At 35.0% G+C, this 72,089-nt stretch overlaps 4 protein-coding genes, 1 long non-coding RNA gene and 1 pseudogene across 6 annotated transcripts in view; 3 read left to right on the forward strand and 3 right to left on the reverse strand.

Moving 5' to 3' along the window:
• Nucleotides 1-2,190: 2,190 nt before the first annotated feature.
• LOC127086353 (uncharacterized) lies at nucleotides 2,191-4,164 on the reverse strand (annotated as a pseudogene).
• Nucleotides 4,165-10,457: 6,293 nt separating this feature from the next.
• On the forward strand, nucleotides 10,458-11,024 carry LOC127086365 (uncharacterized). The gene has a single exon (XM_051027120.1). It carries the CDS (start codon nucleotides 10,458-10,460, stop codon nucleotides 11,022-11,024), a length of 567 nt encoding a protein of 188 aa, XP_050883077.1.
• An 18,650-nt stretch (nucleotides 11,025-29,674) lies between these two features.
• LOC127073137 (protein NRT1/ PTR FAMILY 5.10) lies at nucleotides 29,675-32,536 on the forward strand. Of its 2 annotated transcripts, XR_007803237.1 has the most exons (5): nucleotides 29,675-29,927; nucleotides 30,008-30,225; nucleotides 30,312-30,802; nucleotides 31,160-32,102; nucleotides 32,263-32,536. XR_007803237.1 is itself a non-coding variant. In XM_051040678.1 (4 exons), the coding sequence occupies exons 1-4, from the start codon at nucleotides 29,801-29,803 to the stop codon at nucleotides 31,971-31,973; spliced, it is 1,650 nt and encodes a 549-aa protein (XP_050896635.1). In that variant the 5' UTR covers nucleotides 29,675-29,800; the 3' UTR covers nucleotides 31,974-32,536. The 2 variants fall into 2 exon arrangements, 1 of the variants encoding a protein (XP_050896635.1); XM_051040678.1 differs by having other exon boundaries at nucleotides 31,160-32,536.
• Nucleotides 32,537-57,996: 25,460 nt separating this feature from the next.
• On the reverse strand, nucleotides 57,997-59,869 carry LOC127123439 (uncharacterized). Its single transcript, XM_051055939.1, has 3 exons — nucleotides 59,614-59,869; nucleotides 58,729-58,868; nucleotides 57,997-58,248 (listed from the first exon to the last, which is right to left on the reverse strand). Exons 1-3 carry the CDS (start codon nucleotides 59,744-59,746, stop codon nucleotides 58,225-58,227), a joined length of 297 nt encoding a protein of 98 aa, XP_050911896.1. The 5' UTR covers nucleotides 59,747-59,869; the 3' UTR covers nucleotides 57,997-58,224.
• A 2,215-nt stretch (nucleotides 59,870-62,084) lies between these two features.
• LOC127115337 (uncharacterized) lies at nucleotides 62,085-63,942 on the forward strand. Its single transcript, XR_007800694.1, has 2 exons — nucleotides 62,085-62,348; nucleotides 63,174-63,942. It is a non-coding gene; the product is annotated as an uncharacterized LOC127115337 (long non-coding RNA).
• A 6,855-nt stretch (nucleotides 63,943-70,797) lies between these two features.
• Nucleotides 70,798-72,089, reverse strand: part of LOC127132266 (uncharacterized) — a 1,365-nt gene continuing 73 nt past the window's right edge. Inside the window, exons 1-3 of the mRNA XM_051062782.1 lie at nucleotides 71,925-72,089; nucleotides 71,528-71,822; nucleotides 70,798-71,455 (exon numbers count right to left, since the gene is read on the reverse strand). The exon at nucleotides 71,925-72,089 is cut by the window's right edge and continues 73 nt beyond it. Coding sequence (XP_050918739.1) covers nucleotides 70,933-71,455; nucleotides 71,528-71,822; nucleotides 71,925-72,030 — 924 coding nt within the window. The 5' untranslated portion in view covers nucleotides 72,031-72,089 and the 3' untranslated portion in view covers nucleotides 70,798-70,932. The remainder of the gene's footprint in view (nucleotides 71,456-71,527; nucleotides 71,823-71,924) is intronic.

Genomic DNA, 72,089 nt, shown 5'->3' on the forward strand with positions numbered 1-72,089 from the left:
TATGCCTAAAAATCCACATAGAACGAATAACATTTGCATCAGGTGGATGGGGCACTAAATCCCACGTCTTATTTTGAATTAGAGCATTGTATTCATCATCCATAGCCATTTTCCAATTCGGGTCTTTTAGTGCTAACACAGGGTTACGAGGGAGAGGAGATTTTGTGATTTCGGTGTGGAGATTGATGTGTTTTTGGTTGGGTTTAAAACTTACATGTTGGCTCCTCGTAACTGGTTTGTTTTCATAGCTAACGTTAGATTGGTAAATAGCAAGAAGTGGTATATTTGGTGGAGTAGATGTGGAAGACAAAGTTTGGGCCGGTTGAGGAGGAGTTAGGGTCAGTCCTAGTTGAGCAAGTGGTGGAGAGTTTTGTTGAGTGATGTTTGGTGTTATTGGACCTGGTATAGGTTGTGTGATAAAGTGGTTTGTGTAATATGACACTTCATCATCAAGAAATTGATAATTGGTTGGTTTGAGAGTGTGTATCTTTGAAAAAGGAAATTCTGATTCATCAAGTATGACATGGCGACAAACAATGATTTTATTTAGGGATAAGTCATAGCATTTGTACCCACGATGATTTGAAGGATATCCTAAGAAGACACATGGGGTGGAACGAGATTGGAGTTTATTTATAGTGGTTGATGGAAAAAGAGGGTAACATAAACAACCGAAAACTCGTAGATGAGTGTAGGATGGATCTTTTTGAAAAAGAATTTTAAGAGGTGATTGATATTTCAACTTTTTATTTGGTAAAATATTCAGTAGATATGTTGCCATTTGTAGGGCATGGTGCCAAAAATTTGGCGGTAAAGAAGCATGAATTAGTAAAGTCCGAATTATATTATTAATAGAACGGATTTTTTGTTCAGCTTTGCCATTTTGAGAAGAAGTATGAGGACACGAGAAACGAAATGAAATTCCATTTGCTTCACAGAGTTTTTGAAAGGGACCATTGACATATTCTCTACCATTATCACATTGAATATTTTTAACTTCCCGGTGAAATTGAATTTTAATATATGCTCTTAAATTTTCAAAAGTTGGAAAGACTTGCGATTTGTGTGAAATTGGGAAAGTCCACAAGAAATTCGAATAATCATCCAAATAGAGCACATAATATTTATGACTGGAAGTACTCAATACGAGAGATGTCCATACATCACTATGTAATATATCAAATGGCATAAAAGTAGAGTTATGTGAATCAAAAAATGGCATTTTAACATGTTTACCAAGAGGACAAGAATGACAAAAAGTTGAATTTATGTTTGAATTAGGAATACAATCAATCATTTTATTTTTCCTAAGAGAATCTAAAATAGATGCTCCCGGGTGACCCAAACGGTCGTGCCAAATAGAAGTGGATAAAGCTGCAAACTCAGAAGGAAAAATAGTCTTATTTTTGGTGATGTTGGTGATAGGATATAGCTGGCCTTGACTCTCACATCTCATAAGAACCATCCCCGTCTGAAAATCCTTCACAGAAAAGCCAAACGGATCAAATTCAACAGAAACATGGCTATCGGTAGTGAATTTACGAACGAAAATTAAAATTTTAATTAATTTCGGTGCATGAAGGACATTTGATAAGGCTAGTGGAGGATGAGGGGGAGGTAAGTTAGCATTTCCAAAACCATGAATCGGAACAGAATGGCCATTTCCTACGATAATACTATTATTTTTGCTCAAATTAAAATAAGATGAGAGATTACCATTCGTAGTTGTCATGTGCGATGTTGCTCTAGTGTCCATATACCAGGATGGGTCAGACTGAGTAAGATGTAGAGTGTGAAGAGTCGCTTCAATATCTGTCGGGCTTGGTCCAGTGGCAGTAAAGGCAGCAGGTTGGGGTTTTGGTCCAAGAATACCAGATTGTTGTTGTTTTGGGCCAGCATTGGGTTTAGCCCAATAAGATGGGTAAGGGCATGGAGGAGGAGCCCAAGGGTATTGTTGTTGCCAAGGAAATTCTTGCTGCCATCATTGAGGATACTGACCACGTCCACCACCTGAGCCACCGCCGCTGTTGTTACCGCGACCACCTCTACCGGAGTTCTTCCCCTTGTTACCGCGGTTACCGTTTCTACCCCGATTGTTGTTGTTTCCGCCATTGTTGTTGTTGTTGTTGAGAGGGTATCGCACGGGATTGGCAGGAGGGGCAGAGGGAGATGCATTTGCATCTTCTGATTTCATGAGTAAGGCTGTCGGAGATGATTAGTTTTCGAATTCGCATGCAACACGTTGAATCATGGTGGATTCTTCTAATTCCAACCGGGATTTTGCCGTTTCAAACATCGGCAAGGGATCGTGTTGCTGGATGTATGTAACGAATCCAGCATACGAATCTGTCAGTCCAGAAATCATCTTCAACACAAGACGAGTGTTGTTGACGGGAGAATCAACATTTGCAAGTTGATCTGTGAAGAGTTTCAGGAGATTGCAATATTCTTTTGTTGACGAGAAATCTTCCAAGTGCGTGTTGGCGAATTGATGTTCGAGGTGGACTGCTCTCAAATGCTTGTTATCTTTAAACATGGCAGCAATTCTGTTCCAACAACTTTTAGCAGTATCATTGATAACCATGGAAATATTATTTGTAGAAGAAACCCAAAATGTTGATTATGCTTAATATATGCTTATTTAATATTTCCACTCAAACTATCCCTCACTTGTTACCCATTGAATATTAAGATGTAAATGTTATTAGTAAGTAATTTAAGGTTAAAGTATATTTAAATAATTTAATATTATTTTATTTACTTTTTTATTTGATAGATAAGACAGATCATATTTCAAATACACATTTATGTGTGCAAGATTTGGTAGGAAAAACAAATTTTGATGAAACAAGGATAATAATTGAATATAGTTTAAATCATCTTGCAGTAGAATCAACTCCTCATTTGTTAGTAGAGTATTTGGGTAGAGTTGTTAGAATATTTCAAGACTTTTTCATAATGTTCCATAGTTGGAAGGAAATTCCAAAGGATAGAAAAACAAAGTTATATAATATAAATATAAATATATCATTAATAAACAACTACATATTTTTTTTAAATTTATTACATGGTGAAAATTATTTGCTTTGTCATCTGATTTTTTGTGATATCACATATTCTCATAAATGCTCAATCAGTTAGGACCAATAGATTGTAACCAGTGGACGTCTGACTCAGAAGAGATAAATTATTATTATTAAACGAGAAAGACCATTATTAATGGGGACATTTTAATAACATTGACCATTATTAATGGGTACATTTTGATAACATTAATAATTAGTGTAGTAGTAAGATGATATTTTTCCTTTCTAATTTTTCTAACCAAATATTATTACATTATATATATTTGTTTGATGGTAAAAGTGGGTAAGAATAAGAATGGAAAAAGAAGAGTAAATAGGTAGAAAGAAGAAAGAAAGAAAAGAAGAAAAACCAGGAAAACAGAAAGGAAGAGGAGAAAGAAAGAAGAAAAATATGAATCATTCATTTATAATCTTTTAGCTATGTTCCTTAGTCGTGAAGAAACCTAAAATTTGGTGATAGAGAAGAAAAATATTGAATTATTTTACATATAATATACCACAATTTAATGTGAATATGACGAATACAAATAATATTGAGCCTAATCATGTAATTTCAATTATTACCCATATATATAAAGTATGAATCATCATTTATTGTCTTTTAACTTTGTTGGTAAGTGGTAGAGAAACCTAAATTTTGGTGATGGAGAAGAAAAATATTGAATTATTTTACATATAATATACCATAATTCAATGTGAATATAACTGACAGAACATGACAGAATGTTGACAGCATACAGTCTATATTTGGAACTGAGAATATCCTGGGTTACGGTGGCATACATCCACTGCAAAACGACCGTGTCAAGACGTTTCCAGAGACTGGGGTCATTTTTCTCTGTTGCTTCTGCTGTTTGTTTTTCTTTTTCATCGGTGGGAGGGATGATATGATCAAGCACGTTATGAACACAAACTTGAACTTGAAGCAGCGTAGACCATGAGAGATAGAGGCTTGAATCATTGTCCAACGTGATTGGAATGATGGATTTCACGTTGATGATTCCAAATATAGAGTGTATGCTGTCAACATTCTGTCATGTTCTGTCAACTAATAACATCATCCTACCTACTTTACCATGTATATAAATGTACAACTAAAGAACAATCAGATGCATCTACTTAAATAGTATGGTAGATTCAACAACTACAAAAACTATACTAATAGGTATCGATGAAGATTAGGGTTTGCTTTTACGATGATTTCTCAAAAATATTTCAATATTTATTACCGAGAATCTCTCAAAATCAAAGTTTTCAATTTTGTTTGCTCTAACTCAAAATCAATTAAACTCATAAAAACCCTACCGATTTATCACCTAAAATATCTCTCAAACTGTTTTTTTTTTCGAATAGTAGAAAACGTGGCATAGTCTTACTTCTTTAGAAATAATAGTTAATATTTGATTAAGATTTTTTATCTATTTTTGTCTTGTTTTTAAATTTATATTAAAATAGAAAATGAATAATTTGACAACTCAAGCTATAAAAAAAACTAAAATATAACTCAATTACACCTTTGTTTTATAAGAAATAAATCACATATTGTAATTTTAAATTAAATCATTTTGTTTTAAATTTTATAGTAAATTTATTTAATTTTAAAAAAAAATACCTTGATTTAGAGACTTGGATAGGCCACTAAATACATGTATTTTCCATCAATAATATGATTCTCTTCATATAATATATAAATGATTATTTATGTGTATAACCCATGATTTTAACTCATTTTGTATAAATTAGTAGTTCAAAAATTGAGTTTAATAAGATTCAAATAGTCAACATATTAAAACCTAATCAACATAAATTTTAAAAATAGTTAATTATTATAAATATAAAAAATAAACATTTAAAATCTTCCTATAATTTCATATTTAAAAAAAATCAATTTTAATTTTTAAAAGTAAATAAAAGGTAATACTAACTTGTGTCATAGAGACACAAACTATGAAACTCATTTATAAAAAAAATATATTGAAAAAAATAATGAAAGATTAATGTTATATATTTATTAAACACAATGCGCAATTTTTAAGAAAAAATATTTATTTAGTTTTTTAATTTATAACTCTATATCACAAGTTAGCATTACCCATTATGAAAATATTCTTTCGAGTTTCCTACTTTGGCATTATTTTTATTAAAGGAGTTTTGTTTGTATAAATCAACTAGTTCGTTGATCACATTAACCTCTTTTGAATATAACAAAAATTATATCAGTTATTTTCTATTTATATTATGTAGGGGGTGTTCAAAATCAAACCAGGCCAATAGAAAACCGTAAACCAAACCAAATCAAATCGAAACCGCAAAAAAACGCATTTGGTTCGGATTCGTTTGGGTCATTTTTTAACAAAACTGCATGGTTTGGTTTGGTTTGGTTTGCAGTTTGTATTTTGCAAACCGAACTAAACCAAACCAAACGGCATTATGTTACAACTCAAACTTCACTTATCCCACATCCAACCCAAACCTCAAACCTAGTATGCCTTAACCTTATAATTACAAACGATTTTCTCTTACTCACACTTATGGTTTCAATTTCAACCTTCTTAAATCTCTCATAATAGTATCATGCATTATTCTTATCTTCTTTTCCACGTAGGTCTCGCATATTCTACTCTAATAAGTCATCTTTTGTGTTCTTTCTTTTTCATCTTTTATGTTACTATTTTCTCTTCCAACTACGTTTTTATCGCACCTTTCTTCTCAATCTCGCATTTCTTATGTTCTTTTTTTCATCTTCTCTAATCTCTCATATCATATGTTTTTTATGTTTTATTATAATGTCTTTGATATTATTCGATGCTACTATTTATATATGTTTTTTATGTTTTATTATAATGTCTTTGATATTATTCTATGCTACTATTTATATATGTTTTTTATTTCATTGTTGTCTAATATGATTTTTTGTATATTGAATGAAGCGTTTTTGTCTAAATATGATGAGTTTTGATGTTATTTAATAATGTATGAACGACTAAACACAAAGTTATGTTGCTCTCTATAGGTATATGTATGGCTCAATAAAAATATTATAAAAAATCGAACCAACCGAACCAACCCAAACCGCATTGGTTTGATTTGTTTTGATTTTATTTCTAAAAGTCAACCGAACTAAACCGAACCGCACCGCGAACACTATTATTATGGATTTACCATTATATAGTTTATCTTTGCTTACTTAATAAAAAATTATAGGAAATATAGTAAGTAATTAATCATTTTAATTCTTCCTATCAACTATAAATGTTATGTTTATTAGGATTTAATTTTTGAATTGAATTTAATATATATATATATATATATATATATATATATATAATTATATAATATATATATATATATATTATTATATATATATATATATATAATCAGTCAGATTTATTTATGATCATATTAAAAATTTAATCAGATTTTTAACCTTCAATTTTTATTAATATATCGGTTTTATTTGATTATTTATATAAAAAATATTTCTAAAAATAATTAGATTAAATAATCAATGAAAATTGTTTGATTAACGAAATAAAGGGTTAAGATTTAAAATAAGTCTTTAAACTTACTTTTGTATATTGTGGTGTAATTGTAAGGGTGAGTATTCTTGGAATAAAGGTATAGAGAGAGTAAGAGTTTGATTTAATTGTTTGGAAGTTATTAGAATTTTAATTAATTATTAGAATAAATAATATTTTATTTAAATTAATTAAATAAATAGTAAAATGATAGAATTGAGCTTTTGTGAGAATTTGGATAAATAAAGGGGAGCAAAGAGTTATGGAGTTGGGACAATTGTGAGAATTAAGAAAATGAAGTGTTAATCAGGTAATTTGAAACAATTGTATATAAAATCCTAAGAGTGTGTTTGGATGAAGTATTTTAATAGGGGAAAGTAATTTTTTGAGAGAATTTAATATGACTTGACCAAAATCTATTTTTTGGATAAAAAAATATGGAAAGTTGTTAAAATGATGTAAATTTATGAAGTATTTCATTCCAGTTAAATTTAAGGAATTTCAAATGACAATAATAAGTAAAGAATTTGAAATTGCTCTCTCCCTCTATATAATGTAAAATTTAAATTATTTATTATTAATATTTCAAATTTTGCTAGATAGTCCTCATACATTATGAAAAATTCAGATTCATTCTTAAAATGTTTTAAAAATTGCAAATAAGTCCTTGATAATTTTCAAATTGGTTCCTTCAAATTTTTAAAAATTGCATATTAGTCCCTATTTTTTATATTTTAAATCTATCTCAAAAGTTTTAAAGTTTATGAAAATTACTCCCAAAAATTATAAAAATGAATCATTTTAATATTTTATCCAAACAAAAAAAATTAAAAATGAATGGATTTCAATTGAATAATTTGAATTGTTTAGAATTTTAAATTCTCTAAAAAAATTAATTACCTCGCCCAAACACACTCTAAGAGTGTGTTGGATGAAGCATTTTAATGAAGCAAAGTATTTTTTAAGGGGATTTAAAATGACTTGACAAAAAAAATGTTTTATAAAATAATTTAGAGTGTTTGGATGAAGCATTTTAACGAGGAAAATAATTTTTTTAAAGAATTTGAAATGACCCAAAATCTACTGTTTGGATAAAAAAATATAAAGAATTATTAAAATGAAGTAAATTTATGAAATATTTTATTCAAGTTAAATTTAAGGAATTTCAAATGACACTAAAAATTAAAGAATTTGAAATTGCTTCTTCACTCTATATAATGCAAATGTTAAATTATTTATTATCTATTTTTCAAATTTTGTAAGACGATCCTCATATTTTATGAAAATTTCAAATTCATCTTTAAAATTTTCAAAAACTGCAAATAAGTCCCTAATCATTTTTAAATTTTACAAATTAGTCCCTCGAAATTTTCAAACTTTGTAATTTGGTCCCTATTTTATATATTTTTAATTTGGTCCAAATTTTTTAAAATTTATAAAAATGACCCCAAAAATTTAACAATGAATCATTTTAATACTTTATCAAAATAAAATAATTTAAAAACAAATGAATTTCATTTGAATCATTTAAATTGCTTAGAATTTTGAATTTCATAAATTCACCTAAATTTAGAATTTTGAATCATTCAATGGAATATATTTCGTTTTTTCTTAACTATATCTCAATGGAATATATTTCGTTTTTTCTTAACTGTATCTCTTTATGCTGCAATCCACCTAAGTTTAGAATGATACTTTTCATCATGGCCTTAAATTCAAAAACTAACACTTTATCAATCAAAATCATAAAATGCGAATATCAAATGTATGCCATGATCGAGCAATGACTCTCAAGTAAGTCAATCATTCCTTAATATTGATTTTCTCTTTTAATTTTTTTACACGTCTTCTACTAATATCATAGAAATTTTTTTTAGCTCTTACCCTTTATATTACTTTTTCTTTAATATTTAAAATCTATATTTTTAATTTAACTATAACAAACATTAGAACGGTTAAAAAAACGTGAACCAAACCGAACTGTCAAATCGAACCAATTTAAAGTTAAAATAACTGAATCGATATGTTTAGTTAATGAACTGAAGCGATTGAAGCGATATTTTACTAATCATTCTAAAACCAAATCGAATTGGAGTTAGCCAAACATAAACCAAAATCAAACCATTATTTATGCTCTTGTAGCTAGATTTTCTTTTGAAAATAGCTAGATTTTCTGTAAGAGGGTTATTGCTAAGTATCTTTAAACCTTTTTTGATAAGGAGGATCTACATAGATTGCACAACCCACATCAAGAATGTTTTTTGAAACACTGGTGTGCTCTTAAGGATTAACTTTAGCATTGATTTGATTTATTTTCAATGTTTGGAACAATAGTAAATACAATATCAATTCTCCACTTCTCTATTTAATAAATTCTATCGAAAAGAAATGAGAGTAACTAATAACAATGAGCTAAGTTTAAAAACATCCAAAAAGAATTATGATTGTTCAAGAAAACGGTCGAACCAAACAGTCAAACAAATGATGTAAAAATAACTGAACTGTTAAATTTGGTCGGGGAACTTAACCATATTGCACAAATAATTTTAATGTTAAATCAAATGACAAATGAATCCAACCGAAACTTAAACTAAACCAAATCCAAAATACAAATGAAAAATACAAAAAGTAAATTTTAAATTTTTATTAAAAAAGTATAACAAATTGTTCAGTTTATGAACAATATCTTCTAACTGTTTCTTACGGTTTGAAATTCCAAATCGGTATATCAAACCAATAACTTTGATTCGGTTTGATTCTAAATAAATTGAAATGGTTTGGTTCGATTTGCATAACCATTTAGTGTGGTTTGATTTGATTTGGTTCGATTTTCTAACCGAACAGAATGGCGCCCGAAGATAGGGAGAAACCATCATTTATTACACCTTGGGGAACATTCTACTACAGAGTGATGTCTTTCGGTTTGAAGAATGTTGGTACAACCTATCAACGAGCCATGATAACACTCTTTCATGACATGATGCACAAGGAAATTGAGATTTATGTGGATGACATGATTGCTAAGTCCAAGACTGAAGAAGAGCATGTTGAGTATTTATTAAAATTGTTTCAACGTCTGAGGAAGTACAAACTCCATATAAATCCCAACAAACGTACTTTCGGTGTCCGTTCAGGAAAGCTCCTAGGCTTCATCGTCAGTCAACAAGGTATTGAGGTGGATCCTGATAAAGTCAGAGTCATTCAAGAAATGTCCGCACCTAAAATAGAGAAACAAGTCAGAGGATTCCTCAGACGTTTGAATTACATCTCCTGATTTATATCTCACATGACTACTACTTGTGGGCCAATTTTCAAGCTTCTTCACAAAGATCAAGGTTGTGTGTGGACTGAAGATTGCCATAAAGCTTTTGATAGTATCAAGGAGTACCTGTTGGAGCCTCTTATTATGATTCCTCTAGTGGAAGAAAGACCTTTGATTATCTATTTGACCATATTAGAAGATTCCATGGGTTGTGTGCTCGGTCAACAAGATGAAACTGGAAGAAAGGAGCATGCCATTTACTATTTATGTAAGAAATTCACAGATTGTGAGTCTCGATACTCTATACTGGAAAAGACTTGTTGTGCTTTAGCTTGGGCTGCCTGTCGTCTCCGTCAACATATGCTCAATCATACTACTTGGTTGATCTCCAAAATGGATTCAATCAAGTACATCTTTGAAAAGCTTTATTTAACTGGAAGAATTGCTCGTTGGCATATGTTGTTGTCAGAATACGATATTGAGTACCATACCTAGAAGGCAATAAAAGGAAGTATCTTGGCTAACCATTTAGCTCACCAGCCAATTGACGACTATCAATCCATTCAATTTGACTTCCCCGGTGAGGATGTAATGTACTTAAAAGCGAAAGATTGTGATGAATTGTTGCCAAGTGAAGGGCCAGATCCAGAATCTCGTTGGGGCTTGATATTTGATGGAGTTGTTGATTCTTATGGAAATGGAATTGGGGTGGACATTGTCACTCCTCAAGGTTCTCATATTCCATTTACCGCAAGATTGACATTCACTTCTACGAACAACGTGGTAGAGTATGAAGTGTGTATTATGGGTCTTGAAGAGGCTATCGACTTGAGAATCAAAATTTTGGATGTATATGGAATTTCAGCTTTGGTGATTAATCAGATCAAAGGAGAATGGGAAACCCGTCAGTCTGGTTTGATTCCTTACCAAGATTATGCTAGGAGGTTGTCAACTTTCCTCAACCAAATTGAATTTCATCATATACCTTGTGAGGAGAATCAAATAGCAGATTCTCTGGCAACTTTATCCTCCATGATTATTGTGAACCGATGGAATGGTGTGCACATAATAAATGTTATACGCCTTGACAGACCTACTCATATGTTCGATGCGGAAGAGGTCATTGATGACAAACCATGGTATCATGATATTAAATGATTTATTCAAATACAATAGTACCCACCTGGGGCATCAAACAAAGATAAGAAGACTCTTAGAAGGTTGGTTGGTACCTTCTTTCTGGATAAAGATGTGTTATATAAGAGAAACTTTGACATGGTCTTGCTCAGATGCGTGGATAGACACGAAGCAGACATGCTGATGACGGAAATTCATGAAGGATCCTTTGGTACCCATGCCAATGGAAATTCAATGGCTAAAAGGATGTTAAGAGCAGGTTACTATTGGCTAACAATGGAATCTGACTGATGCAAATATGTGAAGAAGTTTCATAAATGTCATGTTTATGTTGATAAGATTCATGTGACTCCAACTCTTCTCAATGTTATCTCATCTCCTTAGACTTTCTCTATGTGGGGAATTGACATGATTGGTATGATAGAACCTAAAGCTTCGAACGGACATCGTTTCATTCTAGTGGCCATTAATTACTTTACCAAGTGGGTCGAAGCTACATCATACACCAATGTAACCAAGAAAGTGGTGGTCTGATTTATCAAGAATCAACTAATATGTCGTTATGGTGTTCCAAGTAAGATCATTACTAATAATGGATCAAACTTGAACAACAAGATGATGAAAGAAATGTGTTAATTTTACCCCTAGTAATTTAAACACTTTCCCCAGTTTGTTAGCCTTTGGTGTTATTCCCCGGTGTTAGTCAATCTTCTCTCTGCTTGGTTTCTCTAGCAGTAGTGTCTCTCTTGTGGCATCATTACCCACGAAATTCAGAGTCTTTCATTCACATCATATCATAAGCATCATTGTGGTATGTTAGGATCAACAATTGTGCATTTTAATATTTAAGTCTCTCCAATCTCGTCGAGACAAAGATTTCAACCTTCATATCTCTGAATGAAGGAAACTTAAATAGGGGCAGCTGTAACACCCTAATTTTCACCCCTAAGATCCCTTAGCACTTGTATCATTATCATAACATCAAGGTCATCATATACTTTTGTGTATATCCTTATGCTTTGCTAACCCCACAAAAATACAAAAAATATATGTCTTGCTTTGCTTTGATTGCAAGTTAGGGTTTTGGACTCAAGAAGTTCAAGGGATGGATTAATAAAGGCTTAGTGTGATCATAAATATATCAAGGTGATAAATATTCTCCCTCCATCAACAATCAAAGTTTTTACTCACCTCAATTCAAGTTCATCAAGCCACAATTCATCTGGCACTCCAAATTAGGGTTTTTTTTGTCAAAGTCAGCTTAATGTTGACTATTTGACCAAAGCATGATCCTATGGCTTGAGGCATGATCCAAGGTCCTCAAATGTGTACTCGTAACCCACTCATATAATTAAAATGGCTCAAGAAGTTAGTTTCATGAGCAGATGAAAGTTTTGAACACAACTGATGAAAAGTCAACAGATGCCTAAAGTCAAAGATTGACTTTTTAAGATTTCTGGTCAACTATGGACTTTTCAAGTCAAGGATCATGAAAATATGATCAATTAAGTCATTTTATAAATTTTAATCAAGAAAATCAAGATTACTTGCAAAAGGGGCAAAGATGGAGAATTTGGAATTTTCACTTAGTCCCTAAAAATCATGTCCAAGTACCCAACTTTCCAAGGCCATAACTTGTGATCCAATCCACCATTTTCTTTACTCCAATGATCAAATTAAAGGTCTTTCTTAATAATTCAACTTTGTCCTAGGTGATGAAACCCAAAAAATGCATGGATGAGGAGATATGGGGCCATGAAGTGGAGGATTTATTTGCTTTTAAAGTGATAAAACACTTGGTGAAATTTTCAGCATGCTGACCTAGTCAAATGACTAATTTTATGCCAATTTTTCACCAAGATACCAATTGAGTCAAGGAAAACTTAAAACATGAAAGTTGTAGAGGATGTTTCCAGCTTTCCAAAAAGTCCAAGATCACAAATTTATCACACTTGAATTTTGAGTTCGAAGAGATGAACATAGCCTTCAAAAACTGAAATTCAGGTTATTCTTCATAGCAAGTCCTTGTGCAAATCCAAGCCAATGCTGCACAATCTTTCTTTTCAAGCTACTTTTCTTCTCAATAACACTCTAATCATAAAGTTACACAATTCCTTGGGGTATTACACAATGAATTGAGCCATTAACCAAAACTTGATATCATATTTGGAAGGATTTGCATAAAGCTCTATATCCATTTTCATAAAGGGCAACTTTTCCAACAACTCTTGCTTGGAGCTTCCAAATTGTTTTCTAAAGATCACAAGAAATCTTTAGAGGATAGAAGCAACCTTTAGAAGTCATAAAATCATGATTCATCTCCTCTTTTCACTCCACCTTTCATCATGATCAAGTTTTGTCTTTTGTGCAAAATGAAACCAAATGATCAAACTACTATTCCATATGAACCAAACTTGATTTATTCAAGTTACTTACACCATGTGGAGCCTCTATAAATAGAGATCCAAGCCTCAAATCATCACACACTAGAACTTGCACAATAACACCTTTGTAGCAAATTCTCTCTACCTCAAAATCCCAAGTTATGTTTCTGTTGAAATTTTACTCGACCAACCAACCAAACATCTTCTAAACATCCATTAGAAGTTGTCTAAACACTTAGACCACTTATGTAACATCAAGATCATCATTTTCCGAACCTCATTATCATCACTTGAAAGAAGATTCGGACAGAAACTTTGGAGCAGTTGCAGAATAAACCAAGCACTCAAACGCTCTTCTTAAGGTTCAACAAAGCTAAGGGGATCATTATCTTACTTCTGGAAGTTTGAAAAGAGGAATTGGACCTTGCTCCAATAGGTAAATATTATTGCACTTTGAAACTCATCATACATACATCATTACTACTCGATTTCTAAATTGAAAATGTAGACATTAATGTATGGATTGTGTTCCTTCAACTGTTTGTAATTTATCATGCTTATGTTGGAAGTTGTTGATAGTTGAATAATTATGGTTTATGACTGGTTTTGAGCTTTGTGTGCATTATTTTTTTAGTTTCATATTGTTAAAATTATACCATTGTGTCCCTTGTGAAAAACTGAGCAAATTTGGTTTTTACAACTTTGATTTTCAAGGAAAAATGAGAGAGTTATGAGTGTTGGAAGTTTGGAAGAAAAAATGAAAAAATAAAAAACCGTGAATGAGGAAGAAGGAAGAAGGTGACACCATTTTTAATTTCTAAATTTTAATTTGATATATATTTTTTCGCTTTCAGTTAGCCCATGACTTGGGCATTGCACCTTAGTGGATGAAGCATGTGTTTGGAGTGTGTTTGTGAGCCTTAGGTCTGGGGTTTGAACCCCCCTCGCCTCAAACCTTTTATTATTTTTCTTTTACCAAATTTATTTTTCTCGTCTTTTTCACAACTTACAATATTTATTTCTATGAGTATTTTTAATCTTTTTGAGTCATTCTTTTTCACACTTCTTATTTGTCCTCCCTATTTTATGATTCCACAAACAAATGCCAAAAATAATATTTATTCCATGTATTTTTAGTAGGTTAAAAATTGGTCCTTTTTAAGTATTTTATGCATTTCAAATGACTTTCTTTTGATGTTTTCCTTAACTTAATGGACCTTAAATGTTTGTATAACTTTGTTGTTTTGTGTTTAGGCCTTGTTCTATGTTTTTAACATGTTGTCTTGACTTTTTGCCTTCCATACCATGATTAAAATGACTTAAACTTGAAAAGTATGTTGATTAAACAATCTTGAGATTAAGTTTTTGGTTAAGAACTTTGCAAGAACACCTTGATACATGACTAGAGTTTCCACTTGAGTTTGTTCCTCTTCATGTCTTTGAATTAATATATGGCTTGTTTGTTTATGTCTTGATTATTAAATCATTCCTAGTTGCCTAAATGTAAACATGTTTATACCTTGGTATGACTTAGGACTTAACTTGTCTCCCACATGTCTTTTCTTCACAATGATGCCTCCCCATTTTGGGTTTTGCTTTGTACATGTCATATACACTTTACTCACAAGTCACCTTGAATATACACTTGTTTAATCATGTCTTGTGATACTCCACTTGTATTCTATCTCAATTTGTTATGTTATATTCATGTCATGTAATTGTTTATCATTTCATTAAAGTATTTCCTTCATAAACCTCCATAATGTTGAACATGTATCTCATCCTTGTTCATGTGCCATCTCTTTTGGTGTTATGTAAATCTTTGTCATGTCTTGTTTATGTTCATCATGCCTCAAAAACATGTAAGTAGCTTGTTCATGTCTTACCAATTTATGTATCTAAATCCAAGGGAAAAGATATTATGTTGACTTCCTAGTCATGTACAGTTTGTTTGTTTGTTGACTTTGTTTGTTCATTCATGCATTTACGCTAAACTAAAGCCTACCCCTTTTTCAAGCTAAAACACCCACAAAAACCTTGACTTACTTTTAGTCAATGGACTTTAAATTACCCTTTCAAAAATGCTTTAGTACACATGAGGCATTTCAAACACAAACCTTGACTTGCTTTTAGTCAATGGATTTTTCAATTACACTTTCAAATGCTTTAGTACACATGAAGCATCTCAAACTCAAACTTTGACTTACCATTAGTCAAGTAACACTTTCCAAAACATTTTTACCCCTTTTATTGACCCATTCAAAAATGCAAACAACTTTTAAACCAAAACATAGATAAATTCAAAAGGTTCCTGTAGAGTACTACAAATGCTTAGGGTGTTAATACCTTCCCTTTGCATAATCAACCCCCGTACCTTTGATCTCTACTTGCTTTGCTTCTAGTTTTACTATTTTCTATGCATGTTTATTTTTGGGTTTATTTTGAATCTTTTCCCCTTCCCTTGGAAAAATAAAAGTTTGGTGGTGATATCAATGTTTTGTGAGTCAAGTTAATCCAATAGCTTGGTCTCCGATTCTCACTGCAACAAAAAGGAAAAGAGAAGGGGTCGTAAAAATGTTTTCATTAGGGTGTTGGACGAGATTGTGAGTCTCTCTCCTACGTATCCTCAGTTACAATGAGGAATTCAAAGTTACATAGTTCCTTGTAGAAAACTACGCATTGGCTGGTTTATTTTATTGAATGATTGCTTAGATCGCATTCTAGAGGTTAAACGTTTTGGTTTGTATGCTCGCGGGCGAGGCTTAAGCACTTGTTTATGTCGCGGTTGAACGTATTAAACAATGTTCTTTTTGAAAAGGTTTTAGATCGCACAAGGGCGAGAAAATAGGTTTGATTTGTTGAGTGTTTTTTAAGAGAATGATGAATGCTCATTAGGACCGAGATGTGTGCCTCAGGGCCAATTATTCGGGGTTTTCATGGAATGCGAGACTTTAATGTTTCATTTTCATTCAAAGTGTATATAAAATTTGTTTACAGGCAACCAACGTTTGGTAAGACCAAGATGTGTGCCCCGGAACCGATTGTTTAAGGTTTTCATGGAATGCAAGACGCCAATGTTCTTTTTTTGTCCAAGTTTGAATTAAATGTTTTAGAATGAAAGAAAGAATAAGCGGTTAATCCAAGATGTGTGCCTCGGTGCCGATCATTCGAGATTTTCATGGAATGTGGGACTCCAATGTTCATTTTCTTTCGATTTTATTTTAAAAATATTTTAATGTTATGCTTGACTCGGGAAAAGATTTGATTTGAATCAATATGAAATTAATCGAGGTAAATGAGCTTTTGAAAAGTCACTTGGCGTTGGACCAAAGGTTTTGAAAATTCACTTGACGTTGGACCAAGGGTTTTAATTGTATATGAAAATGTTCACTTAATTATTTATCTATATTTATTTTTATTGTTATTTATTTATTTAATTAATTGTAACAATTAAAGAAATAAATAAAAACAATAATAATAAAAGTAAATAAAATCAAGGTTTTTTTTATAAAATATTTATTTATAATATTATTGTTTATTATTATTATTCATTTATTTAATTAATTGTAATAATTAAATTACATAAATAAAATAATAATAACAAATAAATGGGGATGCAAGAGAAATAAAAGGATTGTGGGATTAGCAATAATAAGTGTGAGGCCCAAGGCCCATAAAAATCCATAAAAAAAATAAAAACTAAATAAATTAAGTAATAAAAAAGTTGCAAAATAGAAATAATGGGGGGTGAAGAGAAAATGGGCCCAAAAGAAGTCCACAAGGCCCAAGGGCGCATGTCAATGGTCAACAAAGGGAAGGGGATTCAACTTACGTTAACTCAACCCTTAGCCCCTAGATCTAATCACACAAGATCAAAAGGCACGTGCAAGCACGGTGCATGGTAATATGGTAAGGAAGAGTGCATGAGATGAGGTCCAAGGGGAAGATGGTCCACAAGATCAATGGTATGATCTTGCCACGCAAGGGACAAGTGTCTGGATCAAGGGCGTTAGAGGATGCCACTTATCCTCCACCCGTCAAGTCTAGAAAGAGAGAAAAAGAGGGGAAGTCGAGTCTCCTCCCTCATTTCAACTTCATCATTCTCTCTCTTAAGCCAAAACACTCTCATATTTCTCTCTAAAATCCTTCGTCGGAGTAATATCGGTGTGGCGGCCCACGGTGGCCACCATCGTCTTCTCCGACTAAACGCCGACCAATAACCACAATGAACCCAAAATAATAAGCACTACCCCAAACTTGTATTTTATTTAAAAAGTGATAGAATTAAACTCTTTTCTTTGTATTTTATGCCAATTATTTATCTAATAAAGATGATTTTGTTTTACTTTGAAATTGATCTTTATTTAATACAAACTAAACCATAAAATTTGATTAATACCAAACCAAAAACAAAATCAAATTAATACCAAAAGAGAAAAAAAACAATTACAAATAAAGTGATCAAAGTCAAAAGTCAAACTTCTTAACTTTTGACCTATCCCTTAAATTCATGCCAATGATTGACTTAAAATGTAAATGAGAGCAAATGAAACAATGCAAATGAAGAGATTAAGCCAAAATCACAAAAGAGTAAAACCTTTGACTTTTTTATTTTATAGATGAATGATCTTGACTGATGAAATGCATGACCAAATACAATGGTCGTGTTGATGCAGATGAAAAGAAAACTAGAATTGGGTAATGCAATAAATGGTATGGCAAAATTGGGGTATGACACTTATTAACATATTTGTCGTAGGATCTTTAAGCAAACTTCATGTTCTTTGTTTGAGGAGGATTCTTTTATAGTTCTCCCCGAGGTTGATTCTTATTTATTTTTAAGTGCTTCATCTTCTCTTCTTTTTTCCGAAGATTCCACTAGACGATACTTCTTCTTCGCAGCCTCTTAAAATGATGTTCTTTCATTCGATGTTGAATCTTCTGAAGATCATTCAATTACTGAGTATGTTCTTTCGAAGCCATGGGAGTTATTTGATAGAAGATTTATGAAGTAGATGATTCTTTAGTGTTTGAGCTTGTACCTTCATATTTAATTAATTGAACTATTTTGTTCAATATTTCTATGATTTCCTCATTCTTTAATTTTCCAGAGATTTGCATACATTCCCATCTTTTTATTCAAGGATTGGATTATGTTTCTAATTCTTAATTCTTAGATATTGATTAGTGAAAAAAATTCCAATATGATTTTTAGCACTTTTAAGCTTTGAAAAACATTGATGACTAATATATTCATCTTCTTAGTCTCGTGTGTTCATCTTCTTTTGTTAGATACTTGGAGAAACTCCCTATATCATTTTAATAGTATCACACATTTCCTTGGCGATTTTACAATTATAGATATAAGAAAGTTTACTATCATCTAAAGTCATAACTATAATGTTCTTGACTTGAAATCTATTTCAAATTTTCTCTTTTCTTCTACGGTCCAAAGAGAATCGATTTTATCCACTACTTCTCCATGTATTTGGTGGGTAGAGATAAACAGATTGATGATTATAATTTCCCATAATTTACTATTAATACTTTGAATAAAGATTCTAAATCTAGCTTTCAATCTTTCAAACATAGCACCATTAAAAGGTGGAGGTGTCTTTAGAAAAGAGCTATTGTTTAAAATTGTATTGGAAGTCATCTTCCTTCTGAGACGATTAGTCCTTAAACTGGAGTTAGACTCTGATGTCACTTGTTGAACTTATGACTCCATACACAAGAGGGGATGAGTTGTGTTTTTCATAAAAATGGTAGTTTGAAAACTTTTAAGAACATTTTCATAGTTTAAAATCATTTTTAAAAGGATTTTTAAAATTAGCAATGTAAAATAAAATGCGGAAAATGAATACTTAAGGGATAGATAAATAACACCATGAATTATAGAGGTTCAGCCAAAAAGAAAATACTTAATTATCTCCCCAACATTTATTCTTTAGAGTATCCAGTAAATCTTAAAAGTTTTTATTAGGTTGAACTCTCAAACCCCCTTATACAAGGAAAATAAAATTTATATCTAACTTTCAACCAAACAACAAACATATGAGAGAAGCGGTTAGTCTTCCTTCCAAACGAAGGATTGAAGCGATTAATTTTCTTTCTAAAATAGTAACTTGGAGCGGTTAGTCCTCATGATAAACCGAGATTTTACACAGGATATCTTGAACCAAGGAGAACTTTTGAATTAGGTTGAGCTCACGAACCTAATTGCGATTTCGATGAAATGACCACAAACCTATGAGATTTTATACCAGACTTATCTCTGTTAGGGACCAATTGGTAATACTTTTTATATCATTTTATTGGTCCCTTTTACCAAGTTTTGATGTAATTACACACTTTTATTCTCACTATTTTGTATAAATGCAATTAGGTTTAATTTATTTTGTTTTGAATAGTTATTTCACCTTTTTGTTAGTTTTGTAGAATTTTGGGATAAGAAAGGACTTGGATTGCAACACCACATCTTGGAGGAAGCTTGCCAAACAAGGAAGCTGGAGAAGCAACAGTTCGCGCCGCGAACTGCCTTCGCACCGCGAAGGCTGCGAATCCAGCAAGCTGACTGAGGGTCAAAAGTGCTGTTTTGCAGGAAAAGTTTATTGCCATTTTGATGTCTGCCTGGGAATTGCTTTTCTGCTTTAGATGACAAATACCAATTAGGGAAATGTCAACCTTTTTTGTTAGAAACAAATACATTATGCTAGGGCATTGAGAAAAAAGACTATTATCATTCACACATTGATATTGAGAGCTTTTTGTAAGAGAGAAAAACAGAGTTTTTCTTCTTTAACTTTCTGCTTTGAACAATGATGATGAGGAGCTAAACTCCCCTTTGTCAAGATTGGAGGTAGTAGCTATTCTCATATGTTTATGTATTCCATTTGATTTATATATATGATAAAGATTGTTGATGTATTGAATACTGTTTTTGCCCTAAGTTGAAAACCAGATTTGAGTAGTTGTCGAGAGAGATTATTTGAGTCTTGACATAAAACAGATTTTCAAGTAGTGAATAAGTTGTAGAGATAGATTTATTCATTACTCTTCTTTGGTATTAAGCATTAAAGATTGCTATATTGATAGTTAGGTGGAGAGATCGTCTAAGGATCAATATAGTGATTATCACAATATCATTTAGACATAAATGACTTTGAGAGGATACTTGAACATCATCAATAATCTTGAATCTATTTATTTATCATAAGGAATCATAAGCATTTGAAATAGTGAACTCCAATCTTGCCAAGCTTTTATATTAGATTAAAACCATTTTATTGTTTTTAGTGATATTTACTCACAAGATAACTTTCCAACCAAAACAACCTTGTTACTTTCTAAACTTACAACATTTGGATTATAGAACGGCGGTAATATCAACCAATCTCTGTGGATACGATATAAAATATTTTCCGAAGATATACTTTTCAACAAATTGGCGTCGTTGCCGGGGATTGGTGTCGATATTACAAGCATTGCAATAATTCTTTGTTTTAAGTTGTGTTACATTTATTATTATCTCTCTTTTGTTTCACTTGGTTTGTTAGTTTTGTAGATTCTAGTGCATGCGGGGAAGAGCAACCGAGGAGCAACTTCAATTCGATCCTGAAATTGAAAGAACACTTCGGAAGCTCAATAGCAAAACACGAAGAAGAAGGAAACTAGCCGAAGAGAGGAACCGGAGAGAAGAAGCATCTACTTCCGCACTTATTCCAATCGAAGAAGTGGTTGTAGAGGCTTGTGACGGAAACATGGTGGATGACAATCGTACCGAAATGTCCGCTAATAGTCCACGAAGAAATGCTCAATTTGCCCGTGGAGGAAGAAATACGGAGATGAAGATCGGAATCCTCCAACTTCTCTATGCAAATCCATTCACCGGAATGGATCATGAAGATCCATATACCCATCTCATCAAATTTTATGAGATTGCGGGTTCTACGGGAATTGATGAAACGGGTGAAGAGGCACTATTCAAAAGGATGTTCCCACACTCCTTAGTGGGGAAGGCAAAAGAGTGGTACCTTGATCAAGCGGCAAGAGTGATGACGGATTGGAATTTGTTAGAAGAAAAGTTCTTAGAAAGATATTTCCCTCAATCCCGATTCATGGAAGCCAAAACGGCTATTGCAGTATTCACTCAAGGAAGCAACGAGTCTTTAAATGAGGCTTGGGAAAGATTCAAGTCAATGTTGAGAAAATGCAAGGGTCATGGTTTTGATGAGCTCACTCAAATCCATATTTTTCTAAATGGGCTCCAATCAACTCACAGAACACTTTTGGATGCTACCGCGGGTGGCTCTCTTATGTCAAAGACTGCGGAAGAAGCTAACATTATTATTGACCGGATGGCACTCAATGATCGTCAAAGTCAACATGACCGTAGTCCTTCACAACGTAAACCGGGAGTTCTTGAGTTAAATACCAATGACGCCATTCTTGCTCAAAACAAGCTACTCTCTCAACAAGTGGAGTTGCTTACTCAACAAATGGTCAAGCTTCCACAGCAAATGAAGGAGATTCAAAGTTCTCAAGTTCGATATCAAGTAGCATGTTGCGAGTTATGTCAAGGAGATCATCCTACTGGTTTTTGCCCTCCGCTAGAAGAAGTGAGCTATGTGAACAATCAAAATCAAGGCTATCAAAGGAACAATCAAGGTTACCAACCATCAAGGTTCAACAATCAAAATTTTCAGCAGCAAAGTCCTTATCAACACCCCAATTCTCAAGGCCAACAATCGCAAGGAGGAAGTTCCAAGCTAAAGGACACTCTTCAACAATTCATGCAAGCTTCCATGGCGAATCAGAAGAGTAACGAAGCAGCAATTAAAAATCTGGAAACTCAAGTAGGCCAACTTGCAAAGCAACTGTCGGAACAAAACGCAGGATCTTCTTTCTCCGCTAACACTCAACCGAACCCAAAGGAGCATTGTAAAGCAATTTTTACTAGAAGCGGTAGAGAGTTGGCAAGTAAAAAAGGTGAGGAAATTACAGTTGAGAATGATATGGATGCTGTGCTGGAAAATGAGGATGTGGTTTGTGGGAAGGAGAAAGTGGCAGAAACTACTCAGTTCACGCCGCGATCTCCCTTCGTGCCGCGAAAACAGCAGAACCAGCAATTGATGGAGGAACAGCAGTGTGAAGCGGAAATGAATAAGGAAATCGAACCAAGAAAGAAGAAAAAAGGAGACAAAGGAGTGAAGGTCATTCCAGTTCAACATTTACCATATCCGCACGCACCATCAAAGAAGGATAATGCTAGGCATTATACACGGTTCATGGACATCTTCAAGCAACTCCAAATCAACATTCCATTTGCTGATGCATTAGAACAAATGCCACGGTATGCTAAGTTCATGAAGGACATTCTTACAAAGAAAAGGAGACACGTGGAAGACGAAACCATATTGCTTGATGCACGGTGTAGTGCCATCATCCAAAAGACTCTCCCAAGGAAGGAGTCTGATCCGGGCCGAGTTGTTTTACCGGTAACCATTGGAAGCACATACATCGGTAATGGTTTGATTGACTTGGGGTCTAGCATCAATTTAATCCCCCTCTCCATTGTGAAAAGATTGGGAAATGTGGAGATCAAATCGACAAGGATGACTCTGCAACTAGCCGACAAGTCCACCACCTCACCATACGGAATTGCTAAAGACATGTTAGTGAAAGTGGACAAATTCTTATTTTCGGTAGACTTCGTAATAGTAGAGATGGATGAGGACCGTGATGTGCCCCTAATTCTTGGAAGACCTTTTATGAAAACAGCTCGGATGATGATTGACGTAGATGATGGACTAATGAAGGTGAGAGTGCAAGACGAAGAGGTGACCTTTAATCTTTTTGAAGCTATGAAGCATCCAAATGACAAGCATGATTCTTTCTGAAATGATGCAATTGAAGAGAAATACCATGATGGAAAGGTTCGTCACAAGGAGTTTCATGTCGGACAAATGGTATTGCTTTTCAAATCAAGGTTGAAGTTATTCCCTGGTAAGTTGAAGTCAAGATGGTCAGGACCGTTCGTTGTCAAAAAGGTGCGCAATTATGGAGCCATTGTGATCGAGGATCCAAAGTCACAAGAGAGTTGGACTGTAAATGGGCAGAGACTCAAAGTCTACCATAGTGGCGACGCAAATCGTGATGTGGGTGTCGTGTCTCTATTTAAACCGGGCTAATCAGTGGACCGTCGAGCTCTTAACGACGTTAAACAAAGCGCTTGTTGGGAGGCAACCCAACGTTGTAAGTTTGCATTTTATTTTTCTCTGTTGTGTGATTTTTATCTCTGTTAATTTTTTAGAATTGTAGGGTTCTGTTTTTTGCTGTTCGCGCCGCGACCCCCTGTTCGCGCCGCGAACTGAATGAAAACTTTTGAGTGGGTTCTGTTTTTTGCAGTTCGCGCCGCGACCCCCTGTTCGCGCCGCGAACACTGCGTGACAGAGTCACTTAAATTCTGTTTAGGTCACTTCCTTTCTCATTTCAAACCTTTCTCATTTCAAACCAACTTTGCCGCGCTTTTACCCCACTCTCAAAATCCCACCAAATCTTAAAATTCTTCAGTTCCCATTGTTCAAATCTTCAATTGTTAGCAAGATTTAGTGATTCAAAAGGTATGTACTCTTCAATTTCTCTTTTCCAATCCTTTTTGGGTTTTTCATTTAGGGTTGGTTAGAAATCAAATTTTTCTGTAGATTACCTCTTGAAATCACTATGCATGTTTGATTTAGAGTAGGATTAGGGTAAAGTTGAGAATTTTGATTGATTGGGAGTAGATTGCTTCCCACTTGAGGAACCCTAGGAAGCTCTGGGAAATTTCCTGGATTCGCAGAGTTCGCGCCGCGAACTGTGAATTCCAGCACCATGTTTTTGTGTTGATTGTTTGCTAATCCTGTTCATGTTTGTTCTGTGGTTGTTCTGGTGTTGATTGCAGATGTCCAAAAGAACTAAAACCACGGCACCTCCTCAAGCCCGTTCATTCCGAAAGTTCATAAGTGATGAACACGAGGCACGATTCGAGAGCCTCATTAAGAGAACCATTTTGCCTGAGAGGTTTATCCGGCTGGCTCCAACCGGGGTGTATCATAGCGTAGTTGCTGCTTTTGAACGACGAAAGTGGATGAAGTTATGCAAACCAGAAGCAGCAATCAACTACGATATTGTTCGAGAATTTTATGTGAATGCTATGCATCGCGAGGAGGGTACGGCTTTCATCTACCGATCCAGGGTAAGGGGAAAGATCGTTTCCTTTGGAAGGGATGACATTAATTCTTATCTGGGTAATCCCCTAACTCTCGGAGAGGGTGAGTGTTGTGAGTACAGCACCATGGAGGCAGCTAACAGGTGGAATCTGGAAGCGGTCAATGCTACCCTATGTCTCAGCGGAAAATCCTACGAACTGAATGATCAAGGACAGCCGAAATTGTGGAAAAGAGAAAATTTTAATTTGGGAGCTAGGGCTTTTCTGGTGCTACTGTTGACTAATATCCGACCAAGAAGCCACACCACCACAATTCCTATGGACGTAGGGTGTCTATTGTACTGCATCATGGTAGGGAAGTCTGTGGATGTCGCAGCCCTCATTGCAGGCGAACTGAGAAAGATGGTTTTAAGCGGAACCAATTTCGGTGGCAAAGTTGGTGTACTCGCATATCCAGGACTTATCATGGGACTGTGCCGTAAGGCAAATGTTCACATCCCTGAGGAAGTACACTTCTCGATCACCAGTGTGATCAATGACTCATATCTGAACAGGTTTCTGCAAAACCAAAATGATAAGACTGATGCACCTGGAACTTCTTCATCCAGAGCCCGAGCCAGACCCAGACCTCAACCTCAACCTCACACTACCCCAGGCTTTGATCAGATGGCGTTTGCCAACTACTGTTGTGAGAGCTTTGAGGCCTCCAGGAGGTCTCAATCATTTCTTTTCGATGCCATGCAGCAGCAGTTCCAGAACACGTTTCTGGCACCAGAGGCACGCACTTTTCCTTCGCAAGCGGACTATGCAGCTTATGCAAATTGGCCTGAGGGCAGGCCAAATTTTATGGGGGGTGTAGGAGACAGTGCTTACCCAAATGAGGAGATGGAAGATGTTCTTGGAAATGTAGGTGGTGACGAAGAGGAGGAGGATTGAGAATTTGGAGAATTGAGAGTTGTTGTATTTCTGAGTTTCTTTGTACTGTTTTTGTTTTTGGGAATTTTTGATGTACTTTGGGTGGCTCTAGTTCACCATGACTTTATTTTGGCACTTTAATTTTGTTAGTATTTTAACAATTGCATGAATGATAGTTGAGATTTAAGTGTGTTTTAATCAAATTTTGGTTTACCAACATTTTTGTTTAATTGTTCTTATTCTTAAGTCAAGCCTTAAGCAACCGAGAAATGATCGCAAAGAAAGAAGTAGAGGACACTTCGAGTGGTTATGATAAGAATTAGTGTCGGTATTTTAAGGTACACTTTATCGCTTTCTAGACTTAACATGAGTAGTTTGATGGTGTATGCAAATTTCAAGTCATAATTTCATTGAAGTATATGTCAGTTTTGAATCAAAATAGGACTTAACCATTTGTGAGGAGACTTTCCATTGTACACTAAAAAGCGGGAAACCGAGCATTGTTTTAACTCATTCTTATCATGCTAAATCATGCATCAATCCATTTTTGTGTGAAATTTTTGAAAATGATAGAGGCATTTTTTGTGAGAAAAACCACTGGACCAAAAAGTTTGAATCAACTAACCTTGTGAGGAATAATCCTTAGTTAACCCCCTTTGAGCTTATTTTAGGATTCATTTGATTGATCATTGTAAAATCAATTGAAAATTGTGGAATAAATGAATCCTAATTTCTTTCGTATCAGTTGAAACCTCAAACCGAGTTGTTTGCAAAATTTTGCCTTTTGCTTATTTCTAAGTAGGGAGCATTATTGAATAAATTTGGTTTTGGAATCTAAAGTTGGGGAGAGTAAAGTGAAAAGTTGATTAGAAACTTGGAAAAGTGAGTTTTTATGAAAGGGTAAAAATATGAAAAGAAACAAGAAAAAGAAATCACCCTTGAAACCATAGAGCAAAGAAAAAAGAATAGAAAAAAAAAGCAAAGAAAATGCTCATGGTTGTGTGGATTTGAAAAGAAAAAAAGAAAAAGAAAAAGATAGGGATCAAAGAAAGGGAAATTGTGTAGAGTTAAATGTTTGAGAATGCTCCCTTAGGATAGGCAACTTTGTTGAATTCTCTTAATCATATCCTCTCTTGTAACCTAAGCCACATTACAACCTTGAAAGACCTCTTGATTCTCATTTTTCACATGATTTGGTACTTGTTGTGATAACCGCATGATTTGAGTTGTTGTTGATTTAATTGCTTGGATGAGTGAAAGTAACCCTTCATGTTATTCATCATTATTATGATGTGTGTGTAAGTTTGATTCAATTTTGACATATATGGCTTTAAATTCCTTGGAATGATTTTTGCACTTTACCATTTCCCTTATTCATGTTTTGTCTAGAATTGAGATAGGTGAATTGAGAAAATGCCAAACACTTTTGAACCATTTGAATGTCCTTGATAAAATTTTGCTTAAATCTTTTGTGTCATTGCTTTGGTTGTAAGGGTGGAAACTTTTGTTTAGGGACAAACAAAATGCTAAGTTGGGGAGAGTTGTTAGGGACCAATTGGTAATACTTTTTATATCATTTTATTGGTCCCTTTTACCAAGTTTTGATGTAATTACACACTTTTATTCTCACTATTTTGTATAAATGCAATTAGGTTTAATTTATTTTGTTTTGAATAGTTATTTCACCTTTTTGTTAGTTTTGTAGAATTTTGGGATAAGAAAGGCCTTGGATTGCAACACCACATCTTGGAGGAAGCTTACCAAACAAGGAAGCTAGAGAAGCAACAGTTCGCGCCGCGAACTGCCTTCGCGCCACGAAGGCTGCGAATCCAGCAAGCTGACTGAGGGTCAAAAGTGCTGTTTTGCAGGAAAAGTTTATTGCCATTTTGATGTCTGCCTGGGAATTGCTTTTCTGCTTTAGATGACAAATACCAATTAGGGAAATGTCAACCTTTTTTGTTAGAAACAAATACATTATGCTAGGGCATTGAGAAAAAAGACTATTATCATTCACACATTGATATTGAGAGCTTTTTGTAAGAGAGAAAAACAGAGTTTTTCTTCTTTAACTTTCTGCTTTGAACAATGATGATGAGGAGCTAAACTCCCCTTTGTCAAGATTGGAGGTAGTAGCTATTCTCATATGTTTATGTATTCCATTTGATTTATATATATGATAAAGATTGTTGATGTATTGAATATTGTTTTTGCCCTAAGTTGAAAACCAGATTTGAGTAGTTGTCGAGAGAGATTATTTGAGTCTTGACATAAAACAGATTTTCAAGTAGTGAATAAGTTGTAGAGATAGATTTATTCATTACTCTTCTTTGGTATTAAGCATTAAAGATTGCTATATTGATAGTTAGGTGGAGAGATCGTTTAAGGATCAATATAGTGATTATCACAATATCATTTAGACATAAATGACTTTGAGAGGATACTTGAACATCATCAATAATCTTGAATCTATTTATTTATCATAAGGAATCATAAGCATTTGAAATAGTGAACTCCAATCTTGCCAAGCTTTTATATTAGATTAAAACCATTTTATTGTTTTTAGTGATATTTACTCACAAGATAACTTTCCAACCAAAACAACCTTGTTACTTTCTAAACTTACAACATTTGGATTATAGAACGGCGGTAATATCAACCAATCTCTGTGGATACGATATAAAATATTTGCCAAAGATATACTTTTCAACAATCTCCAACCTTAAAAATATTTTAACCCAAATGAGCTTACGAATCGAATAGAGGTTTTGACGGGTTGGCCATGAACCTATATGAGATTTTATATCGGGATGATCTTGAACCGTTGAAATCTTTTGAACGGGATAATCCTTTGAGTTGAATCGGCCACTTAGTAACTAAATCCCAAAAACAAAGCTTTTAAAGGGTTTAGCTTCAAACCCAAATAAATAATCTCTAATTGGATAAATTATTCAACCAAGGTAAATATGTTCTTTGGTAAATTTATAATACTACCATTTCAGAAAAAAACAAAGATGTCTCACTTGCAAAAGACCTTTCTCGAAAGCACTACAACGAAATTTCTAAGTGAGAGAAATGTTGAGAAATAAGTGAGTTGTTAGTCTCGCATTACTTGGAAAAATGGAGGTTGGACGTTTTATAAGTGAGTGGACCTATACACATATCACCTTTAGGTTTGGGGTGAATATGTAGTGTCTCTCTCACTTGCTTGGTTGAGTCTTTGATCTTTAGGTGGGTGTTTAATCCAATGTGAATGTTTCCCCTCATGATGACCCGTCAAGAAAGTGAGAAAATATTTTTAGAGAGAGTGAGGAGTAAGATATGAGGGTTCACGATTCTAAATGTGTAAATATGAGGAAATGAACCTCTATTTATAGGTTAGATGTTGACGCAAAAAAGAAAAAAAATTGTGGCCAAAATTAATGAGTCAATCTATTGGCATCATGCTCAAATCAATTGGTTGGCCTAATTAATCATTTAGAAGGTCTTAAAGGAAATAAAATATATATATTTGTTACCATTCATTAAGACAATATCCTAAACGTTTATGTCACATTTTTGAACGAACCCAATTGATTGGTTATAAGTGTCAATCGATTGGTCTGTAGAAAAAATTGCCCAAAAGTTTTCTGACAGTTACCAATTTAACTGGCATGACTTCAAGATTTTTTAGAAATATTTTCTTAAGAAAAATAAAATTTAAAACTTGTTTGTGTGTGTGTGTGAGAGAGAGAGATTAGCCATATAACTTTATGTTTTACAACATATTGTTCACTCAGATGCGATAGGGCGAGCTTTTACATTTCCTCTCGTTCATACTTTGAAGCTTCAAGACTTGTCATATCAATCAATTATACACGCAGTTGCTTGAATTCTTCTTTGAGATGAGGTTTGATATATATTCTAGCTGAATGTCATCATCAAAGAATCTTTATAGTGATCATTAAACCCTATCTTTGTCTGCTTGCATCTTTAACCGCTTGTTATGCTTGTATTTTAGTTATTATTATCAAAGATTAGTTGTCATCATTAAAAGCAGGTTCATCTTCAGGAGAATTTCTAAAGAATGATATCGGATTTTGAAATTCAAACACAAGGGGTATTTTTGACAATTCATATGGTTTGGGAGTATAGGTTTGGAGTGTAATGAGCAGCCTCTTATTTCATTTGAGTCAACTTTGACATGGTTAGATGTCATCCTTTGTCTTTAGTAAACATTATTAAGGTCCATATATGACATGATTGAGAGATCCCAATTCATTGTGCTAAATTCCCTCCCTCCACGGCAGTAAATGGCCGGCGATTCTGAAACTCCTCTGTTATTGGAGTCGGATACTATAGATGGTGTTGTAGACTTTAAGGGTCGCCCAGTCCTACGATCAACATCTGGTGGTTGGAAGGCCGCTTCTTTCATTATAAGTAAGTAAAGCAAACTAATCTTCATTCATTCATCTCTATTCTGATCTATAAATGGCATGATTCAAACAAACTTAAACTAGGTGTGGAAGTGGCTGAGAGGTTTGCTTACTATGGAATTACTTCAAACCTCATCAATTATTTGACCGGGCCACTCGGTCAATCCACCGTAACCGCCGCCGAGAACGTCAACATCTGGTCTGGAACAGCCTCCTTACTCCCTCTGCTCGGTGCTTTTCTTGCCGACTCTTTTCTTGGCCGTTACCGCACCATCCTTATTGCATCCCTTATTTACATTCTGGTTTGTCTATTCTATATTCTAAATATTTGTTAACAATTTCACCTTGCAAAACACATATTCGTTGTATTAATCTCATTCGCTTTCAGGCACTGAGCCTATTGACGTTGTCCGCTACACTGCCTTCCAATGTCGGTGGCCAAGCAATTTTATTCTTCTTTTCTCTGTATCTCGTTGCATTTGCACAAGGTGGACATAAGCCTTGTGTTCAGGCATTTGGAGCGGATCAATTTGATATCAACCATCCGCGGGAACGCAGGTCTAGAAGCTCCTTTTTCAATTGGTGGTATTTTACCTTTACTGCAGGTGTCTTTGTCTCTGTATCCGTCTTGAACTATATTCAGGACAATGTTGGTTGGGTTCTTGGTTTTGGCATCCCTTGCATTGGAATGCTAATAGCCTTGTCTCTTTTCTTGCTTGGAACTTGGACTTACCGCTTTAACATCCCAGAGGATCAACAACGGGGCCCTTTTTCTAGAATTGGTAGGGTGTTTTTTGTTGCACTCGCCAACTTTCAAACTACTCAACAGGAACCTCCTCCTTCTCCTTCTTTGCCTCACCAGCCTTCTCAACAATTTAGGTAACTACACTCCCATTCATATACAATTTGCATTCTTCTAGACTTAAAACTTATGAAAACGAATTTAGCTTAGCGTCATGTAATAAGGAAAACCCCTTTTCTCTCCGTATGTTTGTTTTGGCCTAATTAAATACATAGTCTTGTGTGTTATCAATTTTGCCAACAGCTTTTGTCATTGCCAAATAATAAACAACCTCAATTTGTGTCAATTTTTTTAATTTCTCTCGTTATTCATTGATGTGTGGCAGCTAGTGCATAAAAATAGTTTTGTTTACCATGTATCAACTCAACTTTTCGTCTGTATCTTGTTTCTAAATTCGCATGTCTTTCTAATTGCATGTATCTCAAATGTGGCAGTTTCTTGAACAAAGCATTAATTGCATCAGATGGATCAAAGGAAAATGGGAAAGCCTGTAGTGTTTTTGAGGTTGAAGAAGCGAAGGCAATCCTCAGGCTTGTTCCAATATGGGCTACGAGTTTAATTTTTGCCATTGTGTTTTCCCAATCTTCTACCTTCTTTACGAAACAAGGTGTTACATTGGACAGGAAAATTTTGCCTGGTTTTTATGTACCCCCTGCTTCTCTTCAGTCCATTATCAGTCTCTCTATTGTTCTTTTTATTCCTGTTTATGACCGTATTATCGTTCCTATAGCAAGAACCTTTACTGGTAAACCCTCTGGCATCAGTATGCTACAGAGAATTGGAACTGGAATGTTTTTTTCTGTAATTTCTATGGTAATTGCAGCTTTTGTGGAGATGAAAAGACTCAAAGTGGCACGTGACCACGGGCTAATTGATATGCCAGGTGTGACAATACCTATGAGCATCTGGTGGTTGATTCCTCAATATGTTCTGTTTGGAGTATCTGATGTCTTTACAATGGTAGGTCTGCAAGAATTTTTCTATGACCAGGTCCCTGATGAATTGAGAAGTATGGGTCTTTCACTCTATTTAAGTATTTTTGGGGTTGGGAGTTTTTTGAGTAGCTTTCTCATCTCTGCTATTCAGAAAGGAACAAGTAAAGATGGCTCTGATGGCTGGTTTGCAAGTAATCTTAATCGTGCGCATCTTGATTACTTCTATGCTCTTCTGGCTGTTCTTAGTGTGGTAGAATTATCAGCCTTCTGGTTTTTCTCAAAATCTTATGTTTATAAAAGATCAGCAACATAGAGTAAGCCACTGGAAGGATATGGAGGCCGGAAAAGAATTTCAAACCTTGCGGTGGACCAATCTATTTGTAAAACTCACTGATCAGACATTGGTCCCCCGTTCGTTGATCCATTTTGAAAAGCCAACTTCGTAAGTAAATTAATGAATTGATTGGTGTATATGGTTGTGTTAAAGTATGTAATGTAATGTAATGATAGCTGGATCCCTCTTTTTACCATGATATCAGGATATTCTATTTTGTAATGTTGTAATAATATCTCATGATGATTAATGTTCTTCAATCAATCAGGACCAAGTATGCAGGTAGCTTCTCCCATTCAATACTTGCTGCATATTCGCCGGGAAGAATATAGAAAGAACTTGATTGATTAATTTGGAGATGGATCCAACAACGGAGTTGGAGGAACAATGGAAGTAGAACTTGAAGAGTTTCTCTACTTGATGTGGATGGCACAGCAGAGAACATGAAGTTATGATTGTTCTTCTATGATCACCTCTATATACACATGTACTATATATTCTCTTAACATTTATTGAGTGCACAATTAACCGTGCCCGACTAATATTGGTCTTCTTAACTACCTAACAACTTCGGATAAAATCTTTGATATTAGGGAATCTAAATCCCTCGAAAAGCTTCATAAAAATTACCCTTATGTTGCATATGAAGAAGAGAAAATCATGTTGCTGGTGGAATCATTGCAAGAGATGGGACATGGAGCTTTCTTACAGAGTAACCTTACTTGGAAACTCCTATCGTTTTCGTGTTGTTGGGGCTGCCAAGTTACTTGGGTGGTTTCAATTGCTCTTTGAATCAAATTGTTTGGAGCTTTAGTTGAGAGAAAACAAACATGACAAGAGTTCACCGTGTTAAAAATGTTTTTGGTTGCTATATTTTAATTACGTTTATAACTGGTAGTTATATTTTCTTTAACGTTACTTATTTTCATGAAAAAAAATTGAAATATATGGAAAGAAATAGATAGATAATTGCAATTAAGTGCTCGCCCATCACAAATCAAGTGAAGTATAATGTTCAAAAGTGAACACACTTACACAACAATATGAGCTATTTCACATGAAGTAAGGGTTGTAGAAATGCATAAGCATTTCATACACCTTGTTAGAATAAGAAAGAAAGTTGTTATTGAATAATGCAACTTTAAGGTATATGTTTACATGAATGAGTAACCGTTTATATAGCAAGGAATCACACGCATAGCTAACTATCTTATAACTAACGCATAGTTAGTTATTCTATTAGTCAATTACATTTTAACATTTATATGTTGAACACAATACTGCAACATTTTGTTTGACATTCCAACATACACTCCCCTAATCTGAAACTAGCTAAAGAGATATATTACAACATGATACAGACATTAGATTCTTCACATTGTTAAGCAAGACACAAATGACACAAACTCCAATTCTTGTTCTGATGAAGTTGAAAGACTCGAGCTTTATTGATTTAGTTAGCACATTTGCAAGTTGCTCTCGTGTGATGCAATACTTCATCTCAATTGTACCATCTATGGTCAAATCCCTAAGAAAGTGAAACCTTACATCTGTATGCTTGCATCTTCTATACATCAAATGGTTCTTTGATAATTTGATTGTGGAACTGTTGTCACACATGATGATTGTACCTTGGCTTTAAATCTGATCAACCTTGTGAAGAATGCTTTGAAGCCACACTGTTTGACAAGCACATGAGGTTGTTGCAACAAACGCAACTCCAGTGCTTGAAAGAGTCATAATAGGTTGCTTCTTTGAAGACCATGATATAGGACTTGATCCAAGCTTGAACATATACCTGTAAGACCCCAATTTTGTCCCTAAGATCCCTCATGGCCCATAACATCTCATATCATGGCCTCAAGGATCATTGCATACCCTAACTTCCCTCCTAGTGGGTGGGATACCTTATGAGTGTGGTTCTTGATCACCAAGCATGTATTGCACTTGTATATCATTGCTTTTCATATGCTTACTAGCCAAATGTACAAAAATATTGTCATCTAACCATGTTGCTTGCAGATGAAGCTGACTAAGTCAACACAGTCAAATCAGGCATTGAGCAATTGATGGTGACCATTCTTGAAGAATTTGGACACCATGATCATTCATAAAGAGTTCATACAACTTGTGATATCATTTGGGATCAAGATCTCAATTGAAAGAGGTTTGGAATTCATTAGAACATGGCCCAGTCAAGAAAAGTCAACAAAAGTCAACTGTGGTCAACTGTGCATTTAATCAGGGATTGGAAGCTGTGAGATGGTTAGAAAGACCTCATTCATGTCTATATGAGCCTCATTTGACATTTCAAAGATCAAGGATTGAAGGATTTGAAGTCAGACAAAAAGTTTCCCAAAATGGAAATGACCTGTAATTCTCACCTGCCCAAAATGGAAAGTTTTTCTCCCAAATATTACGTGTCCAAGAAAGCTTCAAATGAAATTTTGTCCAACATGAAATTTGAAGATCTTGTTCTTGCCATTCCAAAAAGTCCAAGAACACTCAATTCCCATATGTGGTTGACAAGATATGGTCAAATCAATTTCAGAAAATGCCCGAATTCAAAGTGGCATAACTTGCATATGGAATGTCCAAATTGGATGGTTCTTCTTTGAGCAAACCACATTTGATATGTACTTTCATAATCCATCATCACATTTTGTCAAAAACCTTCACATAAAAAGGTCATTTTTGAAGTGAACTAATTAAAATGCAAGGGCAAAATGGTCCAACTTTCAAAGTATAAGGAATTTTGACATGGGACCAATTCCAATAGCTTCTAAATGAAAATTATGACTTGTTCAAATTGATAAATCACTGTTACATTGCTTCTAACCATCCAAGGGCAAAAAGGCCAAAATGCATAATAAGCATATTTTACTAATTATCAAAAATTGCTAATCATGATTAAAGTTTGGATTAGGCAATGGTATATAAACTTAATTATAACAGAAACTCAAGGGGAATGATCACAATTTCAGATTCATCACAAAAAATCTCCAAATTCTCTCACTTTTTCTCCATTTTTCACATTTTTCACATAAGCATTTTTTCACCATTTCTTCAAAATTCACCATTGTTCTTGCAAGTTTTTGTTTGAATCTTCATGTGTAGGTAAGATTGAAGTTCTGTTTGTGGAGATTGAAGCCAAACACGTACAAATTCCAACTGTTGCAAAACCTTGAGCATCAATGGCAAGTGGAAAATTCTTCATGATTATGCACGGTTGAGCTGCGAATTCTTCACCAAACACCTTCATAATCATTATCCTCCATCTGTTTTCAAGATTTGGATCAAAACACGTCAAGATTCCACGCTGTGCTTCAAGAAGGTGAGATTTTCGAACCTTCTAATTGTTGAAATTGTTGTATGCATCTTGTAGTGCGTAGAATGTAGAGCGTATTGCCGCTTGAACCATGCGATTTCATCGAGTAATCATCAAGATATCTTGATTTAAAGTTTGTACGTCAAAACTTCTTTTGATCGAATCTTTTTGTGCGTTAACTTCTGGATGATTTCGTTAGCATATTCATGATCTACGTCGAACACCGGTTCCAACGGTATATAGCATGCGTATTTTCGTTGAAAAAAGTTCGTAACCGCAGCTGGTGATGAAGAACACGGTGTTGTTCGTGAAAAATTCTGGAAATCGCATGGCAGATCCATAAGATGCGCTCCCGTTTCAATTTTCTTGTTTACCGCCATGTGTAGGCCAATCGCGAGCCGCCACCTCATTTATGCTACAGTGCCGTTTTTTGGCTTGGCTCATAGATGCACGTTACTGCTCTTGCTGTAAGATTAAAACAATTCCATTAATTCAATTAATCATTAATTAATTCGTATAACAATTAAATAATTATTCATAATATTACAAAACTTAAAAAAATTCATATAAAATTCAATTTAAATCCAAATTAGGTGGGATTTTTTTTGATAGATTCCAAATTTAATCTACTTTTTTTTAGGCATAGTAGTGTAAGTTGTGCCTAGTAAAATGTTTGAATGGTATATTGATTTTTGACATGTGTGCAATATTCATATGTTTTGCCATTTTAATCACTAAATACTCATGCTTTATCCAAAATTAATGAAATTTCATATGATGATTCTTGACACATTTCTGGAGATTTTGGTGTATCATTTGTGATTTTTGGACTTCTGGATTGGTAGATATGATTTATTCTTTTTGAGTGTGACAATTTGTGTCACACTATGCCATGCTGACTTCACGAATTATTTTTCCATGCTTCCCTTAGGCCAATGGCTCTGATTTTTTGCATGAGATACAATGTATATGTTAAATTTCAACATGAATTTTTGTGGATTTAATTGATCTATTTTCCATTTGATTTGGATTTTTGATTTCTGTTTAGCAATTTTGGCTTGTTTTATGTGTAACAAAATGTACATGTGTCATTAAATGCTCATCCCTTATCCTATGATTATGAAAATTTATGGAGCACTTCCTAACATGTATAGCTTTAATTTGGCTTTGGTCCCATCCATTTCTAATTTAATATCACTGTTTACCATTTGATTGAAGTTGGTGTACATTTTGTGACCTCATTTGGTTGTGTTTTGCATGCCTTAACATGTTGATTTAATTCCCATAGTTCCATTAGTCCAAATTGCATGAAAATTGATATGTAACTCATTGAATGCCTTCTGTTTAGGATATAATTTTTGTGGAATTTACTGTGCTGTTTTGATATTTTTTTGGATGTAATCATTCTGGTTGTTCATATGTGATTCAACTTTGTTCACCTTGTATTAAATTGTGCATAAAATGAAATTAGTGCATAGTTTGGATATGAGACCACTTGGGATCTCTTCTTATTGGAATTATCTTGACTTTGATCATGATTCACTTGCTGTTTTAAGTTTTTTCCCTCCTTTGGACCCTAGGCTTGTCCTAGTGGTCTTGTTACTTATGTTTGAGCTTGACTTTGACTTTTCAGGTTAAAAAAGCTAATGCCTTAAGGAGGTTGATTCATAATTGAGTTATTTCATTTGACTATTGTCGACTAACCTATTTGTTTTGTAGGGTGCTTGGTTCACTTGAGATTGGTGCTATGCACATATTGCATTATTGATTGTACCTTGTTGTTGATTCTTATGTTGTTGTTTTGTTTAGATTGGGATGCTGATTATATTTGATTGATTTCAGGTACCCTTAGTTGCTCAGTTCTCTTAAGAACTTGCTTTGCTTTGCTTAAATAGCAATTTGCATTGAGGTAAACTCTCTTGTCTCCATGTAGTCTGGAAGACCTGGCTTGTTATTTAGCCAGGCAACTGTCTGAAGTCCTCCTTAAGAGGCGATGTTTGTGATTGTTTATGTTTGTCCCAAGCAGGAAAAGTCCTCATTCGAGGCAATTGGTGGATATAAGAGATATGTAACCTATCTCCCACTATTCTGTGAGTCTTCTCCTTGCTCCCATTACATGGTTGTAGCATTGAGATCCAAACCCAAGATCGATCGAGTCAATAAATGTGGAGAGAGTTCCATCTTTCTGAACTCCCACACCTTCCGATATTCAATACTCTCTCTGACCAGAGATAAGAGTGATGAGGCACACCCCTCATATCCTTTCATCTGCTTCACCTTAGCCCCTCAATGGCAAGGTTAAGAGCAACTTGAACCCTATTACAGTTGGCTTTAATGCCTCACCCTTTTGCTTGAGCCTCATTGAATGGTTATAGTGTGTGCTACTTGAATTTATGTGATTGATTACTTGATTCATTTATACATGATCACTTGATTTGCCATTGTGCATTTATCATCATTGATTGCCATTGTGCATTTATCATCATTGTTTGCCATTAGTGCATGATCATTTCATTTGTCCTTGTGACATTGTTGTTTTCCCATTGAGGACAATTGTAAGTTCATATTGATTGGCTTTTGTTCCTATGACATGGAAGGGATAGAGTGTAAGACCACTTCATTGGTCACTCATATCCTCTTTGCTCTTTGATTGAGCTTGTTGTTGTATGTGAGGATTCATTGTAAGTCCATGTAATTTGGCCTTTGTTTTTCCTATGATCATATGTGGAGGTTAACCTAAGTCCAGATAGATTGGCAGTTGACTTCCATGTTTTGTTTTTGTTTTGCCTTTATGAGATTGGAGTAAGACCATTTATTGGCATCCGGTATCATTGTTAATTTTAGGAGATTGGTGTAAATCCATTTATTGGTATCCGGTATCCGCCTTTGTGTGAGATTGGAGTAAGACCATTGAGTGGCGTCCGGTATCACCTTGTCTTTTATTTTACTAACTTGCTTTGTCCCTCATTCCAAAGGACACACTTGAATCATTTTCTATATGATTTCAAGAGGTGAACCTCTAGGAAGTTTTACACTCCACCATCATACCATTTTTGTTTCGAATCCTTTTCACATTGTTGACTTTTCAAACTTATATATACATGTTGTGCAAACATTCTCACCCTTTTCAAATTAGAAACTTGGACCTTAAGTCCATGATTTTTTCAAACTCCATTTTGTAAATACTTCTTTGAATTGACTTTAATCATACTTTGACCCCACTTTGTAAATAATCCAAATAACTTCACCCATTCAAATGATTTTGTGGCTTTGTCCATGTTTGTTAAGTTTTCATACATTAGCCATAGGTTTGATTTATCCTAGTTGGTTGATGTTAACCTCACCTATTTGTCCTTAGTTGATTGAATTGTAAGTCTTCCTCGCTTATTATAGGGTTAACCCCTCACTAGCGAGTGGAAGCTTTTCTCACATGGTGGACGTGTTGTTTCATAAGGTTGAGTTTTCTCCCGTGGATAACGTAAAGCCTTAGTGCTATTGTTTTAAAATGAACTCACAAATGTTTGGAAATTTTTTAGCCGAACTACGGCGTTTTGATCCTTACCTTTGATGGAAGGTACGTAGGCAACGGGTTCATCCGTTCGAACACAAAAATAATTAACTTGTACATTCTTTTCTCATCATCCCATTCGTGTTTGCACAATATGTCAAAACAAATAAACATTTTTTATACAACAAGTGTGAAAAGGGCTCCCTAGGAATACCTAGGACGTGATGGGTGCCTAACACCTTCCCATTGCGTAATTTACCCCTTACCCAGACTCTCTGATCTTTTTCATTAGTTTTCTACGTGTAAAACTTCTTAGGTTTTTGTTCGCTTTTTAACCAGTCCTTAGGATAAATAAAAGTGCGGTGGCGACTCGATTCATTGTATACTTTGCTTATGGTTTAATCAATAAATCATATAGCGACGAATACACCGCTACAGAAAAGTGGCGACTCTGTTGGGGATAACATTAGACCTTCCCTGGTGGTATTGCCTTCTTTTCACCCTTGTTGTGTGATATACTATTATTGTTATTTGACATATTTTTGTACAATTTGGGATAACTGTATTGATTGTAATGTTTGAATTGCTTGATATACAAATGCTGTTTGCTTTGGTGATCTCTGTGAGATGAGTTCTATACCCGAACTCGAGTGCACTCTAGGATAGGAGAATGGCATAGTCTTGTCGATTGGTGTGGAGTATTCCTTAGCCAGTTGACTTGCGAGTCCATTCACTTGGTGGAGGCCATGTTGGATTAATAATGTCACACAAGTTATTTGTGGTTAGGCATTATTCTTTCAATCATGTGCCTTAGAAGCCAAGGACCTTAGATTACCAAACCCATCTTGGCCTATTTTTAGGACGTAGTGCGGAGGTCGTTCAGATGTAGATCTGATGCGATTGTTACGCGATACTACACTCATAAGAGTCTCTCTTGAGAATATTTTTGGAATACGAGTATTCGTTCCTCCGATAATATCCGAGAGATGGGACGATGATTATGGGAACCTCTGGTAGAACATGTCTGGCAGGTTTAAACCCTAGTACACTCCCTTTGGGTGGTTCTTAACCAAGACTCCATGCTCGTGACTCTCATCAAACCCGTGATTCGTGGTTGAGTCGTTCAAACATCATTAATATCAATGGAACTTGGGTATTGATAAGGTGTAAAACCTAAATCTACCAAAGTGGATGATTGATATTAAGGATGTTAGAGCCGGTTCATGTACCGTTAATATCAATGGAACTTGGGTGTTGATAAGGTGAAAACCTAAATCCACCAAAATGGATTATTGATATTAGGGATACAATGAGCTTTCCCATGACCTTTGTTTGGTGTGCTTTGCTTGATCCTTGAGTGTGATTGATGCATTCATACATTCACGCATTCATCCGCATCCATATCATCAGAAAAAAAGAAAATTTTCAAGGAACTCAAAGGAGTTTATTTGCAAAAAATTTCAAACATGAAAAAACCGGGAAAATTTTTTCACCTGATATATCTGATGAGATATTCTCATATATGATCAAAATGCTTAAATATTTCAAAGTTTGCAAGTAAAACCCTCGAGTTCCTTTGAAATAAAAAACAAGCATATGCACAAACACTTCATGCATCATTTGCATAAGCAGGTGTTTTGTTCCGGTCTCCCGTCCTGTGGTCTGACCCTGCGATCTTCATTTATTTTAAAGACGCACTTCGCCGGTATTATACCAGAGTCGATTCTTCGAGATTGATGGATCATCTTGAGCAAGAGAATTGTGAACTCAAGGAGGGATTTGCCAGACTAAGTGCTTTTGATGGATTTATTCCTGGTTAACCAATCCCGGGCTGGCATTGGCTACTGTTCTGGGGCATATAATGAGCAAGGTTTGTTCACGAGTGGAGGATTCATCCATGACGATCAACCTGAGGAAGAAGCTGCTGCCATCTTGGAAGAGGATGCAGAAGATCTGAACATTTTTATCATACCTGGTGGTGTCTGCCACAATTGGGTCGCTGTGGATGTTCCTACGGTCATTCATAAGTCAACGTGATTTGTTCACTTTGTTTAAAACCCTTCTCCCATGCCAAAAGGAGAAGTGATGACATTGTCGGCAGCATAAATACAATGATGTTTTCATTCAATTAATGCATTGCCAAACATTTGTTTTTCCTTTGTTTTCACTTTTGCTTTTGCATGAAATCAGTGATCACAAAAAACCCTGAAAAACAAAGACAGCTTTTTCGTCTGCATAAATGATTTGCTTGTTTAAATACAAAAGCTTTTCGTTAACCAAAATCGTTATGCAGGGATTTCTAAACCCATTGAACATAATGATCCAACGCTATCTCCCAAGTTTGAATTCCTTGTATTCGAGGCAGAGGAAGATGATGTTGAAGGGGATTCCTGATGAGATTTCCCGAGCCCTTGAGTAATGCAAAGCAGATCATTCAGTTGCGTCTCAAGAACCCAGCAACAGTCAGACTGGGGCATTACAAATGTAATGTAAAAAAAAAAAAAAAAAAAAAAAAAAAGAGAGAAGAGGGTGAAAAATCAGGAAAATTTTTTCAAATAGAAAAAAATAAAAGAATGATACCCTCAAGTCCCTAGTTGACTGATGCTGAATGGATTCAGAGTCGTTATGACCAACTGAATTTGATTGAAGAGAAGAGATTAACTGCCATGTGTCATGGTCAGTTGTATCAGCAGAGAATGAAGAAAGCATTCGATAAGAAGGTCAAGCCTCGCGTGTTCAGAGAAGGTGACCTCGTGCTCAAGAAAGTTTTGTCTTTCGCGCCCGATTCCAGGGGCAAGTGGACTCCAAACTACGAGGGTCCATATGTTGTTAAGAGAGCCTTTTCAGGCGGAGCTTTGATGCTTACAACAATGGATGGGGAGGATTTCACTCGTCCTGTGAATTCAGATGCAGTTAAAAGATACTTTGCCTAGAAAAAAAGTATATGCAAATGAAAAACAGAATATCTCGCTAAGTTGAAAACCCGAAAGGGCGGCTTAGGCAAAAATGAGCGTCTCGGTGGAGAATCCGCAAGGGTAATCCAGGCAAAAGTTAGAGACTTGATAAAAAAAAGCATAGTCGCATCCTGCTAGATTGAGTACCTCACTCTGGGGCAATCTAGGCAAAAATTAGGGATCAGGCAAGTAACTGCATCCTGACAAGACCTTCTGGTCACCAGCTGTCTTCTCGTCAGAGGATTCTCGATTCGTCGTCAACTGAAGCTTCGAATACATCGAGATTCAAATTGGTAGAGAAATGATCATTATGTTCAATGTAGCCCTCTTCCAATATATATCACTGATTTCAAATTTGTACAGATCTATGGAGTCTTGCCATTTGCAGACTACCATTCCATCAAATAAATTTGAGCTTTTATCCAATTATTTGCACTCTTATTTGTTTCGATTCAACAAATGTTTTGCATGTTTTAATTGATAAAAATATCATTGTTTTAAAAAACAGAATTTTTCAAAGATTATTGTTTTAAACAAAGTGAACATTCACTATGATAAAAGGATACTTAAAGAATTTCTCAGTGCTCTCCCAAGGGTGGCATGGTTTCCAATAGGTAGGACATTTGTTCATACTCCTGGTTTGGTTTGTATCCTTCTTCTCCAGATTTGGTTGTTGGGGTTGTTCCCCAAGCAGAGATTTGTTGTTGGGGTGGTTCCCTAAGCAGAGCTTCTGTGGATTTTGACTCCCCGAAGCAGAATTGTGGATTGAAGGCTCAGTCTGTTCTCCAGCAGTAGTCTCTCCCCGGCTTGATTTCTCAGCTGTTCAGAAAATTTGTGGTTAGTGGGTTGGTATCCCCGTATCCCGTATTTCTCCCCAAGTGAGTTGCCAGCATGATTGCAAGTCGAGTTGTTGGTGGGGTTATTCCCCAAGCAGAGTGTTGTTGAAGACTCAGTTTTCTCCAACAGCAGTTTTCCCCAGCATGGATGCTTTCCTTGTGGAAGATTCGGCGGTTGATTGGTTTGTCACCTTGGTGCCTCGTCACTTTCTCCAGTGGGTCGCTATCCCGAGACCTTATTTTGTCTCCTTGTCACGAGTCGTGCAGTTATTGACATCCCCATCGAAGTCGCGAGCAGAGTTGTTGTCACTCCTTCTCAGCGCAGTCGCTAGTGGAGTGGTTTACTTTCTCTCTATCAGAATGGTTGATCTCCTCAGCAGAGCAGGATTTATTTTCCTACTCCGTGGTTGATTGGGTTGATATCCCAGTATTTTCATCCATCTTTCTCCAGCATTTGTCTGCAGAGCGGTTGTTGTGGCAGTATCGCCTGTTGAACCTCCTTCAATCCCCGGTATGGTCGGTTGATGGCTCCGTTATCCAGAGATTGTATTGATTTCCTGGTTACTTTTCGATCCTCAGTAGAGCGGCTTTTATTGCAGAGTTTACTGATGTGATCCGACAGTTGTATGTTCGCCCCGAGTAGAGTGGTTTGTTGCAGAATCTACTTGTTTGGTGCGTTTCCTTCCTCAGTGGATTGTTCCCCAAGAGAGTAGTTGATGATATCCCCAGTAGAGTTGCTTGTGCAACCAAACTCTATCCGGGTGACCCTTGCTCCCTCAGTGGGTTGTTCCCCGATGGAGGTATGTTGGATCCGTTTCCATAGCAGTGTTTGCTAGGATCCCCTGCAGGACTTTGAGATTTTCTCTTGTTCCCTACAGATTCGTCTTGGTGGCGGTTTTGCCCGTTGTGACTTTCTGTGCCCTAAATGGGACTTTCGCTGATTCATTACTCAGAGATTTGGTGTAACCTGATATCTCCGATCCGCTGCTCCCCAGCAGTACCCGCAGATCTTTGCCGTATAGCATGTTAGATCTCCGCAGATTGGCTTTCCAGCTGGTTTTTCCCCTGGAAGTATAGTACCGGACGTTTGATTCCTGGGCTGTTGTGTTAGATATGTCTGTTTTGTCAGCATTCATCAAACATAACACACATATTCATGCATATTCATGAAACATTCATATATTCATGTTGCATTATTTTGCCATATATCTCTTGGTTGTTTGTCTCCTGCTATGGGTTTCATAGATCTCTCTTTATAGATCTTCCCAAAGCAGATGTCGGGTGTTATAAATCTCTCCATATAGAGTCAGCCCCATAAGCAGAAAACGTTGCATTTCCTTCTGCAGTTCCCCACTGAGATACTTCCTCGTGGATGACGGTTTCTTCCGTTTCCTCCCAACATATATATTGGGGTGGATGTTCCTATTGAGTTATATCCTCATAGGACGTGTATTCATTCAGTCTGTCTTTTCGGAATATTCCCGAATTGGCGTTTTGTCAAGTATCTTGTGCTTCCCAGTGGGTTGTTCCCCAGCGGAGTTTTCGGGCCTCTACCCTTATACCGGTAGTTGTAAGTCCTATTGTTCCTCCTTTCCTCTTGGCGGGATTTGTGGTTATATACCTTATATTCCTCAGCAAGAGTCGATCGGCTTCTACCCTGATACCGGTAGTTGTAAGTCCTAATTTTCCTTGCCTTTTGATGAATTGGTGGTTATATACCTTTTATTCCTCGGCAAGAGTTGTTGGTTTTCTGCCTAGTTGTGGGTAGTCGTAAATCCTATTTTATTACTCTCCAACAGAGTTTGTGGTTTGTTATAAACCTCATTTTTGGTTTCTCGTGCGGATTCGTGATTTATTCTATCCCCACGCAGAGTTTTTGGTTTTCTACCCCGTATTCGGTAGATGTAAACCCTAATTTATGGTTATTCCCCACCAGAGTATGGCTTCTACCCCGTATTCGGTAGTTGTGAGTCCTATCTCTTTTACCCTAGCAGAGGTAACCCTTTGTGGTTCGATCTGACTATTGGTGAATTTTCTGTTGTTGTGGTTTCATCCCTAACAGAGTTGGTATCTCCCTGTGGTGATTTTTATCCCCAGTTGAGTGTGTGGTCTTCTACCCCGTATTCGGTAGTTGTAAATCCCATGTTGTGGTTTTGTTCTCCCCATCGGAGTTTTGTATCTTATGATACAGGTGGATAATTGCCGGTTGCTAGCAATTTTATCCTCAGCTGAGTCTTTGGCTTCTTACCCAGTAGTCGGTATTGTTAAACCCCTTGTTTCCTCAGCCAGATTTTTGGTCTTCTGCCCCGTATTCGGTAGATGTAAACCCTAATCTTTCCTTTGTGGTTATCTTCATTCAATATTCGATGTTGATATTCCTCCTTTCTTCTGGATAGTTGCTCTTGAGTAAGCACTTGTATCCCCGGAAGTCTTCTGGATCATTGCCATATGCTTGCAATGTGATTCCTTTTGAAGTCGCCAGTGGGTCTTTTCGCCGTTTGCTAGTGATTTGTTCCCCGGATTGTTGATTGATTCTCAATACATCCCCAGCCAGTCCCTGCGGATAATTGTCGGATGCCTGCAATTTATCCCCAGCGGATCGTCTTTCATTTACCCGTTTGCTTGGTAATGATTGTTGCTTGTTGATTGGTCATCTTTATATACCTAGTTTGGTATCTCGATGCCTTTCTTTTCGGTCGATTTATCCTTTGTTAACCCAGTAACCGGTTGTGGATAATCTTCCATGCGAGTGTATTATTCACGTTCTGACGGTAATGAATAATATATCTCATGCACTCTTCAGTTGAAGCCTTTGTGTTTCCCTAGTCGAGTAAGATTCGTCGTTTCCCTTTGCGGAGTCGAATGTTCTTTGTTGTCGGATAATTGCCGGATGCTTGCAATTTATCCTTTGAGTCTTCTTTCGTTTACCCGAATGCTTGGTATCGATTGTCTCTCTTTTTTGGTTAGTCACCTATTATATACTTCGGTATCCCTGGTGTCTTTTCCTTTCGAGTATATTATTTACGGTCTGCCGGTAATGAATAATATTTCTCATGCGCTCTTTAGTTGGAATCCTTTGTCGATTTTCCCCAACTGAGCAAGATTCGTATTCTTTGTAGGATCGAATATCCATCCTTTAACCAATTTGTGTTTTGGATGATGTGTGTTTTGGCATATATACCAATTCACGTTTTCGGTAGATCACCTATTATATGCTTCGGTATCTCTGGTGTTTCTTACCATGCGAGTTTATTATCTACGTTCTGACGGTAATAGATAATATATCTCATGCGAGTATTCTTATCCACGGTCTGCCGGTAATGGATATTATATCTCATGCACTCTTTGGGTTTGTGTCCCCGTTTGAGTAAGATTCGTCTTCCTGTAGTGGATCCGAATGTCCATCCTGTATGTTCGATTTGCTTTTTCAAGCCCTCCTTTCGGATGATGAGTGTTTTGGCATATATATCAATTCACGTTTTGGTCGGTCACCTATTATATACCTCGGTATCCCTGGTGTTCCCTCCTTTCTACTCCCTATTATGACTTTGGTCCCCTGTGGAGTCAGATTTCCTGAGTTTATATACCTTTTTCAGGTCTTCCTCAGATGTTTAGGTTGATTGATATCTCTCACCCTTATACCGGTCTTAGATATTCATTCTTCCTGAGATTGTTACCCTTATACCGGTGACATCTCATCCTTTGGCTTCCCCTGGAAAGTCTTTTCTAGATTTATGTGGCTATTGTTGTTGCTGTATTGGTGTTATCCCCAGTACATGCATTTTGAGTCAGCTTGATGTCTTTCCAATGGTAATGTTTTCCTTTGGAATTGCTTCTTTCCCCAGTTCGAGTCCTTTACTTCCCCAGTGAGGTCTCCGGTCTGATTTCTGTTACCCCCTAATCAGAGTCGTGTCTCGCGCACGTCGTGTCAGTTTTGTTTTCCCAACTTGAAGTCGTGTTCTGCTCACGCATTCTTTTCTTTATTATCCCAATGAGAGTCTTGTTAGAGTCTCTGTTCCTGGTGAGTGTATTACTCCGATGGATCGTCTTTTCTTCTGTGCGAACCATATTCCCCGCAGAATTTGCTTTTGCATGCATACATCTGCATCATGAGGTCTCTTAGGGACCAAAATTTGTCTCATTACTGTTATTTAAGCCCATTCTACCGCGTCGAGATGAAGATTTCTAAACTTCACTTCTCCGGATAGAACGACCTTAAATAGGGGCATCTGTAAGACCCCAATTTTGTCCCTAAGATCCCTCATGGCCCATAACATCTCATATCATGGCCTCAAGGATCATTGCATACCCTAACTTCCCTCCTAGTGGGTGGGATACCTTATGAGTGTGGTTCTTGATCACCAAGCATGTATTGCACTTGTATATCATTGCTTTTCATATGCTTACTAGCCAAATGTACAAAAATATTGTCATCTAACCATGTTGCTTGCAGATGAAGCTGACTAAGTCAACACAGTCAAATCAGGCATTGAGCAATTGATGGTGACCATTCTTGAAGAATTTGGACACCATGATCATTCATAAAGAGTTCATACAACTTGTGATATCATTTGGGATCAAGATCTCAATTGAAAGAGGTTTGGAATTCATTAGAACATGGCCCAGTCAAGAAAAGTCAACAAAAGTCAACTGTGGTCAACTGTGCATTTAATCAGGGATTGGAAGCTGTGAGATGGTTAGAAAGACCTCATTCATGTCTATATGAGCCTCATTTGACATTTCAAAGATCAAGGATTGAAGGATTTGAAGTCAGACAAAAAGTTTCCCAAAATGGAAATGACCTGTAATTCTCACCTGCCCAAAATGGAAAGTTTTTCTCCCCAAATATTACGTGTCCAAGAAAGCTTCAAATGAAATTTTGTCCAACATGAAATTTGAAGATCTTGTTCTTGCCATTCCAAAAAGTCCAAGAACACTCAATTCCCATATGTGGTTGACAAGATATGGTCAAATCAATTTCAGAAAATGCCCGAATTCAAAGTGGCATAACTTGCATATGGAATGTCCAAATTGGATGGTTCTTCTTTGAGCAAACCACATTTGATATGTACTTTCATAATCCATCATCACATTTTGTCAAAAACCTTCACATAAAAAGGTCATTTTTGAAGTGAACTAATTAAAATGCAAGGGCAAAATGGTCCAACTTTCAAAGTATAAGGAATTTTGACATGGGACCAATTCCAATAGCTTCTAAATGAAAATTATGACTTGTTCAAATTGATAAATCACTGTTACATTGCTTCTAACCATCCAAGGGCAAAAAGGCCAAAATGCATAATAAGCATATTTTACTAATTATCAAAAATTGCTAATCATGATTAAAGTTTGGATTAGGCAATGGTATATAAACTTAATTATAACAGAAACTCAAGGGGAATGATCACAATTTCAGATTCATCACAAAAAATCTCCAAATTCTCTCACTTTTTCTCCATTTTTCACATTTTTCACATAAGCATTTTTTCACCATTTCTTCAAAATTCACCATTGTTCTTGCAAGTTTTTGTTTGAATCTTCATGTGTAGGTAAGATTGAAGTTCTGTTTGTGGAGATTGAAGCCAAACACGTACAAATTCCAACTGTTGCAAAACCTTGAGCATCAATGGCAAGTGGAAAATTCTTCATGATTATGCACGGTTGAGCTGCGAATTCTTCACCAAACACCTTCATAATCATTATCCTCCATCTGTTTTCAAGATTTGGATCAAAACACGTCAAGATTCCACGCTGTGCTTCAAGAAGGTGAGATTTTCGAACCTTCTAATTGTTGAAATTGTTGTATGCATCTTGTAGTGCGTAGAATGTAGAGCGTATTGCCGCTTGAACCATGCGATTTCATCGAGTAATCATCAAGATATCTTGATTTAAAGTTTGTACGTCAAAACTTCTTTTGATCGAATCTTTTTGTGCGTTAACTTCTGGATGATTTCGTTAGCATATTCATGATCTACGTCGAACACCGGTTCCAACGGTATATAGCATGCGTATTTTCGTTGAAAAAAGTTCGTAACCGCAGCTGGTGATGAAGAACACGGTGTTGTTCGTGAAAAATTCTGGAAATCGCATGGCAGATCCATAAGATGCGCTCCCGTTTCAATTTTCTTGTTTACCGCCATGTGTAGGCCAATCGCGAGCCGCCACCTCATTTATGCTACAGTGCCGTTTTTTGGCTTGGCTCATAGATGCACGTTACTGCTCTTGCTGTAAGATTAAAACAATTCCATTAATTCAATTAATCATTAATTAATTCGTATAACAATTAAATAATTATTCATAATATTACAAAACTTAAAAAATTCATATAAAATTCAATTTAAATCCAAATTAGGTGGGATTTTTTTTGATAGATTTCAAATTTAATCTACTTTTTTTTAGGCATAGTAGTGTAAGTTGTGCCTAGTAAAATGTTTGAATGGTATATTGATTTTTGACATGTGTGCAATATTCATATGTTTTGCCATTTTAATCACTAAATACTCATGCTTTATCCAAAATTAATGAAATTTCATATGATGATTCTTGACACATTTCTGGAGATTTTGGTGTATCATTTGTGATTTTTGGACTTCTGGATTGGTAGATATGATTTATTCTTTTTGAGTGTGACAATTTGTGTCACACTATGCCATGCTGACTTCACGAATTATTTTTCCATGCTTCCCTTAGGCCAATGGCTCTGATTTTTTGCATGAGATACAATGTATATGTTAAATTTCAACATGAATTTTTGTGGATTTAATTGATCTATTTTCCATTTGATTTGGATTTTTGATTTCTGTTTAGCAATTTTGGCTTGTTTTATGTGTAACAAAATGTACATGTGTCATTAAATGCTCATCCCTTATCCTATGATTATGAAAATTTATGGAGCACTTCCTAACATGTATAGCTTTAATTTGGCTTTGGTCCCATCCATTTCTAATTTAATATCACTGTTTACCATTTGATTGAAGTTGGTGTACATTTTGTGACCTCATTTGGTTGTGTTTTTGCATGCCTTAACATGTTGATTTAATTCCCATAGTTCCATTAGTCCAAATTGCATGAAAATTGATATGTAACTCATTGAATGCCTTCTGTTTAGGATATAATTTTTGTGGAATTTACTGTGCTGTTTTGATATTTTTTTGGATGTAATCATTCTGGTTGTTCATATGTGATTCAACTTTGTTCACCTTGTATTAAATTGTGCATAAAATGAAATTAGTGCATAGTTTGGATATGAGACCACTTGGGATCTCTTCTTATTGGAATTATCTTGACTTTGATCATGATTCACTTGCTGTTTTAAGTTTTTTCCCTCCTTTGGACCCTAGGCTTGTCCTAGTGGTCTTGTTACTTATGTTTGAGCTTGACTTTGACTTTTCAGGTTAAAAAAGCTAATGCCTTAAGGAGGTTGATTCATAATTGAGTTATTTCATTTGACTATTGTCGACTAACCTATTTGTTTTGTAGGGTGCTTGGTTCACTTGAGATTGGTGCTATGCACATATTGCATTATTGATTGTACCTTGTTGTTGATTCTTATGTTGTTGTTTTGTTTAGATTGGGATGCTGATTATATTTGATTGATTTCAGGTACCCTTAGTTGCTCAGTTCTCTTAAGAACTTGCTTTGCTTTGCTTAAATAGCAATTTGCATTGAGGTAGACTCTCTTGTCTCCATGTAGTCTGGAAGACCTGGCTTGTTATTTAGCCAGGCAACTGTCTGAAGTCCTCCTTAAGAGGCGATGTTTGTGATTGTTTATGTTTGTCCCAAGCAGGAAAAGTCCTCATTCGAGGCAATTGGTGGATATAAGAGATATGTAACCTATCTCCCACTATTCTGTGAGTCTTCTCCTTGCTCCCATTACATGGTTGTAGCATTGAGATCCAAACCCAAGATCGATCGAGTCAATAAATGTGGAGAGAGTTCCATCTTTCTGAACTCCCACACCTTCCGATATTCAATACTCTCTCTGACCAGAGATAAGAGTGATGAGGCACACCCCTCATATCCTTTCATCTGCTTCACCTTAGCCCCTCAATGGCAAGGTTAAGAGCAACTTGAACCCTATTACAGTTGGCTTTAATGCCTCACCCTTTTGCTTGAGCCTCATTGAATGGTTATAGTGTGTGCTACTTGAATTTATGTGATTGATTACTTGATTCATTTATACATGATCACTTGATTTGCCATTGTGCATTTATCATCATTGATTGCCATTGTGCATTTATCATCATTGTTTGCCATTAGTGCATGATCATTTCATTTGTCCTTGTGACATTGTTGTTTTCCCATTGAGGACAATTGTAAGTTCATATTGATTGGCTTTTGTTCCTATGACATGGAAGGGATAGAGTGTAAGACCACTTCATTGGTCACTCATATCCTCTTTGCTCTTTGATTGAGCTTGTTGTTGTATGTGAGGATTCATTGTAAGTCCATGTAATTTGGCCTTTGTTTTTCCTATGATCATATGTGGAGGTTAACCTAAGTCCAGATAGATTGGCAGTTGACTTCCATGTTTTGTTTTTGTTTTGCCTTTATGAGATTGGAGTAAGACCATTTATTGGCATCCGGTATCATTGTTAATTTTAGGAGATTGGTGTAAATCCATTTATTGGTATCCGGTATCCGCCTTTGTGTGAGATTGGAGTAAGACCATTGAGTGGCGTCCGGTATCACCTTGTCTTTTATTTTACTAACTTGCTTTGTCCCTCATTCCAAAGGACACACTTGAATCATTTTCTATATGATTTCAAGAGGTGAACCTCTAGGAAGTTTTACACTCCACCATCATACCATTTTTGTTTCGAATCCTTTTCACATTGTTGACTTTTCAAACTTATATATACATGTTGTGCAAACATTCTCACCCTTTTCAAATTAGAAACTTGGACCTTAAGTCCATGATTTTTTCAAACTCCATTTTGTAAATACTTCTTTGAATTGACTTTAATCATACTTTGACCCCACTTTGTAAATAATCCAAATAACTTCACCCATTCAAATGATTTTGTGGCTTTGTCCATGTTTGTTAAGTTTTCATACATTAGCCATAGGTTTGATTTATCCTAGTTGGTTGATGTTAACCTCACCTATTTGTCCTTAGTTGATTGAATTGTAAGTCTTCCTCGCTTATTATAGGGTTAACCCCTCACTAGCGAGTGGAAGCTTTTCTCACATGGTGGACGTGTTGTTTCATAAGGTTGAGTTTTCTCCCGTGGATAACGTAAAGCCTTAGTGCTATTGTTTTAAAATGAACTCACAAATGTTTGGAAATTTTTTAGCCGAACTATGGCGTTTTGATCCTTACCTTTGATGGAAGGTACGTAGGCAACGGGTTCATCCGTTCGAACACAAAAATAATTAACTTGTACATTCTTTTCTCATCATCCCATTCGTGTTTGCACAATATGTCAAAACAAATAAACATTTTTTATACAACAAGTGTGAAAAGGGCTCCCTAGGAATACCTAGGACGTGATGGGTGCCTAACACCTTCCCATTGCGTAATTTACCCCTTACCCAGACTCTCTGATCTTTTTCATTAGTTTTCTACGTGTAAAACTTCTTAGGTTTTTGTTCGCTTTTTAACCAGTCCTTAGGATAAATAAAAGTGCGGTGGCGACTTGATTCATTGTATACTTTGCTTATGGTTTAATCAATAAATCATATAGCGACGAATACACCGCTACAATACCATGTAGTGTTTTTTCTGTCATCACTATCTCCTGCAATATCAGAATCTAATCACCCTTGCAAGACCATCTCATCATTCATCTTGTACAAAGTTCTCAAGTTCAAAGTTTCCTTTAGATACCTTAGGATTTTTTTTGTACCTGCCAGGTGAATTTCAGTTGGTCTCTCCGTGTATCTAGCTACCAAGCATACTGAATAGGCAAGGTTAGACCTGGTAGCGAGCAAATACATCAAGCTTCCCACCATTTGCTTGTAGCTTGTGGCATCAATTGGCTTGCCATTTCCATCCTTGTTCAACCTGCAAACCGACACAATAGGATTACAAGCCTTATTGCATTGATCCATGCCAAATCTTGTGAGTATTTTATTGACATATTCATGTTGGCAAGTGAAGATTCCTGCACTTTCTTGCTTTACTTCCACCCCAAGAAAGTTTTTCATCTTCCCTATATTTGTCATGGCAAACATCTTCCTCATCGATTCCTTGAATCCTTCAAACATTTGTTGATTATTTCATATGTAGATTAGATCATCTACATACAAGTTGACAATTAATATCTTATCCTTGTTATGCTTCACAAATAGTGTATTTTCATGAGGCCACTTTTCAAAATTCTCTTGATTGAAATATGCTTCAATCTTGCTATACCAGACCCTTGGAGTCTTCCTAAGGCCATAGAGTGTCTTTCTCAGCTTGTAAACCTTGTCTCTTCCTCCTTTCTCATAGCCAAGTGGTTGATCTACATAGACATCTTCCATCAACTCGCCATGTAGGAATGCCCTCTTGATATCAAAATGATATACATGCCACTTCTTGCATGTTGCAGGTGCTAAGATAGTCCTGATAGTATCCCATCTTGTCACAGGAGCAAAAACTTCATTGTAATATATGTCGTGTTCTTGTGAGTACCCTTTAACCACAAGTCTTGTTTTGTATTTCTCTAATTCCACTTTTTCATTGCATTTTGTTTTGTATATCCATTTAACACCAACTTTCTTGACTCTTTGTGGTAGATTGACTAGGCTCCAAGTATCATTTTTCCCAACCTTCAATTTCCAAGTCCATAGCTTTCCTCAATTGCTCATGCTTGACTATTTCATCATAATTTAGAGGATAATTATTGCTACAAAACACCTAAGTTGTGTAGTTTCTCTTCTTCCTCTCCTTCTGAGTTTGTAACATAGTCATTCAAGTTCCATGTCATTCTTCTTTGCCTAAATGTTGACTCTGCATGCTCTTGCCTTTGAGCATTATTTTCTTCTTCAGTAGCATTATCATCACTAGATCTTTCTACATTACTTCCCTCATGCTGAGAGCCATCATTTTCAACATGCACTCCACCATCAATCATTTCAACTTCATCATTCTCCATGTTTACTTCTTCTCTATAAACATTGATGGTGCTGATAAACTTCAACATCCAATTGCGTCTGAACCAAAAGCTCGGGACTTTTCGTCTCATACAATTAAACTTTCAATTAAAAACACAATTTCCATCTTCACCCACATCAACAATGTCATCAATGTATTGATGTAAGAAATCAGGAAACTGAGAGAAGTAAAGAAGTCTTGAAGATTGGCTAACTGGTTGACTTTCAATTGGTTTTGTAAATGATCTTTTTGTATACTGACTTCCATGAGAGCCTTGACCGTACTCCCACTGAGAAGGATCATGATGCACATAACTCTCTTGACCTTTTTTACTCTTCTTAAGTCCCCGATTTGCTTCTACTTCACTGGTGGTGGACACATGAAAGTTGTGGATGGATGTGTTAATTCTCGAACTTTTTTTCATCACCTCTGGCCAACAATATCCAATGTAATGAAATACCTCTTAAACTCTTCACATTCTTCTTCAAAATACAATTGTGTCCCACCATCTTTTTCACTGACATCGTGCTTTTGAATGTATAAATTCTTGCAAAACACATTAATTGATTCTAACGGGAAAAACTCACCTTGTATTTGAAGACCGGCAAGTTGACACGCACAAGGTAACTCATGTATCGTTCTCATGAAACAACCACATGCATATTTGTTAGAAACGACAAATATTCCCTTTCCAACTCCTTTCCAAAGTGTTGTATACACTATCTTGAAATGAAGTTGTATAATCTAGAGGAAAAATGATGTTGTATCGATGCTCAATGTTGGCAATACTTTTTTGAAATGATGCTCTAATTAAACACAGTTGCAACATCAATATGGTATTCACAACATCTTAACTTCTGCATAAATCTCTATGGCTATTAGTCAACATATTTCTTAGTCTCCAATGAGCAGACTCACCCTAAAAACAAAGATAGAAAAATTCACATTAATGAGCAAACTCAATATGTTTGATAATTAATAATCTAACAAATTGAAAGTCACATCAATGTACTTGTTCATTGTCATGTTCCCTAAATGTATGACCACATGAGTCCATGCAACAACAAACCTTTCTTTATAGGGTGTCAACCATGTTTCGTGCACATACTTAACAAATAAAGGAATACCAACACATACTACCTCAAAATGCTTCAAGTGTTCCACAAGAGTTGGACTCCATATTCGAATACATGATTTTGTTCCATAAATCCATAACATGCTCTTGCCTATGGGATTCGACATGCTCCTTCCGTTTGCTACTAACATTTTTTGAAATATAAAACACACACAACAGATGAGTTGAGTTTGGAAACACAATTTCCATGTCATTCATTAACGCTAGTTCCTGGTCTATCACCAAATCCTTAGGTAGCAACTTCTCGGAAAGCGTAGCAACTTCTCGGAAAGCGAACAATTGTTTCAGCTTCTCTAGTGACCATGTGAACCTTTCCTCCTTTTTATGTTTCAGATAGGAAAATCGAACAGAAAACGTCAACTTCATTTATGTAACACCAACAATATTAAGTAGTGGTAGTTGATACCTGTATGTACAATAAATAATCAACATCTTCCAACCCAAATCAAATAAATCAAAAGTTACGTTGTGGAGGAATGCAGTACTTGTTTGTTTTGTATGTACAATAAAAAATCAACACCAAATGAAACATGTTCAACAACTTCACTAAATCACAATGCATCCAAAATATATTAGCAATAACATCTTAATTATCCATGTTTCTGGTCCAGTACATGTATTTCTTTTCGTGAATTCTCTTCATGAATAAGACTCAGCAGATGTTGTTTCTCAGACAATGGACATCTCTTACTCGTCTTATATGTAGATCTTGCCTTATACACCTGCGTAACGCTTGTGAGGTTTTCTAAAGTTTTATCTTTCAAAGCAGCAACTATGTATCTGGGAGGCATGGTGTATTTTGTCATTTCATTCATAAATTGTATGTCATCCTCTTTTAAACGATCTAATATGTCATAGTCATCTAAACTTTAACTAGTTTATGATTGTAAAACTCACACCTCACCATAACCTTCCAACTGCTACCACTTGACACAAATCTCAGCATAAATGGACATTTAACTTTTATACTATAAATGTCTTCAGAAGAATTCTTCCTTTTGTACCTTCATCCTCTCTCACAACTCATAACTAATTTATCTTTCCTCCATCTAATCTCATTTATGGTCATAACTAATAGTAACAACAATAATACCATGTTGTTTGCCTACGGATTGTGCACATGCTAACACGTCAACTCGGGAGAGAAATATATGTCATTTACAGCATATAAAGAATACATTATGAATGCTAGCAATATCGAAAATCTATTAAATTTTAAACAAGTTAAAAACAAAATATGGAAGTAAGACATACATCACCATTGGTAAAAAAGACTGTGTAAAATCTGCAAGGAAACTATCAGGATCTGGACCGCACAAAGGGAGCATTCAGAACTACCTGATTTTTCAACACTACACTAAAACTCAGATATACCAGAATTTTTAAAAAATCCATAAATTTTAGTTGTTTCCCGAATTTTATGAATTATCCGGTATGAAATATAGGATTTTACAAAAATACTGGATTTTTTAGGGGAAAAGAATCCGGTATAAGTGCATCGATTTTTTAGGCCTGAGTCTAAAAAACCGATGCACTTATACCTCATTCTTTTCCCCTAAAATCCAGTATAAACCTTCTTATTCACATGTTTTTTAAGTAGGTTAGTATAAACGTGCTTCATTTGAACATTTGTGAATAAATAGATTAGTATAAACCGATGAACTCGGGTTTTTTAAGTAGGTTAGTATAAACCTGCTTCATTTGAACATTTGTGAATAAGCAATTCAACTAATGTAAAATAGACTAACAAAGTAATAAAAGACCAATGAGGCTAATATTTATTTACATTGATTCATTCGAATTTACCTATTAACATAAGTTTTGTGATATTATTTGTCGGGAGAACTTATAAAAACAACTAAGGACAACAACTTATAATATTGTTCATAAGATTTTTTTAAATTACAAAACTAAATACAATATTATCCAATATTAATAAATTTATCCATGTTTATTTAAATAGGTCAATCTTATAAATTTAAAAGGATTTTTTTATGGTTTGTGATCTAACATTTTTAACTAAATAATCTTATAAAAAATTTAGATCTTTTCTATTTAAAAAAAAATCTGACCTTACATGAACTTATATAGGTTAGGTGGTAGGCTCTCTTACTTGGCCTAACATATTTTCACCCTAAGTGTCAAGTAAAATTTGGGGAAGGCGGGTAAAATTCTCCTAGTGGTTTAAGGTACATCTCATGTAAAGTTTCTTCTAATAGATAGAATTTATCTTTTAAAAAACCACAAAGATTTAATGGAAGATACATCTCATATAAAATTACAGATAAACTATTTATTTGAGAGAATTTATAAAAGCAACTAACGGCAACAAAGATTTTTTTAAATTACAAAACTCAATACAATATTATCCAATATTAATAAATTTATCCATGTTTATTTAAATTTTTTTTATGGATTATGATCTAACTTTTTTTAGCTAAATAAGCTTATAAAAGATTTTAAATCTTTTCTATTTAAAAAAAAAAAAAAGTCTAATCTTACATGGACATGTATAGACTAGGCTAGGTCGTAGGCTCCATTTACTTGGCCTCCATATTTTCACCCACTAAGTGCCAAGTAGAATTTGGGGAAGGCAGGTAAAATTCTCCTAGTGGTGTAAGGTACATCTCATGTAAAGTTTCTTCCAATACATAGAATTTATCTTTAAAAAAACCACAAAGATTTAGTGGAAGATCCATCTCATATAAAATTTCTTCCAATAGATAGAATTCATCTTTAAAAAAACCACAAAAATTTGAGATAAAACGCAATAAAATCAGGGATGAAATCATCATTGACATGCATATCACATCTTTAAAAAAAACACAAAAATGAGATAAAACGCAATAAATCATGGATGAAATCATCATTAACATGCATATCAGTTTCTCTTCTGTCTTTATCGTGATTAACAACTAATTTTACTTTGGCATGAAAAAAAATATAAATTAGAGATATGTAGTTTTATTTTATAAATAATGTCATTATGCAACTTATTGTTTTGACAAATTATATAACTAAATTTCCTATTAATTGAAACTTCGTATGCAAAAATACTGGTGGGCATTATTTTTTCTTGTTGTCGGTTAAATCTCCAATTCAATTTTTAAAACACAGCTTTTTCCAACAAAAAAAAACAACTTTTAAAACACAATCAAATCTGAAGAAAGCTTTTTTTAATCTTTTATATAATTCACCACACAAACATAGCGCAGCATTACAGGAGAACAAAAGGAAAACAGCTTGGAAAAAAAATTCCATGCACGATGTTAATTTATGATCATGGAGTGCAACATTGTCAATTGCTATAACTGAGTAAAAGAAGCATCAATAGTCACAAGAAGAATGTTTGGCTTCACTGTCCAGGAACCAAGATCCATCAAAAGCATCTAGTCAGAATCCTGTGTGAGAATCTGGAAACAAAGCACGTAATATGTAGTTAGATTCTCAACTGAATTCACTAAATACACATATTTAGCCGAATGTGCCGGTTACTACACCAACTCTGGCCGCTGACACAAATCAAATATAAGACTTAACTAGTTCACTGCTTTATTTGAGAGTACAATTTATGCTCCTATTCATTCCCATAACCAAAGAGGATATGTTTCCATACACAAAGGAAGTAAGAGAATAACTCATTCCCTCATGCAGAACACAAGTAGGCAAACACACAAAAATTACCTCTTTCTTCAATTGCAACTTTCTCTGCTATGAACCTCCCACTATCTTTTAATTCTCTCAATTTTACCATTACCAATTTCAGTTATACAGGTAATCATTTCTTAACCCTATGACTCTACCATCAGGTAGCTATAGACATATCACTTATGCATTGCACAATCAAACCAAATGGTTATATATATAAACAAGAAATAGAAGACAAATCAAACCTGAGTAGGAGCCTCTAAGCCCTTAGGTTGTGCTAGCTTTGGTGGAGATCCATCAAACAAACGAGAACATTCTGTGTAAGCAGATCCTATTCCAACTCCAGCACCAAAAGCAATAGATGCCCAGCGAGTCTGAGGACTCCCTGGTACAATAAAAATAACTTTATTAGTTAGTTCCATATTTATATTTTAGGGAGGTCTCATCGGTAAAAAGTCGAGGTCCTGGTATTCATTGCAATTCAAAAACGGCCCATTCTACTTGGGAGAAAAGGTTGCAAACACAAATAATACTCATAAAAAGTATTGCAAATTTTTGAGCTCAGGTCAAAATGACAACACTGGTCATTCATTACACATGGAGCAAAGGCATGGATTGAACACCAACTTGGATGATAATGATAAGATATAATTTGATATTCGTGATAAGATATTCAAATAAACACTTAATGAGTGTAATTTTTGAGACATTTTGAGAAAATAACCATTATGTCCTAGACTTGTTCAATTATCCCAAAATACTAATAGTGGACGCAATAGCGCTCGCGGTTTGGGGAAGCAATTTGAGGCCGGCCGCCGCAACCGCTACAGACGGATCAATAGTGTCCTCCGAACTTACCACCACTAGCGCTACAATCTAAGTATTTATTGCACAAACAACAAAAAGGCAAATGGTAGTAATTGTTAGGGAAAATAGTTGCTAGAACAATTATTGATAAAATAAATTTAAAAATAAAAATTGAGAAACCCTAATAATATAGTATATGTCATAGTTTTGGGAGTATATAGGGTAGGGATGTTTGAAAAGAAGGATGTAGTGGTAGATTACATTAGATAAGATTGGAATTGAAGGGAGAGAATAGAAATACAAAGGGAATAAAAGGAACTGACTGAATAAGAGGAGACCGGCGAAAGCACCGGCAAATGAAGAATAAACGAAGCGGCGGACGGTGAGATCAAGGGAGGCATCCCATTTGGCATCTAGGTCATACTGTCGAGGAATTATTTCTCTCTTCTCACCCATCGATCGGAGTTATTTGTCTTCTGCTTTCTCGATTTCTCTTGCTCTAATCTCCCTCACCAGCCGATTCTGTCGTGTCTCCGAATCAAAATATCATTTTCATTTCTTAATTGCTCGGGTCGGGTTGCATTCAACACAGCCCAGGCCCAATTCATTTCCAGCTAAATCAAACAAGTCTCTCCCTTACAGCTTTTTTTACTCAATTTCCAATATGTCATTAAAATTATATTAGTTTTAAGATTTTTAAGACATGTTGATAAAATTATATTAATTTTAAGATTTTTAAAAAATCAGATAATTCAATTTGTTTTTGTTTTTTTTTCTTAGTGAGGATCACAGGAAGAGACAACAAGATTTGTTGTTAGATTAACCGATAGAGTTGAGAGAGCAACTGATGAGTACTTTGGTGGAAGCAATGGAGATGACGGAGAGCAATCGCATCTTAGGACGGCTAAAGTAGCTCCCATAGATTCTCATCACAAGAGGATCGAGTAGTCCCAATTACCCCCGCATTACCGAGTTTGAGCGTCTCAACTAGATATGAAGTGTGCAACTTTGACGATATTATATGTTACCTTAAAGACGAAACAAATTTTTGATTATATGAGTGTATCAGGTATGAATATTTATTATGTTATATTTATTTAGTAAAATATTGGTGCCACTGCCTTTGAGTTTTGTATATTTTTTAAAATAATAATTAATACTGTTGTTTTTAATGATGAAATATATTTTATTTTGTAAAATATCTTTTTGTGAATGAAAGGAAAAAAAATATTGCGTTAGTATTCTAAAAAATAAATAAATTATTTGAGATTGAAATTTAAAAAGGAGCATCTAATTTGAGATAAAGTGATAATTTTTTCTCGATTGAATAAACTTATTTCATTGCAATTTCATTAAATTCATAATAATGTGATAATGTGACTAATAAAGGTTGGACTCAAATCACAAACTTTAGAACTGACGCAAAACCATAACATCCTAGTTAATGTATGAGCATCACGATTCATATGTCTCTTAATGAAACTAATCTTATAATTGAATTCAACTTATCCTTTATCATTCTTGTATTGAGATAATTTTACGGGGTCTTAAGAAGAAATGTCCATGAATATACGATATAAGCCAATTATCTTAACATTGGGAGAACACCCTAGTAAGGCATGCGTTTGGCTAGAATAGGGTCTGTGATCGCGTAGAATTGGGTGATAAGCCATCCAACTAGGCTTGAGCCGCCTAAGTCGATCCATTATTCATCGCGCGTACTAGTAAGATGTGTCCAAATATTGATTGGCCAAAGGAATAACTCAAAGGGAAAAACTTATCTCTCATGATTTGTGGAAAAGTCAAGTATTCATGTCCCAACACTGATCGAAAGAATGGGAAATGTGACACTCTTAAATCCCCAAAATAATATGTGTTGTGCTGAGGTTAGTAGTTTAGAAGTGGTGACTATTTTGAATGGTGTATTGCATGTTGTTTATGATTAGAAGTTGACCCATAAATGTTATTGTTGTTGTTGCATTACTTTGTATGTCATGCATCATTTTTTGTTGATGTGTTGAAAGAGGCGAGTTATTAGTTCAGAAGTGGGGATCGCTGGTCATCTGGGGTTCAGAAGTGGAGACCCGGTTGAATGAGGAATCATTATTGAATGAACGAGACCAGTGACAGAACCTATGATGTACTAATTGGTATCATATGCATAGAGTCGAGTTGTGAGTCACATTGCATACATAAAGGTTATGTGAATTGAATTGGTATGTTGTTGTATAAATTGAATGTGTGTTGTTGAATGTGTAATTTAAGTTACCATTGCATTCTTTTACACCGTTAATATATTTGAGCGTATTATCACCTCTTTTTTTTGTGTGTTGTTATGTACCTGGTTGTACAGATACTCATGAGGAGTAAGTGTTGTTGTGAGTTGGAAGATGGTTTTTGAGCTTTTCTTCGTTTACTTTATCGCTTTTCGTTGTTTAATTGGTTTAATATTCCGATTTGTAACATCGAAGAATGAGGCGTTTGATTTGTTTTGAGTTTATCATTGAATTTATGTTAATGTCATTAAGTACTTCTTTTGAAGAGATAATTGAAATTATGTTAATCATTTTGAGTGAGACAAAATAAGCACATATATGATACATTACATTATAAACCAATATCAATGCAGATCAACTCAACTTAGAAATTAATAGAAGTTATAACTATCTTCAACAAAAAATGTCTCTACTAACACAAGATTATATATTCATTACATATTAAAGACCAATATGGCGGAATACATCAACAAATCAATGTATTAAAAATCTGATTGGACAGGTTGGTCGGACTGGTTGAACCGGAAACTGCGGTGGTAACTGATCTAAACCGGTGAGAACCGGTAAAAACCCAAAAAAAAACACAGGTTTGAGAAACCAGCGATTTAAAATGACTTTTGTTTATTAATAAAATTAAAATTAAAATATAAAAGAAAGCTGATAGGTTTTTTTTTCATATTCTGAACTTCTTATGTTGCCGTCAAAAACTCAAACGCGTTTCTCTTCGCCGGTCCACCATGTTCCTCCTCTCCTCCGTCGCACGTCTACTCGCTACCTCTCAAGTTTTGTTTCATTTTTCCTTTTTCCTCTCATGATTTTTGTTCTTGAACTCATCCATTGAACTATCATCAATAAAATCTCTTTTGCTTCTAAAAAAATCGTGATTGTTAGAGTTGTTAAATGTTCTTTTATTCCATTTTGCTCAACATAACATTGGCAATTTTCTTTTGTTTTTGTGTGTCATGAATTTTGTCTCTCATAGAAACTTGATTTTTATTTTATATTAGTGTTGTTATTTTTACAATTAGATGTCTATGTGTTGTTTTGCTAGTGTAGGAATACTTTAGAAACAATTGAATTTGTTGCAAGGTCTGTGCAACTTATCTTTTAGTATTTTCTAGTGGATTTGTTGTCTCTCTCTGTGTATCTTTGTTATGTGTGCCTGTAGAAATTTGTTTTCAGGTGAAACAAAATTTTAATGAGCGGAATAAGAAATAAAAACTTCAGATGTGGTTTAAAGTGAGTCATTTACTGCATAAGGGTGAATTACAAGTACAAACAAATCCACGGTACTTATTTTTTATCTAGAACAACTCCGGGAGCTCAACCTACTTTAAAAAGTGTGATGCAGAGTAAAAATGTGATAGAAAAATATGATATTGCTATTGCAAAGTGGTTTATTGATGCATTTATTCCTTTTAATGCTACAAATTTCGCTTATTTTCAATCTGCGATTGATGCTATTTGTTGCATGGGCACTGAATATAAAGTTTCTACTATGCATGTCCTTCATGATAGTTTGTTAACTAAGTGGGTTAATGATGTGAAAATACATATAGAGCAATGTCGTTCTATTTGAAATAATACGGGTTGTACTCTAATGGCAGATGGGTGGAATGATCGTTGCAGGAGAACTCTTATCAACTTTTTAGCTTATTTCTCCAAAGAAACTGTTTTCACAAAGTCTATTGAAGCCTCAAGTGTTTCTAAAACTCCATACACATTGTTTAAGCTTTTCAAGGAAGTAGTGTTATATGTTGGTCCTGAAAATGTTATTCAAATCGTTACAGGTAATGTTGTGAATTATGTTGCTGCTGGAAAGTTGTTGAAAAATGAATTTCCTAAGTTGTAGCAATCTCCTTGTGCAACACGCTGAAATGGGGAAATTAAAGGAAGTAAGTGAGACAATGTCACATGCTTCATAAGTTACCAAATCTTCATGCACAACTTCACAAAAATCCTCATGTTGTTGGTTATTGGTTAAATCCATCTTGTAGATTCAATCCAAAATATGAAAAACACAAGTCCACCACCCAAGACTTTTTGGATGTCATTGAAAAGTATGGTTATGATAGTAAGGACTTGCAAACTAAATTAACTACTGAGATGAGATCATTCAAAAATTCTGAAGGTAGTTTTGGAAGGACAACAATCGTTAAAAATTGAAATGAAGTGTTGTTGTAAGGTAAAATTAGTTGATAATCTTTATGTATTTTAGTACAATATCAATATGTATTTTAAAATATTTTTTAATTTTATCACATTGATTATTCTAGATCAATGGTTGAAAATTTATGGAATCGAAACACCCAATTTGTAAAAATTAACTATTCAGATTTTGAGTCAAACTTGTAGTGTCTTTGATTATTAACGAAATTGGAGTGTGTTTGCACATTCATTAAAAAAAATAGTTTAGAGTATCAAAATTTTAATGATCTTGTTTTTATTTGTTACGTGGTATGGTGCTACGACATGATAATAAAGCTACGGAAAACTATGGTTTTGTACATGAGAATATTGTTTTAAAACTTGGTGTTTCAAAAAAAATTATGGTTCTTTGGTAAAGCTATGGTTCTGTACAATTTTTATGGTGCTATGGTAAAGATATGGTTCTATTCAGTAGTACAGTTTACTATTTCAAAAATTTTATGGTGCTATATGTTTATTGATTCAACCTAATGATAAAGAATAAATTACGCTTTATTGTTAATGTATCCTAGATATATGTTTTCATTGACATTATCTTTAATGATTTATAAAAATAAAAATGAAATAAAATTATGATCCTATCAATTTTGAAATATTTGATGATCATTTTGATTTGGTGTTGGAGGATTTACTACCATTTTTAATTATTGAAGAGGTCGAAGCACTACGCAAAGATCTTGTTAATATGACAATTCAATCTATTTCAAATGATATTTATATATTATTAGTTATTGTGAATTCGTGATTACAGTTTTGTTATTTTAATGTATTTTTACATGTCAATTGTTAAACTTTTTAAATTGATGTTGTTATAGATCAATTAAATTTGGATGAGATTGATGTTGAGAATGATGCACGACTCAATTTTGGAGAATACATGGAATAAAATAAAGATATTTTTTATGGGGAAGATGTTATGGTTGATTTTGATGCAAATAATTTTGACGAAGGAGAGTCCAACATTGTAACAATTTTCTCACCTTGAAACTAAATTTATTATTCATTGGAGTTATTTTGCTATAAATTGTGCAATTGGATTTCCTTGCAATTAGACTTTGTTTGTAATTAGATTTTCTTTAAATTTTATTTTGATTTGTATTTTATATTATTTAAATTATGAACTTTTGAATTATGATATTTTCAAATTGTCAAATTTTTTAGTTACTAGTAATTCTTTTTAGAGATTGAATCATTTGTTTTGATCGGTTTAATACCTATATAGTTATGCTATAGTAACAGGTTTATCCAATTGAATTTTTTCGATTTTATCCGATTTACTTATTCGGTTCGATTAGAAGATCAGAGGAAAATCTCTTTGACAATATCATTGACAAAATCGAGAAAAAAAATGAAAGTTAGAAGTAAAAAACACAAGTCAATGTACGATGAAATATATGATTTATATGCTTTATTGTTAATGTATACTAGATATATATTTTCATTGACCTTATCATTAATGATTTAAAAAAATAAGAAGAAATAAAATTATCTTCCTATCAATTTTGAAACATTTGATGACTATTTTGATTTGGTGTTGGAGGATTTACTATCATTTTTAACTATTGAAGAGGTGAAAGCACTATGTAAAGATCTGGTTAGCATAGCAATTCAACATACTTCAAATGATATTTATATGTTATTAGTTATTATGAATTCGTGATTACAATTTTGTTATTTTAATGTATTTTTATATGTCAATTGCTAAACTCTTTAAATTGATATTGTTATAGATCAATTAAATTTGGATGAGATTGATGTTGAGGATGATGCACAACTCAATTTTGGAGAATATATGGAGTAACGTAGTGATATTTTTGACGGGGAAGATGTTACTCTTGAAACATTGAAACAATTTACTCACGTTGAAACTAAATTTATTATTTATTGGAGTTATTTTGTTATAAATTGTGCAATTGGATTTTGTTGCAATTAGACTTTGTTTGCAATTAGATTTTGTTTAAATTTTATTTGGATTTGTATTTTATATTATTTAAATTATGAATTTTTGAATATTATGATATTTTCAAATTTTTTTAATTCCTTGTGATTTTTTTTAGAGATTGAATCATCTTTTTCGACCAGTTTAATACTTATATAGTTATGCTATAGTAACAGGTTCACTCAATCGATTTTTTCTGATTTTATCCGATTTACTCATTCGATTTGATTAGAAGATCAGAGGAAAACCTCTTTGACAATATCATTGACAGAATCCGGAAAAAAAATGAAAGTTTAGAAGTAAAAAAAAGAAACTTGTCTCTGGCTGAGAGAAGTGTTCTACTTCAGTTAGTTGTTCAAGCCATACCGGTCTTTATTATGGGTGTTTACTTGTTCTAAACTAGACAGTTTCATGAGTAACTTATGATGGGGAGATACAGTGAACAAAAAGAAAATTCCCTGGAAATTTTGGAAACATGTTTACAAAAGGAAAGAGGAGGGTGGCATAGGCCTTAGATGTGAAGGATACGTGTTTACAGAATAATAGGGAGAATATCTCTTATTGAATTGAACAAAAGAAATGGCTCTTAAATAGCCTTACAGAAACTGAATCAGAGAAAAAATAGCCCACTCTAACAAACACTAAAAATGTGGGATAGTGGCAAGAGAATAGGTAAAAGCAACAACTCACTAACAGCACTAACATTGCTTATTCTAACTGACAGTAAATTAACGTTAAATAAAAAAACAATTTTAACATCCTCCCTTAAACTGAATGTTACTTAACAATCAGTTTACTATTGGCAGTTGACACACTCCCAATAGGTTGCGCAATTTCACAAAAGCATCAAGTTTCAAAGGCTTTGTCATCACATCGGCCACTTGTTCTTGAGTATTGCAGTGAACTAGTTCTATAGTTTCATCCTTTACGAGTTCACGAAGAAAATGGAATCGAACATCGATATGTTTGCTACGACCGTGCATTACAGGATTCTTAGCAAGCTTGATTGCTGAGTTGCTGTCGCAATAAACAGTTGTTGAGCTGTTTTGAGTATGTCCAAGCTTCTCCAAAATCTTTCTCAACCAAACAGCCTGACAAGCACAAGTAGATGCAGCTATAAATTCAGCTTCTGTAGTAGACAAAGATACTACAGGCTGTTTTTTAGATAACCAGGATATTGCAGCAGAGCTCAATAGAAACACATATCCCGACGTGCTTTTTCTATCATCCAAGTCACCAGCATAGTCACTATCCGTGTACGCGACCAGCTCTTCATTTCCGCCCTTCTTGTAAAACACACCATAATCAGCTGTCCCTCTTAAATATCTTAAGATTTTCGTTGCTGCTTGCAAATGTAGTTTAGTAGGATGCTCCATGTACCTGCTTATGAGACTAACAGCAAACATAACATCCGGTCGAGTTGCCGTTAAGTACATAAGACTTCCTACAATCTGCTTGTAGTAAGTACTATCAATCTTCATGCCATCTTGATCCTTTTGAAGTTTCTCTCCAGGAACCATTGGATTAAGAACAGAATTACTTTTGTCCATTCCAAATCTTTCCAATACTTCCATCACATATTTTTTTTGACTAATGAATATGCCATCACTCTTTTGCATTACTTCAACACCTAAAAATACCTCATTTTTCCCAAATCGGTCATATCAAACTCAACCATCATGGATTTTTTGAATTCAACATACATTGACTCATCATTGCCAGTGAATATCAAATCATCAACATACAAGCTTACAATTAGAATTTTACCTCCAGCACTTGTCTTAACAAACAAAGTGTGTTCATGAGTGCATTTTTCAAAGCCTTCCTTCAAAAAGTATGATTCTATGCGACTGTACCAAGCTCGTGGAGCTTGCTTCAGTCCATAAAGTGCTTTCTTTAACTTGTACACCTTATGCTCATTGTCCTTGATTTCATATCCGCAAGGCTGTTCCACAAAAACTTCTTCATTTAGTACACCGTGCAAGAATGCCGACTTTACATCCAACTGATAAACGGTCCATCCCCTTTGAGCAGCAAGTGCAAGCACTAGTCGAATGGTATCTAATCTTGCCACCGGTGCAAAGACTTCATTATAATCAACTCCATATTTTTGAGCATATCCTTTTGCTACAAGTCGCGCTTTGTGTTTGTCTATTTCTCCATTCTCATTAAGCTTTGTTTTGAATATCCATTTCACTCCAATTTTCTTTCCACCAACCGGTAAATTTGTCAACTCCCAAGTGTCATTCTTCTCTATTGACTCTAATTCCAAATTCATGGCATTTCTCCATTTTTCACTCTTCACAGCTTCTTCAAATGAAATTGGATCAGCACCTGCAAACATGGCCATGTTAGTCATGTTTTCTTCTTCTTCTGACAGTCCTTCTCCACTTTCATAATCCCTCATCCATGCAGGTCGTCGTATTATTCTTCTATTTGAATCTTGCCGACTCTCTTCAATTGAATCGTTTGAATCAGAGTGATCAAGTTCTCCTTGTATCTCTTCATTGATGCTTGTATCATTTTCTGCACTTGCAGCAGAGGCAGACTCATCTTGTTCATCTTCCCAATCTAAATTTTCTTTGATGTTTTCCTCATGTCTTTTATTCCAGTCCCAACTTTTATCTTCTTCAAAGACAACATCTCTACTAACAATAATCTTATGAGAAATTGGATCGTACAACCTGTATGCCTTTGATTCTTCACTTACTCCAAGTAAAACACAACTAGTACTTTTTCTGTCTAGCTTTGTTCTTTTTCTGTCGGGTACGTGAACATGCGAAACACATCCAAAGACTCTAAAGTACTCAACTGATGGCTTTACATCACTCCAAGCTTCTTCAGGAGTCTTGTTTTTCACAGCAACTGTTGGACATCGGTTCAGCACATGAACAGTCCAATTTACAACCTCGGGCCAAAAATTCCTTGGAACTTGTTTCTCATACAGCATGCAACGAACCATGTTCATAATGGTTTTGTTTTTCCTCTCGGCTACACCATTTTGTTGTGGTGTATATGCAGCCGTCAGTTGCCTATTTATACCATTCTCCTTGCAAAAGTCATTAAATGCTTGTGATGTAAATTCACCACCCCTGTCAGTACGCAAGCATTTGATGAATATACTTGTTTCTTTCTCCACATGATTTTTAAAGCTTCTAAAAGTGTCAAAAGCTTCAGATTTTTCTACTAAAAAATATACCCATGTTTTACGACTATAGTCATCAATGAAAGTAATTAGGTACCTCTTTTTGCTATTTGAGGCTGGTGTAATAGGCCCGCATATGTCAGCATGTATCAACTGTAGGATTTGAGATGCTCTCCACGTGCTCACTTTAGGAAATGGATCCCTCTGTTGCTTTCCCGCAAGGCAGTCTTTACAAATTTTAGAGGGAGTTTTGAGTTGTGGCAGACCATTCACCATCCTTTTTTGCTCAAGTATCCTTAAGCCTTTAAAGCCTAAATGTCCAAATCTACAATGCCATAACTGAGTTGAGTCTTCAGTAATTGTGTTGAAACAAGCCGATACATTTGACTGAGGCTTAACCGGCAAAATGAACATTCTGTTTGAGGACATTGTTGTTTCCATGATCAAGCCCTTCTCCTTATGATAGATCTTGCATTTTCCATGTTGAAAAATGATAGTTAACCCCTTTTCTTGTAGATGACCAATGCTCAACAAGTTGTTCTTTAGCTCAGGTACATAGAACACACTAGTAATGATATGTGAGATTCCATTCAATTGAAATCTTACATTTCCTTTTCCTTTCACAGCCATGCTGGAACTATTTCCCAACTTCACAGTTTCACTAAAATTTTCATCCAAATCAGAGAATACTTCCTTCTTACCACACATATGATTACTACACCCTGAGTCAATGAACCATGCTTCTTCCTTATCTGATTCTTTATTTTCCATGGATGCCATCAAAAGCATTTCATCTTGAAATTCTGCATAATTGACTTCACTCTCCTTGCTTGGACATTCATATTGAAAATGTCCAAGTTTATGGCAGTAATAACACTCCACAGTGGACTTGTCAAAATTTGGCATGCCCCTTCCTCCTCCTCGTCCGCGAAATCCTCCACGACCGCGACCTCTTGTTCTGCTTTCATAGGTTACTTTCAAGGCTTGCTCTTCAATAACAGGAACATTCATGCGTTGCTCATGCACCAGCAAGCTACTTTGTAGTTGGTCGACTGATAAGGCGTCAATGTCATTTGACTCCTCAATGGAGCAAACCACATAGTTGAATTTCAGAGTCATGGACCGCAAAATTTTTTCAATAACACCAACATCTCCCATAGTCTCTCCATGAGTTCTCATCTTGTTGGCTATGGTGAGGGTTCGAGAAAAGTACTCGTTCACCGATTCTCCAGCTTTCATCTGCAAGATTTCAAATTCCCTTCGAAGTGCTTGTAGTTGTGCTCGTTTAACCCTTGCCGTTCCTTGATACTTCTGCTTCATTGAGTCCCAAATGTTCTTTGACGTTTCTTTCTTCAAGATTGTCTCCAAGATAGATCTATCAATTGCTTGAAAAAGATAATTTTTTACCTTTAAATCCTTGAGTTTCTGATCTTCAACAGTTTTTCTTTGTGCCTCAGTTGATTCTGTACCCCCAACTGCTGTAGGGATCCCATTTTCAACCAAGCTCCAGTATTCTTTGGATCGAAGGAAGTTCTCCATGAGCATTGCCCAATGATCATAGTGACCATCAAACTTTGGAATTGATGGTTGAACAAAACTGCTGTTTTCTGCCATCTGCTTGAAAAGACTGCTGCGTTTCAAGTATTTATCAGGCCCCTTCTAGAGGAGCTCTGATACCAATTGTGAAGGATACGTGTTTACAGAATAATAGGGAGAATATCTCTTATTGAATTGAACAAAAGAAATGGCTCTTAAATAGCCTTACAGAAACTGAATCAGAGAAAAAATAGCCCACTCTAACAAACACTAAAAATGTGGGATAGTGGCAAGAGAATAGGTAAAAGCAACAACTCACTAACAGCACTAACATTGCTTATTCTAACTGACAGTAAATTAACGTTAAATAAAAAACAATTTTAACATTAGAAACTTCAAATGCTTCAATGAAGGCCTTCTAGACAAACAATGTCAAAGGATTCTTACTAACCTTTAAAGATTAAAGTTCTTACAACCAAAATGTGAGTTGACAGTAAAGTCTAGAAACTCAAAAATCATATACATATGCTACTGTTATTTACACGACCAAGTGTTCATATATCCAGTCTCTCATAATTACATAAGCTTTTTCAGCATCCTTATCTTCTTCGGGAGATCCCGGTCGGTGGGCAAATCCATGACCTCTCCCTGGGAATATCACTACTTTTGAACCTCTATCCATTTTCTTCTGAATATTTTCTATTTCACTTACAGCACAAAATGGATCACTGTCCCCTAAAATAAACAAGACAGGAACTTTTACATCAGAAGCAACAACAGGATCTATCCTTGTACCATAGAAGGAGATTCCAGTGCCAAAACACGCGCCTTCGTCTCGCGCTAACACCTCTAACAGTAGGCCACCTCCAAAACAAAAACCAATTATGCTAAGTTTTCTGGAATCTCCCGAAGTCAAGAATTCATCTGTCATCCATTCTGTCCATGCAGTAATATCTTTTGCAATCCTCTCAGGGTTATGTCTAGCAATCCACTGCTCCAACAGAGTGTTTGGCTGATCCTTTGTCCACGGATTTCCGCGAAATAAGTCAGGAACTAGAATGCTGCAAATTGATTTAGAAGAAATAAATAAATATGCTAAGAATGATAACACAAAATACAGTGGAGAAACATACTTGAAACCATTGCAAGCTACCCGATATGCGAAATCTCTTGTGAAGGAATCCTCGAAGCCATAAATATCTGAAAGAAGCAATAGGCCAATTCCGTTATTATTTTTGACAGCCTTGAAGAGATAAGCGTGAATGTTATCATCGTCGTCCTCAAGCGAAAGCTCCTCTCCACTGACTAATTCACATGCTTCATCATTTATGTCACTTTCCACGTTGAGTAAACTACATGATAGTTTTGAGTTTGCAGCATGTTGAATAGATTTTTGAAGATTGAATTTGTAGTTTTTCTGAAAAGAAACTGAAGAATTGCATTCAAAAGATCGAAAGTGAATCCCTTAAAACAATTATGGTGTTTACATGTTAATGAATTTGATTGTTATTAGAAAGAAAGAGAACGTACAGGAGGAGAAAAGAGATGAGGTTGGAAGGAAATGGCAGTGAGCCGGGGGATGAAGAAGAGGTTGGTTTGCACAGACGCAAAATGCTCTAACTGTAGCTAGCCCCATCTATCTTTTCTCTCTCTCTCTCAGTCTCAATAATCAATTTCAATAAATATCTTGCTATT

This window comes from Lathyrus oleraceus, chromosome 1 (assembly GCF_024323335.1).
Source record: "Lathyrus oleraceus cultivar Zhongwan6 chromosome 1, CAAS_Psat_ZW6_1.0, whole genome shotgun sequence".
NCBI lineage: Eukaryota > Viridiplantae > Streptophyta > Magnoliopsida > Fabales > Fabaceae > Lathyrus > Lathyrus oleraceus.

Coding starts and splice junctions, on each gene's coding strand:
- LOC127086365 (XM_051027120.1), top strand. CDS start 10,458: ATGTACTTAAAAGCGAAAGATTGTGATGAATTGTTGCCAAGTGAAGGG.
- LOC127073137 (XM_051040678.1), top strand. CDS start 29,801: ATGGCCGGCGATTCTGAAACTCCTCTGTTATTGGAGTCGGATACTATA. Junction 29,928..30,007: donor GGCCGCTTCTTTCATTATAA/GTAAGTAAAGCA, acceptor AACTTAAACTAG/GTGTGGAAGTGGCTGAGAGG. Junction 30,226..30,311: donor CATCCCTTATTTACATTCTG/GTTTGTCTATTC, acceptor ATTCGCTTTCAG/GCACTGAGCCTATTGACGTT.
- LOC127123439 (XM_051055939.1), bottom strand. CDS start 59,746: ATGGGTGAGAAGAGAGAAATAATTCCTCGACAGTATGACCTAGATGCC. Junction 58,869..59,613: donor CGCCGGTCTCCTCTTATTCA/GTCAGTTCCTTT, acceptor TTATTGTACCAG/GGAGTCCTCAGACTCGCTGG. Junction 58,249..58,728: donor GCTTAGAGGCTCCTACTCAG/GTTTGATTTGTC, acceptor CTTTGTTTCCAG/ATTCTCACACAGGATTCTGA.